The sequence below is a fragment of the Panicum virgatum genome, chromosome 2N (assembly GCF_016808335.1).
Source record: "Panicum virgatum strain AP13 chromosome 2N, P.virgatum_v5, whole genome shotgun sequence".
NCBI lineage: Eukaryota > Viridiplantae > Streptophyta > Magnoliopsida > Poales > Poaceae > Panicum > Panicum virgatum.
This window is the reverse complement of record NC_053146.1, coordinates 54080434-54151122: the sequence shown is the minus strand read 5'-3', so window position 1 is coordinate 54151122 and position 70689 is coordinate 54080434. Positions and strand designations below refer to the sequence as shown.

Here is a 70689-nt window from a genome sequence, read left to right as displayed (position 1 = left end):
AGCCAAGATGATCGACTACATGAAGAAGGGAGAATGGATTCCGCCACCCAACTTCCGCTACGGGCAAGGTAGACCCCAATTTAATGCAAGCTCTTCCATTCAAAACTCGGTGCCTCTTCGTATACAATTGAAGGAGTTCATGGAGGAGCAAGGCAAGATCAACAAGGACACCATCACCAAGTTCAAGGCTATGGACAAGATCTTGGAGAACATTGATGGCAAGGTGACGGAGGTCGGGAGCTCTAACCTTCAAGTACTCAACATGATGAAGATGCTAGAGATGCAAGTAGCCCAGCTTGCCGGACGTCTTTCTAGCAATGAAGGAAAATTGCCCGGGCAACCTCAAAGTCCGGAGACGGCTAAGGCAATTCAAACTTGCTCGGGAAAGGAGACCGAAGAACCCGAACATGCAGCGGGAGCAAGGAAGACTAAGCCAAGAGTTGAAGTGGAGACCATCATCAAGGAGAAGGCACCTACTCCTATGCCAGAGATAGTCACCGAAGAGCCGGAGTTTGAGCTAGATGATATAGACACCAATATTCTACCTCCAAGGCCATGATACCGCAAAGGTAAACATGAAGATGAGCAATTCAACAAATTTGTTGACATGGTACGCAGGTTGAGCATCAATATGCCACTCTACAAGTTCCGACGTATTCTCGCTACTTCAAAGACATCATGGAAAACAAGCGCGAGATACCGCCAAGCACTGTCAAGCTAACCGAGGAATGTAACGCGACAATCGCTAATGAAGCTCCTGAAAAGAAGAGGGACCCCAGATGTCCTACCATCCCGTGTTCCATTGGATCTCTTATGTTTGAAAGAGCACTTTGTGATCTCGGTGCAAGTGTGAGCGTCATGCCAAAGAATGTGTTCGAGAAGCTACGCTTACCGGAGCCGGAGCCCACTGCCATGTGCCTAGAGTTAGCGGACAATTCTGTTCGCTATCCTTTGGGAATTGCCAAAGACGTGCCCGTGAAGATTGGAGAACACTTAGTCCCCATTGACTTTGTGATTCTTGATATGGGAGAAGGGAGCAACACACCTCTCATACTTGGGAGGCCTTTCCTCAAGACCGCAAGGGTGAACATCGACGTTGGCAAGGGGGAGATAAAGTTCGACATCAATGGCACCACAAGCGAATTCAAGTTTTGTCCGCGCCTCGAGGTATGCAACATGATCAATGTCAAATATGTTCTGCCTCACCGCCGTGTCACAGAGGAGAAGCCAAAGAAAGAAGAGGAGCCGAACAAGAAGGAAGCGAAGAAGGAGATAGAAGTCGTCGCGTCCATCGCAACAAAGAAGATCGCTGCACCCGTCAAGAAGAAAGCTAAAAGCCCGCCTGTGAAGACCAAAAAGACGACTAACCTAGAAGACAAACCCGCACCACGGATTGTGCGGAAGTGGGTACCCAAGACTGCAGCGCCATCACCGAGCATTGGTCCGAAGTGAAGAAAAAGAAAGTCTAGCTATAGACTATAAATGAAGCGCTTTGCGGGAGGCAACCCGTTCGTCGAGTCAAGAATAAAGCTGCCGGGAGTTCAACCCGTTCGTCGAGTCAAGAATAAGCTTCCGGGAGGACAACCCATGAGAGGTTTGGGTAAGTGAGTTGAGAATTTTGCTACACAAGGACATGATATACTTTTGAACAATTGGTCATTCGGTCGAACAATTCGATTTGGATTTTATTCGCTCGGTCATTTCGATGTTGTTTCTTATTTTAAACCAATGACATGAGTCATCCTATGATTTATTTGCCTCTTCTTGAGAAAGCCACATCCAAAATTCCATACCCATTTTTGGCGACCATCCTGTCTATGACGGCCGGACCAAGTTGAGATAAAACACACGAGTAGAGCCGCGCTATATTTATATTATTTAAATTCTTGATGCGTAGGTTCGCACAAACATAGAGAGAATTTTCAGTTTCATTACCATAGGACTAGAATTTCCCTAACCTTAATTATTCTCTTTTTCAAAAATATGTCTCTCATTTTAGCAAAAATTAGAACCTAAACCCAAGACCCACGGCTGAATTCGAGATTGTTCACTATCAATTCATGAAAGTGAACGGTTTCGGTGCAACCAAAATTAATATATTCGGGAAATATTTTTCGACTTACAAATGTAAAGATGTTTCATTTCCCCTCTAATTATTCATTTAAACTCATTGCATGCTTCGAGTCAATTCTGAAATTTCGAAATTAGAGGAGGATTAAACATCTAAGCATGATTTGGAAAGGGTTTATGTGCTTGATTAACATCCATTGATCAAAGTGAGTTCACGGGAAGGAATTGTGCTCTCTACCTACCACCACATGCAAATAATCCAAAGGAGGGAGCAGCCATGCATGGGAAGGACATGTGATTTTCAGCAAAGATGGCACCATGTGATGAATGATTAAGCATGGGACAAGGTGAATGACACAAAATGAAGAAATAATGTTGCAAGTGGACATCAAAGGCAAAGAAGGAGTGGTTCACAGGATTTGGATGGTGCAAAGCATGAAAGATATACTGGACAGAAGCAAATAATTCCACCAGGAAGCCACTAGAGAAAGATGAAGTGAAGGAGGGCCAGGAATGCCCTAGGCCTAGGCCGGCCGGCCTGGCCCCTTTTTAAGAGCTCTGGTGCTCCCCTTTGACAGGTATGCCCCTCACTCAGTTCATTGCTTATGTTCTTCAAGTTGTTCACCCAGAAACATCAGTTAGAGCCCTGATAAATTCGTCCACCAAAATCTACTCCAAAAATCTCTGAAAATTTGCCACAAATCCTAGTTTGCTCCACTCTTCGATATATTGTTCTCCCGCTGGCAAGAAACCCCCGGTGTGTTTGTTTTTGAGTGTGTGCAGTAAGGAGTCACCATGAGTGGCATCATGAGGTTCGTCACCGGGAGGAGAAGGATGCGTTCATCGACATCCGACGCATCGGCAAGTTCTTCGCGGAGGCACTCGGTCTCCAAGTCTCCGCGGAGCATGGAGGAAGACAACCCCGCACCGAGGAGTGACATGTTGCTCCTTGGTGGGATGAGAGATCCGAGAAGCTCCTCCATGAGATTCACCGAAGGGATGCCACCTCCTCCACGGCGTTCGACAAGGTCATCCGCACCACCACCATACAAACCCAAGAATTCAGAATATGGGTTTATTATCTTGTCGAAGGAAGAAAAAGAAAGGCTCAAGTTCCTGAAGAGAAGGTTGCGAGGAAATTATGATTTTGATGATGAAGCATAGGAGAAGTTGGGATTTCATCATGACATCTACCAACTCTTGGAGAACATCGGTTGGAAGTTATTTTCTGACGGTGTCACCGTAGACATGTAGGAAGAAGTAGCTTTGGAGATGTTCATGACATTGGAGAAAACAACGGAAGTGGTGGATGATGAAAAAGTTCCATGTCTGAAATTTCGGCTCAAGAATGAAGAAAAAGTCATCACCTATGGAGAAATAGGGAGTTTGCTCGGATTCAAAAGTAATGCATATGAAATGGTGCAAGTTGAAGATGGAGAGCTTGATGAATTTTGGAAAAAGATAGCAAAAGATGTCAACCGCCAAAGGAAGAATATAAGTAATGTGACCCTCCAAATATTCCACTCTTGGTTGAGCAAAAGAATTCTTGGGAGGATGAGAGAATCGAAGGTCACCGACTAAGAATTAAATTGGATGTATGCTGCATTGGTGAAGAAGCAAGTGATTGATCCCACCTACATCATGGTTGAAAGGTGGATTTTTGAAGCATCATCCGGTACGGGAAAAGTTGGTTCGGGGTGTTATCTCACAATGATAGCCCGAGCAATGAATCCGGGGTTACGAGTGATCCAAAAATATTATGTCCCGGGAAGAGATATTGGGATTGAACATTTAAGGCAATGCCATTATATCGGAGGGGATGAAAAGAAGGGATTCACTATTTCTGAGATGGATATTTCCCTCCCCGATCAAAGGCTGAAATTATTTGCAAGAGGGAGGACTGATTGGCGAGTTGAAAATATTGGAAAAAAGGTGAAGAAATCAAAAGGAGGAAGGTTAATTGAAGGAACATCGGCATCGGCACAACAAGAAGACTTGGAAGTAGACCTTCCACCGCCAAGTTCTGCTTATTGGAGGAATGAATTTCAAGGTGCATCAAGTGGACAAGGATACCCGCAAGGATGGACAAGTCAATAGGAAGGGAACCAAGATCAAGCATGGGGGCATGCTACGGCGGCGCCCCCACCATTTAGCAACTATGGCTACCCACTCCCACCATACCAAGGAGTGATGCCCGATCCGTCATTTGGAGCATAATTTTTTGACCTCCCTCAACCGGAACAAGGAATGAGAATCATGGGTGCCTATGCAAGAAGAAACATGGAAGACATAGACGCCATCCGGAGGCACACAAGCCAACTAGAAGATGGAACCGCAGGAATTGCATATCAAATGGGACTTCTAGGCCTGGCGCCACCGGAAAAATTTGATGGAGGGCCATTTCAACAATATTATGACCAAGGATACAACGCCTACCCCTTTTCCTCCTCTGTTGGCTTCAATCTTTCACGAGGAGATGCTCCCTTGAATTCCAAAGTTGAGTCCAGAGAATTGATAAAGGTTTTGTGCACTCACTCCGTCAAGTTATCATCACTTCATTGCTTGAGGACAAGCAAACGTTCAGGCATGGGGGGAGGTGGAGTAAGTGCATTGTGTTGCCAATGGTTCCGAGGAGCAAAAAGAAAGAAAGAAAAAAAAGGAAGAGAGAAAAGAAAAAAAAAGAATGATGATGAAAAGCTCCTCGGTTCCTTTAGCTTCATTAAACTCCAGGTACTTTGAAGATTATTCTATACTCAATTATTCCAACCATGTGCAATCCGATAACAAGGACTTCAGTTATGCCTTGGGATCAACCGTTGCCATTTGCACATGTCCATCATCTAAAGTGTGTGTTCCATTCTCTCCCTCTCCATAACAAAAATTATTTTCCAATGGTCTTTTTGACGAGTCTCGGGAAATCCATAAGAAGTATTTCTTGTTTTGATAATATATTGATTATAATATCTTTTGTTAGGACTAATCTTTCCAGAGCTCTAGATAAAGCCTCACACATACATATGAGAGAAAGAAAGGAGAAAGTTCTACCAAGTTTGAGAGACAAGATGAGCTGAGAGTTTCCATGAGCAAATTGCAATGAGGTTTAAATTATTGATCTTGGTTTAGCATTACTTATGAAACTTACTTTCTTAATTCTGAGACTTGTTTAATTTTGAGAGCATGTGCTTAATAATTCTGGGGAAGCATTTAACTTGTATCTACCTTCCACATTGAAAAAGCTAGTTACAACTTGAACTATTAACTGCAAAATATTTTTGGGAGCATTGTGTTTTCTCGTGTATGATCAAGTGCAGGGATTGGACACTGAAAGGCAACGCTGATTTTTATCAAAGACTTACTCGAGGACGAGCAAGGTTTAAGCATGGGGGAATGTTGGCGCTCCTTAAGTATCCATTTTATCCCCTATTTAACTTTGATAATGGCATGAATTTAATATCAAAATCACTAACCATCCTAACCTCGGCCCAATTATTGGTCGTTTTCGCGTTTGCACATATATTTTGGAGGGTACTTCGTTTTTGCAGGTTTTTGACCAATTTTGGAGCACGAAATGAGGAGGCCCACGATCACGCGATGACACAAAGAAAGACGAAGGCCAAAGCCCGAACAAAGGACCGAAGGCCATGATGATTAGAGGCCTGTTCGTGCACATCCACCCTCCAATGAAGCCCAAAGGACAAAGCCCACAAGATAAGATCAAGATACTTCGGGGCTAAGAAAAGCAAAGAGAGATTTAAGGAAGGATTTTCCATCCAGTTCTTTTCCTCGAAGAAATCTCGAAGAAAATGACGTCTAATGGGGTGCAATCGTGAAAGGCATAAACTCTAGAAGATTCCAGGAGACTTGGGGAGAAAGGAGGACACGAGGCGGCGAAGAAATGGGCCAGGCCGGCCAGCCTGGGTCCATTGGGCCGGCCGGCCCAGCCCCTTTTTGAGGCGGTTCGGCCTCCCCTTTAACCTAGGGTTTCCTGAGGCTATTTAAAGACCCCTCCCCAAGGTTAACGCAGAGATCAATTCGGGAGACGACGCCAAGGAGCAGAGAAGATAGAGGGACACCTCTCGGAGAGCCGAGGGTCGTGCTAGTTGTCTAGGGGCTTCCCTAGCCGACGTGGGAACCTTGCAAGGAAGACCACGTTGGAGTTCAGGAGCTAGGATCATCAAGATCAAGGTAGGGCCTCGGTTGTGATCTTGTGATGTACAATCATTCATGGTGAAGTTATTTGTGATTCCGAATGTTTAGCGACCATGTTCTCTCTTTCGATTTCATTCTTTTCTTTGGGTTTGCTTCATCCTAGATCTATTATCGAGATAGATCTCTTAGCATGATCTTGTAGTCATGGTGGCTAGAGGTTCATGGCGGAACTACCAAAGGGGGTTCGACTTGCTTCAGGGTACTTTCGTCCAAAGGGGCGGCATCGTGACAGGCCGTTGCCACTGAGTAGGTGGGGTATCGAGGGATCGGATTGGAGATTTTGAATTTAAAGATGCTTTTCATTGAGATTCACATCTATCTTCACTACATCTAGCTGGAACTACAACATATGCATGATCTAGGTGATCTAGATTGGTTATCTCTAACTTTCTCTTGCTACCTTCGGTGTTTGTCATCTTTAGTAGATTAGATTCGTTTTTCACCATCTCAATACAAAGGAATCTCTATGCTAGTAGATTGTTTCTTGTATATTTGGTTCCGTGGATTGATAAACCTTGGGGGAATACTCTAAGGGAAAAGCTACACGAACCGTGCGCTTGCGGTATACAAATCGGGGGCACTAAGGAGCGTCAACAGCGGTGCGGATGTCCCCTCCAGGTGGTTGTCTCCCGTGCTGGAGGAATCGCTCAGGGGATCCTCATAGCACAAGAGGTCGTGGACGGAGTCGGGGTAGCTCTCCGTCATGCCCACGAACTGGGACGCGGGCTGGCACCCTCGGGCGGCCTTGTGTAGCTCCTGAGCGTAGAGGCTCGCGGAGTTGCGTAGGCCAAATGGGAGCCGCTCTGAGAGTGAGTGGGGTGTTGGGAGCAGAGGTCCGCCCGCGAGCTGCCGAGAGACGTTGGCCAGATAGAAGAGGACCAGGTTGACGTCCTCGACGGCGGGATTGGAGGCCATCATGAGCGCGATGCGGCGGAGCACCGCACGGGTTGGCTGTGATGGCCTGTGCTTCCTGATACGCCAGTGAATTGATCGCCGACGCTTTAGTTTGTGAGGCTTGGGAGGAGGAGCAGACTCCTCTGCGGCCGCCGGGGCGGCTTCCTCCTCGTGGAGGCGCAGTGCACCAAGCTGGTCGGTGACGAACTCCAGACTCCCGAACCGGAAGGTTTGGGAAGGCGGGAATGGTGGAGGCGCCCACAATCCGTCGCGGGGGATCGCGGGGAACTCCAGGGAGCCGCAGCGGATCGTCTCGCTCCGGCTCGCCGCTGGGGCGGCGAATGGAGTGATCGAAACCATCCGATCGCCGAAGCAGTGAATGCACAAAGCACTCCCCACGGACGGCGCCAAACTGTCGCTGCGGGAAATGGGCGACTACTAAACTACTCGATTGCTCGATTGTTGTGCGCTTGATCGGATATGCCCTACATCCAGCATGGGGGGTGGTGTTCTTGCTCTATTGCTCTCGAGCCCGGGTGTTCAAAGTTCAGAGGGGAGCTTACAAGCTGGTCAAGCAGCGTCGAACCTCTCGGAGTCCAACCATTTCCTATGTGGGGGGCTTTCCCATTTATAGTCCAAGGTAGGGCCCCCATTTACATATATCTAGCGCTGTGTCTTGGCACCGTCGGGGTGTCCTTCGTCCTTGTCAGTCGTCGGGGCCCACTCGGTCAGTCGGAAGTGGGGTGGCTTCATCCTGGTTGGTTTTCTTAGGCAACGGGTTGTCCAGGCGTTGTCCCATCCTTGGCTAGTCGGGACGACCTGGTCACTCAGACGGGCACTCGGGGATCATCTCTAGTCTTATCCGCCAGGGTCTACGTCCTTTATCTGCAGGGCTACCTTGTGTCTCTCTTGCGTAGCCCCTGCCCGTAGGACAGCACACCCGGAGAGGGGTGCCTTACCGAGGTGAGACAGGGGGTGTCCGGTCACACATGCTGGCGTAATGGAGTGGTGCGCAGGGACAACCATCATTACGGTGCGGGAGGGGACGTCCGTTGATGCCCTCTCCCATAGTGTCGCGGGGCCTGCGCGGGCGGCGCTGCACCTCTGTCAGGGAGCCCTGTAGCCTACGTCTACGCCGCAAGATAAGGAGAGCCGACGTCGTGGAGCCTGTACGGGGGCCTGTCTTGGCCGGTACGCCTGTTAGGGAGAGCAGTATTCTTGACGCGGACGTCCCGAGTCGTCCGGCATGGCTCTGACCCGGGGCGCTAGGTCGGGGAGCCGCCACGTGTCCTGGGGGGGTCGGGCTCCTGGCTACGTTGGCTTAGGAATGAAGGCAACCGCCCAAGTGGGCTGGCAGGCCGCGTCGCGCCCGGCCCAGGGAGCTTGTTTGGCTTTCCTTCATATGAGTCAGGCCCGTCAGGGACCCTGGGTTTACACCCCCGTCAGGATAGGAGCTTCAAAGTAAAGCAGCAGGAAAAACGAAAGAGAAGGTGATTGAGTGTTATTAGATGTTACATATTCTTCCTATTTGGTAGGAGTACTGCTCCTTTTTTGTGTTGCTACTACTCTGGAAAACCTAATGGACATGATATAGTTCTATTAAACTAATGGATAATATACTGATATGATTCAGTTTCAGTTACTGCAGCATGCATGTTGTAATGAACATGGCACCATTTATGCCATTTCGAGTGATTTTGGTGATCATATGACAACGCAATCAATGGGACTAATGGTTTTGTTAAGTGAACATTTCTAGATCCCAGGGATGAAGTAAAAAGGCCATACAAAGCAATACACGAAGAAAGAACTCAAAGAAACGATGAATTGGATGAGTTCTGTAGAAAACAGGAGCACCGGAAGAACCGATGCATGTAGTATCGGTGCATCCGATGGTTGTCGGAAGTTCCGACGCCCTGGCATCGGTGCAAGTCTGAGCACCAAATGGAGATCAAGCGAAGACCAAGTCAAGATAGCCAGGTCACCGGTTGAACCGACGGCGTCAAGCTAGGCATCGGTGCATTGGATGTACTGTGTTGCAGAGACGATGCAAGTTGCGCAGGAGCCAAGCCTTCAGCACCGGTTGAACCAATGGTGCATCGGAGCATGGCGTTGGTGCAATGACGTCAGCAGAAGTGGGAGGTCCAACGGCTAGTCCTGGCGCTGTGTGTGACCGGTTTAACCGACGCCCTATGCATCAGTTCAACCGGTGGTTCATGGAGGCAGTGTAACTGTGTCAGGAAGCCAACAGCTACTTCAGTTGCTGTGAGTGACCGGAAGTTCCGACGTCCCTGCACCGGAAGTTCCGATGCCTATGCAGAAAACTGGCCAACGGCTAGTAACGGCTCTCTTGAGTTGGTGGCCTATATATATGCCTCACCCCGGCCATTTGAAGATTGCTGGAGTCCCAAGACATCTCATACACATCCAAGAACACCTCCAAGCCATCCAAGAGCATAAAGATCAAATTCTTAGTCCTTAGCACAAGCTTTGTGAGTGTTATTGCTTGGTTAGCTCTTGAGTAAGTGATCAAGCAAGGTTTAGATCCTTGTGCTGTGATTCTAGAGTGAACCAACATTGTATCTTGGTGCGCCGGCCATCCTTGGAGTTTTGGTGGCTCGCCGGTAAGTCAACGACCCTCCGACTTGGTGTGGAGCGGCGTCGACGACAATGTGCGGGGGACGGAGACCCCTCCTTCGTGGGCAATCTCCCTTAGTGAAGATCTGGATCAAAGTGACCGTGATTGTGTTCACGGAAGAGACTTGATTGCCGGGAAGTGATACTCTTCGTGAGTGCTTCAACAACGTGGGCGTAGGGGCGCCTTTGTGGCAATCCGAACCACGGGATAAATCCTCGTGTCGAGAGTTCGCTTCCTCTCATCCCTCTCTTTAAGCTTCCGCATTTCATATTGCAACTTGTGTGCCTTTACTTTCTTAGTGTAATATCTTGCTAGGTTTGGCTATAGGTTGCAAAACTCTTTTGGGACGAGGGTTTCACACTAAGGTGAACCATAGTTGCACATCTAGATAGCTTGAATTAGTTTAAGTTTTGTGCAAACTAGTTGGAGCCATAGATTAAGATTTTAATACTGTCTAATTCACCTCCTCCCCCTCTTAGTCTAGAGCACCCGATCGCTTTCACATGTGTTGAGCATTTTGTGCTAGCTACTGGTGGAGTGATGATAGAATTCGGCCATAATATCATGCCTTAGTAGCCGCTAGCAACCAACCATAATCCTAAATCCTAGCTTCATTATGTGACCCGACTGATAATACTAGGGATTTGATTTGCTAGCTGCAGCCATCTTAGATTCAGTTTCATAAATGTGTTCTCATGGAAATGTGTCCATAAGACAGATATGTTTGATTTTTGTATAAACTACTAGTTGTGGTCCTCATGGAAATGTGTTATTTTGCCTTGCCATGTTGCTTTCTGATATGACATGCATAGTAATATGTAGAATATTGTGCATGCTTTCTGATCTGATATAGTTCTCGGAATTCCTGTCATTTGGCCTTATCATTGGCTGCTAATTTTATTCAGTTTTGTACAAAATAGTTTGAGAATGGATGCTCATGCCATATTTATTGTTGACATCTAGAGAACAGTATCATTATTTGATAACAGTCGCACTAACTAACTGCGAGTCAGCCATATGGATTTTGCCTATTTGATAGGATTAGAAGAAAAACTTGGATATTACTGTCATGCTAGATTACCTTTGATTTCTAGACTGCTATATTACCTTTGATTTCTAGCAAATTGTTGTAACTTGGGTATTACTGGCAAACGGGCTTACACATTCCATGGGTAATTTTGATGTACTCTCTCCGTCCTGAAATATGAGGCATTCCAACATTTTTGGATAGTTAAAGTTTTTCAAGTTTAACCAAATTTTAAGAAAGAAACATAAAATTTATGGAACCAAACAGATATATTATAAAAATATATTTAATGGAAAATCTAATGGTACACATTTGATATCATAAATATTATTATTTTATTGTATAAATTTGGTCAAATTTGAAAAACTTTGACTATCCAAAAATGTTGGAATGACTTACATTTCAAAACGGAGGAAGCAGTTGTGACATATCTACTATCTACTATATTTATATTTATAAATCCATCTTTCCTGGCACTGCCCTGGTGTGGGTCAAGATGGTCCCTGTTTTTTTTCTTGTTTTCATGCTTGCTGGAGAGTGACGCCGTGTTTAGTTTCCAAATTCAAAGTTTCAAATTTTTTTTCCCACACCTGAATGGAGATTTAAATTTAGAAGAAATAAAAAACGCATTGCACAGTTTGTCTGTAAATCGCGAGACGAATCTAATGAACCTAATTAGGTCGTAATTAGGCGCTAAATTGCTACAGTAATGCTACAGTAAACAACTTTTAATGATGGATTAATTATGCTCATTAGATTCGTCTCGCGATTTACCGATGAGTTCTTTAATTAATTTTATAATTAATCTATATTTAATACTTCAAATATAGAAAGATACTCTTTCAAAAATTTCAAAAATTTTAGAAGAGGCAACTAAACAGGACCTGAGTTGGTGGCAAATGAGAGGGAGAAGAGGGTACAATGCGAGCAGCGAGCCCACACCCTTGATAACAAGACGAGTTTTCTACGGGCCAGTGATGCCCCTACTGTTTTGTGACGCAGTACTCTGTCAGGCACGAATTTGTGCCCAGGCCTTTGTTTAGTTCTTACCTCGTAAAAGAAAAAATACAATAACACAAAATTTTGTGAAAGAATCTTGCTAATTCAAAGTACTAAATGAAGTCTATTTACAAAAATTTTTGCATGGATGGGCTGTAATTCGCGAGACGAATCTAACGAGCCTACCTAATCCATGATTTGCAACAGTGATGCTACAGTAATCATCCGCTAATTATTAATTAATAATGGATTAATTAGCATCATTAGATTCGTCTCGCGATTTACAACTCATCTGTACAAAAAATTTTGTAATAAACTTCATTTAGTATTTCAAATTAGTAAGATTCTTTTGCAAAAAAAATTTGCAAAAAAAACTAAACACGGCCTTGTAGTCCGTGCTACCAGCACCCATGGTTCTGTTTAATTAGAACATAGAAGAAGAAGTACTGTACGCATCGTCAAGTAGGAGCTGAACTACTGAACTACATGATCCTATTGCAAGGCGGAGGCGGAGGCGGAGGCGGAGGCGGAGGCGGTGGCATGCTGCCTGCGGAAGAAATAGCTCCTTGCCGAACCTCAAGAAGTCCAAACCAACGAGAACTGATTTGGGTCTTGGCTTGGACAGTTGGACGGAATGGGCCAAGGCAGAACCCATATGAAAAATAATAAAATATTTAATCAATTAAATGGCTGCTTTGAGAAATCTACAGTTTTTAAAAGAGTCAAATACTTCATTTGCATCTACTTAGTGAGATGTTTGAAAATATGCGAATGTGTATTACTCGGTGAGATGAGATTTTTAGTGTGCCTCTGCAAAGTTGCTAAAAAAAACCATTACACCATCAATTATGATCTTGCATTGCTTTTTGTCACTGTATCATTGAACTTTGAATGCCCAGTGTGCAACTCCTAAGTCGGCTAAGTTCAAAGGATAGGGAGGCAGGTGCTAGCCGGCTAGGAAAGGGAGAAATTTAGCTCTCGATCTATCTGGACGCGATCTCAGCAATCGAACGTACTTCTGCATGGCCCTTTCAATTGTGAAAGATGCAGCAGCATCCAGCAGATGGATACTGCTAGTTACCGACATTAATTGCAGAACTCTAAGACTACTTTGCGAGACGATTCTAACGAAGTATATTAATCCACGATTAGTGGATGGTTACTATAGCATCACTGTAGTAAATCATGGTTTAATTAGACTCATTAGATTTGTCGCGCCAAATTATACTCATCTATGAAAAAATTTCGTAAATAAACTTTATTTAATATATCATACATGCAAGATTTCTTGACCTAAAAATTTGGATAAAAAAAACAGCGCCTCAGCCGCAAGTGAGGTGACGAGAGAAAGAGGCGCGAGAGTCGACTGACAGTTTTAGTATTCCGAATGTCTCCTCAAAGATGACAGTTCGCAAAGAGCTCTCTGTACGCCCTTTATCTCCACGCGCAAAAAATTTTGCATTAGAATCTTGTTAATTTGAAGTACTAAAAAGAGTCTATTTACAAAACTGTCATGGCTCTAAGAGGGGGCCACAGCCGGGTGGTGTAGTGCACCCGTCTAATCCCAGAGGGTGATTACTTGGGAAAGTGCAAGCTACTCCTCAGATCTACTCATGAAACAAGAACACAAAAACACACGAGGATTCAGAGTGGTTCGGACCGCCGGAACGTAATACCCTACGTCCACTGAGAGTTCTATTGCTCTAGAGTTATGGATGAGTTTATCCTCTGCCTTCAATCCCCTTTTTAGACTTGAGTTCTTCTCTAACGGGCGTCCCCTTTTATAGCGCAAGGAGGACGCGTACACAAGCGTTGGACCCCGACAGGTGGGCCCAACAAGGATGTATAGTTTACCATCCAAAAAGACATTAACAGTGCCTTGTGAATCTCTTTCTGGATACACTTCATCGCCCTGTAGACTCTCTGACCGAGGGGGGTCTTCACCTGTCCCATCGGCGAGTCGCCCGTTGAGGCGGTGTAGGTTGCGGCGTAGAGTGTTGGGTCTACCGCGTAGGCGTTATGATATTCCGTCGCCGAGCTGTCGTGTCTAACTGGCGTTGCAGTCTGCCGCGCGTGGCGTGGGTGGCGCCAGCGACTGCACTGTGCGCCTTGGTAACGCGCGATCAACAGTACAGCCTGGCAAAAGTCACCTCAGGCTCTGCTGTGGCAGAGCGCACTTAACATCTCCCGCATTGAATGCGGTAGGTGGGCTAGTCTTCCCGGGGAAGTTTCGCGGCTGCGCGCATGCCTGCGCCTGCGCCTGCGGGCATGTGGCGGCTCCGGACCTCCTCAAGCGGGGTGTCTGTTCCCTCCCCGCTGAGGGGTCTGGATAGTATATGGGGTCCGGGATCTCGTGGAAGGTCCGGGGCCCCGGCTGTTTTGGTTGAGCGCTCCCTTCTCTAGGACACATGATGACACCGGACCCGTCCCAGAGCGGGAAGCGGGTCCGGGACCGTTGGTCCGGTGAGGTGGAGTCGGACCCCAGGGGTCCGGCTGCTCAGCTCCTTAGGCCGTAGTTACGGATAACTATGCGAGCCTTGACGCAGCAAGAGGGGGTACCCTAGTCCAGAGGTACCGACAAAAACTTTTTGCATAGATGGGTTGTAAATCGCGAGATGAATCTAATGATGCTAATTAATCCATGATTAATTAATAATGAGTGGATGGTTACTGTAGCATCACTGTTGCAAATCATGAATTAAGTGGGCTCATTAGATTCGTCTCGCGATTTACAGTCCATCCATGCAAAAAAATTTGTAAATAGACTTCATTTAGTACTCTATGCATGTATCGAAACATTCGATGTGATGTTTTTTTTGTTTACTGCGTTTATGGGGTGTGATCTAAAGAGGGCACGCTGTTTAGCTTTTCTGCTTAAGGGAAGTTTGTTAAGGCGCGCCAACAGAGATTTAACACGGTGATAACATCAAATCATGTGCGTGCTTATATCTCCATTCTGAGGAACTCATCGATCAGAGGCAGTTACACTTCAAAACAAGCATCTCATTGCCAGTAGTTTGCGTTTGCCCTCAAGCCCATCAAGAGCATACAGTAACAAGGAAACAAAAGCACTATGCATACTACAGCGAAATATGCAATATTCGCTATGTTCGCTTGACTGTGGCTGATGGCTGGTGCTGATTTGTTATGAGAGAACAGTACTGCTGACTGACCGGTAGCTAGTGGCTGATGCTGATTTAGTATGAGAGAACAGTACTGCTGGCTGGTTGGCTGACAAGCCAAGCGAATAGAGCGATTGTAGTTTAAACTTAGATCTCAGGTCCTTACTAATGCTGTTAATGACAGCATTAAATGACATGTTTTTGCACGAACTAGAAACAGCGTCATCTAACTTACATAACAAGGATACTGATTCAAACATGAAATGTACTTCAGTCATCAGTCATAGCTAAAACAGAGTAATTCGGCCAGTAGAGCAAAAACTGCCTACTTCAACACGGTTACATCACCATCCGTGTATGCATATTGGATGCGGCGACTGCTGGTTCTGCTGAGGCTGGCCAGGACTTTGCGTTCCTCTTTAAGTTCACGTTCATCCATACTACCTGGATCAGGTAATATCCACCTGCCATTCAAAATTTCCCCACAATGAAAAACGATGAGAAATTTATAAAAACGGTAATGAGATGTATCAACATACTGGTTTTGCTCGTCATCGTTGTCTTCAAGAATGTGGCACACCCTCCAATCCATTGACTGAAACTCAGTCCTGCCAATCAAAATAAAAGCTAAGATACATATAGAGAATTATGGCGACTGTATCTCCTTTAACCAGATAATGGAAATGTTCATTCAATTACAGTCTAGTGCAAAACAAAACCAAATACTAACACTGACATGCAATTTAAATAATAAAAAAGAAATCTAATAAACATACTTTTTTGTCTTGAAATATTGCAGGATTCCACAGAGAACATAAAAAAAAAGAAATGGAGTTCCCATTTTCTTGTCATAGTAGTTCATGCCAACAAAATTCCTGCCACTACTACAAAACAGGCCTTTGTTCCAGGCCATTTGTCCCGGCAGCCTTTAGGCCCGGGACAATAGGTGGCTTTTGTCCCGGGTCCAACGGCTAGCCGGGCCAGCGGGGGGACAGGGGTCTTTTGTCCCGGTTGGATCCACCAACCGGGACAAAAAGGGGGGCATTTTGTCCCGGTTGGTGGATCCAATCGGGACAAAAGGCCCGCGTAGCCTTTTGTCTCGGTTGGAGACACCAACCGGGACAAAAGGACCCCTTTTTTCCCGGTTGGTGTCTCCAACCGGGACAAAAGTCCTTGGCCCCCTTATCCCCTTCCCTCTCCCCCCGCCCGAGCCATTCAGCTCGATCACTTGTTTTCTTGCTGTTCTTGGCTCGGGATAGAGGAGTTCTTGCTCATTTCTTCACCATATTTGTGAAGATCTTTGATTCCCCATCCATCCATCGGCGCTAAAGATTTGGGGCTTGTTTTTCTCTTCTTCCTTGGATTGTATAGCTCATTTCATGCTTTAGAAATAGAGAAAATGTGTAGTTAGCTCATTTCTTGGACATTTAGCTAGATTGCATATATATGTAGGTGTGATTTTCTTTTAGATTTAGATGAGTATGTGGATAGTAGAAATTTTTAGAATGATTGTAGACACTTCATGTGATGTACATGTATATATGACCATATTGTGGATAGTTGATTTTTTTATTCATGAATGAATTAATGAAATGAGTATATTAGAATTTTTTGTATTATGAATGGATTATTTTGACACTCTAGTGATGTATTTAATCAGGCTCACATTGAAACCATCTAGAAGTTAAAAAATCTTTGCTTTGTAATGGTAAGAATTTATAATTTTGTGGAAAATAAAGGTATTTTTCAGTAAAATATGGCTTCAGCAGCTGGAGGGAGTGGCGCCGGTGGGGGTGATCGTTGTCCTTCTGGAGAGAAGGGCACAACTCGAGTAGGTCGTCGGTCCAAAAAACCTAGTGCTTTTCATAGGGCAGCGCTCCGTTATTTGGAAAAAGAATATAGAGAATGCATGGCAAGGGGCGAGGAACCTCCGTTTGATCTTGAGGATTTATTGCGGCGTTACGGTTCGTCACCACCAAACTCAGAGGTTTCAGCTCCGCCATCTTTTTCTGCGCCAGCAAGAAATCCGTTAGAACATTCTGCGTTCCAACGCAAGGACGGTTGAAAACCTATGAGTTGTTGACCGAATTTTTAAATTTCATGTATAGTACTCCTTTGTTAAGTTCTGTAATGGATTAAGTACTCCTTTTAATTAATCAAGATGTATGATGGATATTGCATATCTTTTAATTATTCATGTTATGTTACATTTAGTTTAATTTAGGTTTGATATATTTTATTTATTCGATACGTGTAAAGAATTCAAATCGATTTATTTAAAATGCAGATGGACCGGCAATGGATGTACAATGCTGACCGACGTTCGAAAGAATTCATTGATGGCCTGCATTATTTTTTGTCTATGGCTGAGGCAAACAAGCAGAATGGTTTTATGTGCTGCCCGTGTGTTCATTGCAACAATAACAAGGATTACTCATCTTCAAGAATCCTACACAGCCACATTTTCGCAAATGGTTTTATGAAAAAGTATGTTTGTTGGACGAAGCACGGAGAACAGGGGGTTACCATGGAAGACAATGAAGAAGAAGATTTTGACGACCACTTTCCCGGGAATGCTGGAATCGGTGCATTCGATGACGATATTCCCATGGAAGAGCCCGAAGTAGATGTAGCAGAAAATGATCCCAGCGACGATCTGGGGCAGGCATTGCACAATGTGCAGGCAGACTGTGAGAGTGAAACGGAGAGGTTGAAGTTCCAGAAGTTGTTAGAGGACCACCATAAGTTGTTGTACCCAGATTGTCAAAATGGATTTAAGAAACTTGGCACCACCTTGGAGTTGCTACAATGGAAGGCGACAAATGGTGTATCCGACAAGGGATTTGGTGAATTACTCAAACTTGTTAAAAAAATGCTTCCTAAGGACAATGAATTGCCTGCCACAACGTATGAAGCCAAACAACTTGTTTGCCCTTTGGGACTGGAAGTGCAAAAGATACATGCATGCCCCAATGACTGCATCCTCTACCGAGGCGAGTACAAGAATTTGGATGCATGTCCCGTATGCAGTGCATTGCGTTACAAGATTAGAAAAGATGATCCTGGAGATGTCGAGGGGGAGCCTCCCTGGAAGAGAGTTCCTGCGAAGGTCATGTGGTATTCGCCTATAATACCACGTTTGAAGCGTCTGTTTAGAAATAAAGATAATGCTAAGTTGATGCGATGGCACAAAGAGGAACGCAAGAAAGACTCGATGTTGAGACACCCCGCTGATGGGTCGCAGTGGAGAAAAATAGATAGAACGTACCCTAAATTTGATTTGGATGCGAGAAACATAAGGTTCGGTTTGAGTACGGATGGCATGAATCCTTTTGGTGAGATGAGCAGTGGTCATAGCACTTGGCCCGTGACTCTTTGTCTGTACAATCTTCCACCATGGCTCTGCATGAAACGAAAGTTCATCATGATGCCAGTGCTTATCCCGGGTCCAAAGCAGCCCGGAAATGACATTGATGTGTACCTAAGACCATTGGTCGAAGAACTCTTATTGCTCTGGGGCGATGAAGGTGTACGGATGTGGGATGAATACAAACAGGAAAACTTCAACCTACGAGCATTGCTGTTCGTAACGATCAATGACTGGCCTGCTCTTAGTAACTTGTTAGGACATTCGAACAAGGGATACAAAGCATGCACACACTGTTTAGATGATACCGATAATATATGGTTGACTCACTGTAAGAAGGTTGTATACATGGGTCATCGTCGGTTTCTTCCCATCAGGCATGCGGTACAAAAGAAGGGCAAGCATTTGAAAGGCCAAGCGGACCACCGAACAAAACCGATGCACCGTAGTGGTAAAGACCTCTTCAACATGGTAAAAGATCTAGAAGTTATTTTTGGAAAGGGGTCTGGTAGCCAACCTGTTCCGAACGAAAACGGAATGGCGCCCATATGGAAAAAGAAATCTATATTTTGGGAGCTACCATATTGGGAAGTCTTAGATGTTCGTCATGCAATTGATGTGATGCACCTCACGAAGAATTTTTGCGTCAACCTGATAGCATTCTTGGGAGTGTACGGAAAGACAAAAGATACAGTAGAAGCACGTCAAGAATTGCAACGTATGGAAGAACGAGATGCCTTACATCCACAACAGCGAGATAATGGACGACAATACTTAAGTTCTGCCAGCTATACTCTTAGCAAGGAAGAGAAAGAAACCATGATTGACTGCTTGAGCAGTATAAAGGTTCCATCTGGATATCCAATATAAAAGGAATCTTAAATTGGGCAGAGAAGAAATTTACAAATCTCAAGTCCCATGACTGCCATGTGCTTATGACCGAACTTCTTCCGGTTGTGCTGCGGGGGATTCTGCCTGATAACGTCCGGTTAACCATCGTGAAGATATGTGCCTTCCTCAACGCAGTGTCTCAGAAGATAATTGACCCGGAGAATTTGATAAAGCTGCAAAACGATGTGGTGCAATGTCTTGTTGGCTTTGAGCTGATATTTCCACCATCTTTCTTCAACATCATGACACATCTTCTAGTGCACCTTGTCAAAGAGATTGATATCCTCGGACCAGTATTTCTACACAACATGTTTCCATTCGAAAGGTTCATGGGGGTACTCAAGAAATGTGTTCGTAATAGAGCTCGTCCAGAAGGAAGCATCGCCAGTGCCTACGGAACTGAGGAGGTCATTGACTTTTGTGTTGACTTTATTGATGACCTTAAACCGATTGGAGTCCCTGAATCGCGATATGAGGGGAGACTAACTGGAAAGGGTACATTAGGAAAGAAATCTTATGTCTGCACAGATGATTTCTCATTCAAGAAAGCGCATTATACGGTTCTTCAACAATCATCCTTGGTTGGCCCATATATAGAGGAACACAAGAAAATTCTGCTCTCCAATTTCCCGGAAAAGTCTGAGGCATGGATTACACGTGAGCACATGAACACTTTCTGCAGCTGGTTGCGGAAGCATCTAATGCATAACATGGATATAAGTGAACAACTGTTCTTATTGGGTAGGGGACCATCTTGGAATATCTTAACATACCAAGGGTACGAGATAAATGGAAACACATTTTATACGATAGCCCAAGATAAAAAGAGTACCAACCAAAACAGCGGTGTTCGTATGGATGCCACGGACAATAATGGAAAAAAGGACACATATTACGGCTACATTGAAGAGATATGGGAGCTGGATTACGGTCCCAATTTTAAGGTGCCTCTATTTCGTTGCCAATGGGTTAAGCTATCTGGAGGAGGGGTAACAAAAGATGAGTATGGGATGACAATAGTTGATCTCAACAATCTTGGGTATAGAGACGAGCCATTTGTCCTAGCTCAGGATGTTGCTCAGGTTTTCTACATTAAGGACATGTCCAGCAAGCCAAAGAAGGGGATAAACAAGCAAAAGGATGAGCCTAAGCGACACATAGTTCTATCAGGAAAGAGAAACATCGTTGGAGTGGAGGACAAGACAGACTTTTCAGAAGAATATAATAATTTTGTTGTCATTCCACCTTTCGAAGTAAATGCAGATCCATGCATCCTGCTAGCCAATGATGATGCTCCATACTTGCGCCGTGATCATAATCAAGGGACATTTGTGAAGAGAAAGTCTGTTACCGCTAATCCTTCATGTACTTGAATCATTTTATATTATTGTATAAAAACATAATCGCAATTCGAATACTTTTATTATATATGTACTGTACAATTATACTTTATGTGTTATATATATTATTTTATATATTTTTCACTTAATTACTAGACTCAATTATAATTTTCATTCAATAATGGATTACTCAACAAATTTTATTTATTTCATGAAATTACATTCACATTAACACACTATACTCTCTCACTAACACACACAGTCTCACTAACACACACAATCTCTCAAACTCACACACTACTCATTAATATCATGAAATTGCTTAATTTTATCTAAAATTCACTTTTTAAACGTTAATATCGTGATAGAATACACTTTCTGTCGAAAAGCAACAGTTTCAAAAAAAAATTCACCTAATATATTTTTGCATGGTCAAAATAGCAAATATGATTTCAAAAAAGTTAGATATTTCATTGACCCAATCACTTGAATGAAAATTAATTATTTTTATTGCGTGTATCAAGTTTATATAGAGATAAGAAATTTTGTTCCATAATTTTTGGAATCATAATTTTATTAACTGAATTAACAAATGAAAGCCAATTTTAAAAGAGAAGTAAAAAGAAACAAAAACAAACATAAGATTAGGCGGGAACGAGGGAAAACAGGCCCCTTTTGTCCCGGGTGGTAGATCCACCCGGGACTAAAGGTGGGCCGCGGGCGGGGAATTTTCCCGGCCCGCCAAAAAACACCTTTTGTCCCGGGTGAAGCCACCACCCGAGACAAAAGGGGATTTTGTCTCGGGTGGTGGCTTCACCCGGGACAAAAGGGGGGCCTTTTGTCCCGGGTGAATCCACCACCCGGGACAAAATCCCCTTTTGTCCCGGGTGGTGGCTTCACCCGGGACAAAAGGCCCCCCATATAACTTCCTCCTTCGCCCTTCCCCTAACACTTGGTTTCTCATCGATCTGCGCCTGGTGCCGCCGCCGTCCCCTGCTCCCCCCACCGCGCGAGCCGAGCACCGCCGCCGCCATCGGCGTCGCCGCCGCCCAGAGCCCCGACCTCACGCCGCCGCCCACAGCCCCGACCAACCAACCGGAGACCCGCCGGAACACCGCCGCCGCCGTAACGCCCTCGCCGGCCGCCGCCATCCCCTGCTCGCCGTCGACCCGCCGCTACAGGCCATCCCAGCCCACGCCGCGACTACCCAAAGGTAGAGCTCGATCTCCTGAGTCCCCTCCAGGGGCGAAGCTAGAGCGAAACCGAGGGGGGTGCGCCACTTTACCACAAAATTCGAAGATCTCTATATTTTAGCAAAGTCAGTTGTCGCGGTGACTAGTAAATGGTCATATAGATATTACGGATTATTTTTTTGCCGGGAATTTTGTCTTAGAGTTTCAAATTTCAGTCAATATTTTAGCCCAATTTTAGAACAATCGATCAAAAGTTTTCTTGCTTTATTTGTAATTTCACTAGAATTCCACTAATGGAAACCATAAGCATTGTGTGGGGTTATATGGCATCCTAGGTGTTCTTTACCATTTTTTAATTTAATGATGTAGAAAAAATATAGTAATCTTAAATCTTAAATATAGCAGATCGGAGGGGGGTGCACCAGTACTTCATCTCAAGTACAAGGATATTCAAGATATTTGAGCACTATTTCATTACTAATTTTGGTTACTTTAGTGTACTTAATGAGAGAATGCAAAAATCATGAACAAAAGATGACTGGCATAACAAAATCCGAACATATGTGATCCACTTGTCCAACTTCAAAATGCCACTCGGCTAAAGAAAAGAGAGCAAACGATTGGTACTTAGTGAAATTATAGATAGAATATTTCTCGACCTCATCCATCGATCGGTACTTAGTGAAAAAACCGTCTAGAATATTTCATATACAGAATATTTCAAGTTTATTTCTTGAATTACTTAGAGAATATTACTCGACCTCATCCATCGATCGGTACTTAGTTAAATGCTCGCAAATATGTGGATTATTTAGAGAATTTTTTAAGGGTTTTATTTGTATTCATATTTTAGTTACGATGGACCCGCGACACACAGACGCGGAAGACAAACAGTTCCTGTTGAATATGATTGGCGAAGGTCAAGGAGATGTCCCTGAACAAGCTGATGATGGCAGCAATACCGACATATATTTGAATATGTCCGGTGATGGAATTGAGGCACCATCTATTCAGGATGACGCTGCTGCTGAACAAAGTGCTAATGTACACATCACAACTATACTTATTTGTAGTGACAATCATATTTTCATCTGAATCTATATGAATACTATGAATGTTTTTTTATAGCCGTCTGGATCATCGTTGCAGCAGAAAAAGACGAAGCGAGGCCCAACAAAAAAACTGGAAGGGCGGTTCATTATAACGGAAGTTGGTCCAGATGGCGAACCGATCGCTCCAGAAGCTGCCGCCAAAAAATTCATAAGACAATCCGGATGTATTGTCAGGGACCACATCCCGATCAGCTTCAGGCTCTGGAAAGCTTCCAATCCAAGCGAGGAACGGGATGCGGTACCCGAAAGAGAAAAAGAATGGTGCTGGCGGGAGCTTAAGAAAAACTTCACGGTTCCAGCTGAATCCGAAGAGATATGCAAGCGCTGGACCCTGAGTAAGATGGCCGAACAGCTGCGATCATTCAAGAAAATTTTGACGAAGAAATATATCAAGACCGGGACCACACCCGTATGTACCGGCGAGCTCGAAAAGCTCAGGGGTCACTGGGATGCATTTGTGGAATACAAGTCTTCAGAGCTTGTGCTTCAGAAGGTGCAGAAGGCCAAAGACATTGCCTCGAAGAAAGTGTACCATCACACTCTAGGCCAAGGAGGCTACAAGCTTGCAGTACCCAAATGGGAGAAGATGGAGCAGGATCTACTTGACAGAGGCATCCAACCTGCGACCATGAACTGGCCTAAAAGGTCAAGGACCTGGTTTTATGGTCACGGGGGAAGCTTGGACCCAATGACTGGTGACTGCATCTATGGGCCAAACATCCAGCGAGCAGCCCAGAGACTACAGGAGGTCATACAAGCAGCGGCCGAGGGAACATTCCAGCCGGATAGAGAGAGGGACGAGCTGACTTACGCCCTTGGGAATCCAGAGCATCCGGGCCGCACAAGAGGCAAAGGCGTGGTTCCGTGGAAGTATGGGTTCAGGGATTACATTGATTCATATAGAAGCCGGCAAAGAAGAAAGAATGATGAGCGGGAGCACTTGCGAAGGCTAGAGGAACGGCTCATGTCACACGATCAAAGACTGGAGGAAGAGGTTCAACGCCAAGTGGTTGTAGCAATGAGCCAGCAACAGCAAGCGCAAACGGTGCCTCCAGAGCCTAGTGTCGCAGCCGATCACCTGTCCCAGCGGAAAAGCAGCTGCGCTTCCACAGACGTCGCCATCGCCGAGCCCACGGGGATCCAGGCCGCAGTTGAAGCGTCGGCCCCGCAGCGATTTCCAGTGGATGAGATCACCCACCGGACACCTTGTGACCTGCAGACTGCCGTTAAGAACTTAATGCTCACTGTTGCGTACGGTACCGCCATGCCAACCGAACCAGGCGACGTGTACCACGGCCAACAAATTCCGCCTAGATACACAAGAGTTGGCGTGGAGCAGGTGTGCCAGGGTTGGGAGACGCTCGAGCTTGATATTCCTGGAGGCGATGGGGAGAGGACACTAGCAGAAGCCATTCATGGCTACATCCTATGGGATAAGCGCTACATTGTCCTAAAGTCGGATGATCAAACACCAAGACCGGCATCTCAGCATGCCTCTCCAAGACCGGCATCTCCGCAAAACTCCCCAAGGGCAGCACTGTCTTGGCAAGGTTCACCGGCACATTCTCCATCACCATCATCTCATGCGCCGATGAACACTCAAGCGTCACCGTCGCCTCCATGGTCACCCCCTCCGCCGCCGGCAAAGAAGCAGAAACGGCCGCCGGCAAAGAAGGTAGCTGCACCGGCTAAGGAGCCTCCAAAGAAGAAGAAGGAAAAGGAGAAGAAAACCAAGGAGGCTCCTATTAAACCCTGGGACATGAGCCTTGAAGAATGCGATCGGATAACTCAAGAAAGAGTTAAAGAGCACTTCAAGCCGAAGCCGAAGCCGGAGCCCGAGAAAGTGATAAATCCGATAGATTTGAAATTTTTTAAGGGAATGTGCGAAGCAAATAAGAGAAAATTCATTCCGAGAGACCCCCCCTTCAGACTACGAACGCACAATTATCAAAACTACTGAGAAAAAGAAGAGACAATCAAAGTCGTCGTCGTCCGACGTTCCACAGCTCGGAGCCCAAAAGAAACAATCAATAGAGCCTCTCGTAGTGGGACAGACGACGCAAGAACAAGACTTTGTTACATTTCTGAAAGAATCAAACCTGACGGCCGCTCAGATTGCAGGGGGGGAAGATATTCCAAAGGCCGATGTGGTCGTCAAATGGACGTTTGAGATCGGCAAAACTCTTGTACCCCCCGAAGTAGTGTCTGTGCTTCCAACGCAAATGTATAAGCTGCACCAGCACTACATGCGTGCGATGGCCGATTGCATCTTCATGCAGGGCGCAAAGATTAAAGATGACGATTTCTTACGGGGGGAGGCCATTATATGGATAAACTGGGAAGAAATTTACCAACTATTCCATTAGGAGGCCCTCGACATCACTATGGTCGGCTTGTGGGTTTTGTAAGTATTTTACTCTCCTTACGTATTGTTTTGCATGATCTCAACATACTGATCTCTTGATTTATTCGGTATCATGTAGAATGGAGATACATACTTGCAGAAGAAAGGGATACTCTCACCTCGGCTTCATCGACCCAATTACTTGTAATTGGAGGCTTCTACGTGACAATCCCGATGACATATTCCAAAACTTGTTCAAGTACATAAGCGTTCATCACAACAAGCAAATGATATTGTTTCCTTACAACTTTGCGTGAGTGATTCCTTCCGTCTAACTCTTTCTATTCTATAATCGAATTGTTTAAACCTTAACTACCAAGAACTGCCTCCGTATAATCTTGCAGTGAACACTTTGTCCTAATTGTCATAATTCCCGAGAAGAGCCTACTCGTGGTTATGGACTCATTGAGGAGACCTCCAGAACAATACGAAAATCTTCTTAACATGATGAAAAAGTAATTCTACCACTACTCCGTCCATGACCGATAATTTGAATCACTTTGTTACTTGACTATAATTGTTCTAATCATGCACAGGGTTTGGAAAGAATTCGCTAAAAATCATCCAGGCAAATTTGACAAGGAATTGAAGATCAAGACAGATTTTCCGGTACGCGCTTGGATGATTCGTTGCACGATTCATTAGTTTTATTATATATTCATGTAAATACCTGATAATTTCTTCTCTCTTAAAGTGTATGAGGCAGAAACCAGGCACTGTATTGTGCGCATACTATGTATGCGAGAACATCCATGGTCTGGTAGGTCCTCCAAAGGGCTGGACAGATTGGGAGGAGGAAGTAAGTAAAAAAACTTGTTAATATTTGAACTCGTATTTTAATTAGTCGAAATTAATTATCCCCTTTTTCCATAGGTCGGGGAGATGCGCGATAAACTCATACCGGAGGAAAAGATTATGGCGATTCAAGAACAATTCTCCGGATTTATTGTTGAGCAAGTCCTCGACCCAAAAGGCGAATTCTACTATGATGGAATATCTAATATTGACAATCACAGCAAATATGACAATATACGTGTATATATGTAATTAAGAACGAATATAACTATGTAAATATATATGTGACTCATAGGTATTAAATTTCTATTTATGAGTATGTATGTATTAAATTTCCAAAAGGCGAATTCTACTATGTAATTAAGAACGAATATACCTATGCAAATATGATGGAGTATGTATGTATTATATATATAAGCACTCCAATAATATATATGTGTATATATATATTTATATAATATTGGTCCTAGACATTTTCATATGTAAAGGAATTCACATGTATAGATATGTGTATACATATATATATAAGTGAATTAATTTATATATGAAAACTATCTAGGACAAATATTATATAAGTAACTATATATATGTATATATTAGTGGAGATCATACACACTGAATTCCAATACATAAGTTTAATTGAAATGCAAAAGTATAATTGAAATAGAAAAAGAATTGAGAAAAGAAAAACATGAAGAAAAAAGAGACCTTTTGTCCCGGTTGGTAACACCAACCGGGACAAAAGGGTGCGCCAGCCACGTGGGCGCTGGCTGCACCTTTTGTCCCGGTTGGTGTTACCAACCGGGACAAAAGGTCCTCTTTTGTCCCGGTTGCCACACCCGGGACAAAAGGGCACCCCCCTTTTGTCCCGGACAGGCGTTCCCGGTTGGGAAACCGGGACAACAGCGGTTTCCCAACCGGGACAAATCAACGTTTTTGTAGTAGTGTGCCGATATTAACAAGGGGGCCTGTCCTCAGCTGTGCAAATAAGGTTATGGTACTCACTCACGTAACATGCAAGTGGGCAGAAAGAAAATCAACATATAGGCCGTGTTTGGATACACGGTAAATTTTTCGCGCACGTTTTTCGAGAAGAGAATCTCGCATGCATGGAGTACTAAATGAAGTCTATTTGCAAAAAATTTTCAGAAATGGGTGTAACTTTTCGAGACGAATCTAATGACGGTAATTAATTGATGATTTGCTACAGTGATGATACAGTAACCATCCTCTAATCACGCGGTCAAAGGCCTCATTAGATTCGTCTCGCGATTTACACGGAGATTGTGGAGGTGGTTTTGTAATTAGACTTCGTTTGCTACTCTAAATTTTTGGTCAAAGTTGCTATAGTAAATCCATGAAATTAAACCAAACACGGCCATATTAACCTTACTGATCTTACAAGTAGAGTAGCCTGACCAGCAGGACCCTTTCCCACTTGTAGCCATTAATGCACCTGATTCAAAAGAACGGCCCACAGCTACTACCGTGGACGAAAAATCTACTGCACATTGTTCAAGGTTCCCATGACGAACATAAGTACATAACGGCAGTTCTTGACACTGAGGCCGTGTTTAGATCGGGCCGTAAAGGCAAATTTTTTTTTGCAAAAACGGTCTTTTTGCGTTTACGCATCTAAACAGACTGGCCCAATTTTTTTTTTTGGCATCGGAGGCCCGCTCGGCCGCATGCTCTGCCTACCTACTCCCCCCTCCCCGCGCCCCACCTTATCCATTCGGCCACAGCATGGGCGACTCCAAACCCTAGCTCCCCCGCTCCCCACTCGGGCACCCCCCCCCCCCCCCGCCGCTGCAGCCAAGATCCAACACCGCCGCCTGCAGATCTAGCCCCGCGCAGGTGCAACGACCACCTGCACACCTCCGTGGCCATGGACGACTACAACGCCGACGTCTACAACGCCGGCGGGTACGGCCAGGGGGACGACTACAACGCCGGAGGCTACGGCAACGAGGACCTTTTCGGCGCCGGCGTTGGAACCAGGGACCTCCTGTCCATGGGGCTGGGGTCGTCAGCACAAGATGGGTACACCGGCTTCACGGCCAGCGCATACTCCAACAGCGGATCCAGCAGCCTATGCCCGAGCCGCCTCGACTTCAACGGTCTCGACCTCAACTCGGAGCACGGGTGGCCGGAGGTGCAAGACCTCCTCCGAGGTGATGAAGTCCAGGGAAGCGACCTGCCTCCTCCCATTCGCGTTCCTCCACGGGTCCAGAACCGAACCCTCGGCCTGTGCGGGCCACACAGCGGTCGAGGAGGAGGCCGAACCGCGGCCGCCGGTGGCCGCAGATCTGGCACCGGTGGAGGCACTGCACCTGCGTCTGCACAAGGCGGCCGGTCGGCACCCTTTGGGCGCGCAGACCTGCCTGCAAGGTGTCCTCCGGCTGGACCTGAAACGGCGGCAGCCGACCAAGCCACCAGAGGCGGTGGCCGTCGTCGTCGTCGTGCCGCACAGGTAAGTTCCCCTTTGTCTTCCCAATGTCGGTTCTGTTCTTACAAATTCCTGGTGTATCATTAGTCTGGATTGTTGACTGCATTACCTTGTGCGTCACTGCGTACTTTTCGTGCTCATGTTACGCTTCGTTTAGGCCGACACCAACAGGGCAGGATGTACTGTACACTAGAATGCAAAATGAGCCATCCAACTAAATGCATGTAAACACAAAAAATGTAAAGTTTTACATCCAACTTTTGGCCTTTACAGTTTTTTGCAAAATTTTGGATCTAAACACACCCTGACTAGCGCAACATTGTACTGTAAACTACAATGTTTCAGCTTCCCTTCTTTACTTTGATTGTTTGGAAGCAACACCTTAATCTGCAAATGATACAATGATACTTAAGCAGTATCCTGGACAAACAAGTATCAGAGTGTATTAGAAGCACCAACCTTCAGGCCCTCAACAATCTTATTTGAACCATCAGGATCCCTAACCAAGGTTGCTGAAGTCAGAATAGTCTGACATTCATCATCAAAGTTAATGAAAAATCCTGTGCATGAAAAAAACTTTGTTCCTCCTGGATACAGTAATTTTGATTATTAGCTACAGATGGTCATAATATAAATAGGAGTACAAGTTTGGACACTACTATAAACTCACCATTGAACGAAGCAAGTGCAACAACACTTTTTTGATAAGATAAGAGAAAAACTTTTATCGAATTTACCCCAGACGGCCAGACACCATCAGGACACACATCACCAAAAGGATCATGATGAGCATTAAGCAAAGCGATGCCACCTGGCACAAGAGACAACGATATAATAATTGTCAGTTGTACAGCAGATATGTGAAAAGGCTCAATTGCCAGATAACTAAGTGTACAAACATGGACTCACGATTGATCGTACCCCTTGATGTACTGGGGGGGGGGGGGGGGGGGGGGGGGGGGGACCCCTAGACCCATTCTCAAACTCTGCATTGCTGGGAACATCCTCATATGCTGAAGAAAGAAGAGAGATTAACAGACATGCTAATTCTAAATACAGTAATGTAGCAATCACATAAGTTTCTGCAAATAGTATTGTATGTAAGATTAGAAATATATGGCATATTGTGCAACCAACCACTCATATTAGAAGTGACTAGGCATCATGGACAGATTTAGCCCAAGAGTTGTCAGGCATGGGCTAGCATTAGAAAGAGATTTAGCCCAAGTGCAAAGAAAAATACTTTTTTTTTACTTTTACCATTGCGTTAGCAGGGGCACACTACTAAATTAGAAGTGACTTGAATATACCCATGAACATCTCTACATTTTACGGAGCGGCTGATGTTCATGGTGTGCAGGCCTTTTCTGGACCAATCTATAGACATGCTGTAGCATTTTATTCTACCACAAACAATTGCACTACCTGCATGTGTATACGTATGAATGATTGATGATACAACTTCATATATAAAATTAGATCATAGTACTTCTTGATGAATCTATAGACGTATGCTGTGGTATATACTTACATTGCAACGCACATGCGCAAGGTAGGCATGGTTAAAACATTAATTGGTTAGCGCTAACACTACGATACAAACTGTAAATGACTAATAGTTATTATATTAGAATAAATGTTATGCTTAATTTGAACCACTCGAGGACCTTACAAATAGTGATTTTGTACTCACCTTGAGGACGGGAGTAGGGTTTCACACCTTGAAAAAATAAGCATGATACCCTGTACATAAAAATTCCAAGAAAACAAGAACTGAGCAGACCTCCACAGTCAAGATACACCATATCCCAACTAATAATGCGAATATTTTAGTCTCAACAAAAATTCTATGGTTTTTAAGTTAGACAAACATATATGGCTACTAGACAACAGAGTAAATGTGACTCACTGCGTTCGGCAGGCTGGAGCTGGTGTGGTGTAAGAGAAAAACACTGTTACCTGGCTGGTGGCTGGAGGCTGGAGCTGGAGCAATGTGAGAGGGAAATACTCATGTTGTTATTAGGGGTAAACATTAAATGCTGCAACTAGAAACATAGATAAGCAAATTGGAAATATATTTCCACACCTGAAAATGACAGACTTCACCTTTTCACCAAAAAATACTGACCTTTGAGGCGTACGTAAATGCTTCCACCGTTCAAGAATTGTACTCCTTGGCAAGATAATGGGTAATCTCATATCCAAATCAAGGTTCATGCCAACAAAGTTCCCATCAAAATCAAAAGACGCACCCCCCTGCCAACCCTAGAACAAAAAATAAAGCAGTGGGAAACAAGGGTTACACTGAAACAAAATTTACAAGGAATATACTTACTTTCACATGACATTCTCATGGAAATCATAAATGCTACTGTTTAACAATAAAAATTGAAAATAGAAATATAATTTTGAAGTATGTTCCATTGCAGATCTAACCATACGAAATCCATTCAGCTTAACTATAACAAAGTTTAAAAGGTATTAGAGGTCAAACTTTTTGCAGTACAGTCAACGGTGACAAATAGAAGTAAAAAAGAGGGAATACAATGGGTCTTTCAAATGATTAAAACACTGATAATAATGCAAGTGTACCTCAGGTAGTTTACAAGTAGTAGAGAACATAATATGATGACCACCAGCTTCACCATCTGAACGTTCAAGTTTGCCGGTTGTCGCCATTAGTTTCCCAGATACGTCTCGGGCGACTGCTACTACCGCAGTCTCCGGCATCCATTCCACAACAGGATTGAGAGGTACGCAATAAACATCAAGGTTTTCCATAGCTTGGACAAAAGCAATTTTATGATCCAAATCGAAGTCTTCCAGAACACCTATGACAATTTTTCCTTCATAGCACACATCAATCTACAATTATAAAAAAGAAAACAGTATAGAATGGTTACATTTATTTTTAGTAAACAAGGAAAAAGAACACTAAATGGCCTTCATCAACACCAACCTTAACGTCACTATGTAAAGCTCTAACCAAACTTGCTGCAGTAACAAACCTTGTGAAGAGCCTCCGGCGTTCTATAGCTACGCCAGAGCATGCAAATAGCACTTCGTGTCCTACACAAGATCATAGTTTATATCATTCACATCTAACAATGTTCAATTATCTGAAAACTAACAATGTTCAATTATCAGAAAACTACGGGTAAACAGTGTAATCACCATGAGACAAAACAAGTGTGGCAACACTTCTAAACAGATCTGTTGAAACTTGTTCACCCAACTCACTCTGTATACGTTGATAGTCGCAGCATAATTCATCTAGATACATGATACAAGACATCTGTGAGTGCTCTAACGGTCATAGAAAATACATGCATAAAAAAAGGAAGAACAAGCAGACCTGAAATCAATGACTCAGTCGTCCCTCCTTCCGCACTGCATGTTCTTTTATTCTCATTTGAGGATTTCGTGGGATCAGCAGCAGCTCTCTTACCTGCTACCATCTTTCAAACTGAAGCAGAATTAAAGAAAGTTAAATGTAAGTCATAACAAGTAAAGTTTGAAAAAAAATTACTCAGATCAATCAATCATCAATCTAGAAAAAGAAATGTTCACCACAAACTCATCTTGCACCAATATGAAATAAAATTGATTAGTTATACAAATCACAGTTCCTTTGAAGTGAAAATTGCAAACAAATCAATAACAAATCTCACAAATACAAAAGTGGCTTGTGTCAGGATGAGAAACTAGATGCAAAAATGCAAGAGACACCTCTTCTGTTCACTAGCAGGACGAGAAAAAGGAGACGCAACACGGCAATAGCCATCTTTCCTGCAGATCGAGGTACCAGGCAGCGATGTCTTGCCGGGGGGTCCCCTGGATGCTGCACGCAAGGGAGGGATGTAGGAGCTTGGCGCGTTGACCGACGAGGATAAGCGGCACCGCGCGCTGCGTCGTGCGGAGTTTGCGCCTAGGACTCTGGCGGCTAGCGAGGGCGGCTGGGGCATGGGGATCGAAGAACTGAGAGATTAGGGTTACAAAACCCTTGCAGTTCCGCAGTACAAACCCTTGCAGTTGCGGCGGCTATCTAAGCGGGAAAGTGCGGCGGCGAGGAGGAGGTGTCCGGCGAGGAGGACGTCATGGTAATATCTCCACATTCCACATTTAGGGTCCGTTTGGATGTCGATATTGGAGGGTTTACATTGAATTGGATTCAATACCAAAACAGACTGGCATTAGAAATCAGTTACAATGCCAAAACAATTGTTTGAATGTAAATGGAATTGTTAGATGGAATCCAACAAGGTCCAGCCCACCACCGTTCTATCCCACATCCTCTCCTCACTGCCATCTCAGTTTCTTCGTCCTCAGGTAGAGCTCGCGAGCTGTGCGGAGGAGCGCAAGGGAGCAGCACGCCGACTGGGAGCAGGAGGAGCGCAGGGGAGCGACGTGGGACTGGGTGTGGAGGGGCGGAACAAAGTGGTGCGCGCATGCCGCGCGGAGGGGTGGAGAGACGGAGGGGCGCGAGGCTGGGCGGTGGATGGGCGGCGCAAAGGGGCGTGCGGCATGCCGGCGCAGGGGCGCAACACGCCGGCGGGGGGGCGGGACGGCGCATGCACACTAGCGGAGAGGTGGGGCGGCGTAGGGGCGGGCGGTGGAGAAGATGAAGGTGGAGAGGACAATTCCGTCGAATACGGAGGGGGAAGGGCCCGCAATCGTGGGACGAGGAAGGAGCCTGTTCGGCTGATCTGATCAACAGTGCGGCTTGGCTTAGTTTGGCTTATTTCTTCTCACAGAATATTATGCATTCTACCAGCCGAGCACAATTCATTCTACCAGCCGAACAGCCTCAAGAACTCTGATGCCAATTCTTAAAACATCCAAACAGCAGGTATTAAATATACAATGCCAATTCCGAATATCGACATCCAAACGCTACATTAGTTTCTCCAAGTCTCTCCACATTCCAAGTTTAGTTTCTTCAAGCCTTTAAATTGTGCATCATCAGCAGGGCTTATCCATAGAAGAGTTTATAGTAGGTCGATTAATGGCTCCATCACAAAAATAAAATAGAAGGTCGATGAGCAGGGCCGGACAGGGCGAGCAGGCGTTAGCAGGATGTCGTCGCCCTTGTCAAGCGATGAATTTGAACGATTCTGCTAGATTTGGATTTGATTGGAACATCCATCTTCTATAAGGTTTAGTCCCAAAATTTTACACCCAAAATAATCACATCAAATGTTTAGATACATGCATTGAGTATTAAATAAAATCTATTTACAAAACTTTTTGCACGGATAGGTTGTAAATCGCGAGATGAATCTAATAAGCCTCCTAAATCCATGATTTGCAATAATGATGATGCAAAGTGATGCTACAGTAACCATTCGCTAACTCATTAAATTTGTCTCGTGATTTACAATCTATCCATGAAAAAAATTGTAAATAGATGTTATTCAATACTCTAAATTAGTAAGATTCTCTTTCAAATTTTTTTAGCAAAATAATCTAAACACACCCTAATCCAATAGCGTCGCGTCAACGCATGGACGAGGTCGCCCAGGTTGCCCACGCCCCCTTCACTGCCTTGGCGGAGGTCGCCTGCGCGCCGTTGCCACTGGGGGCGACCTCACTCGCGGCGCCCGCAGCCAAGCCGAGCTCACTGTCGCCTCTGCCACTATGAATAACTAATATATGATCTTTTATTTCACTGCAGAACCAGAGTGAGCTTCTCCTAAATCTCTCAACGTCGGTTTTGCCTTCAGTTGTAGCAGTTGAAGACAAGCATTTGTGGAGAGTTTTGGGTACAAGTTTGCCGGTGGTATTTTCATACTGACTCAACTAAAGTTTATCAAATCAAAATCTCAGCTATTTATTCATTTCCATGACAACTTGTGGGCGTAAGATAACCTTTTAGTTTGTGATTCATATCAATTCGCTATGTTGTACCTGAAGGAATAACATGAGAGTAGTACTGCAGTTCAGTTCAGAGATCAGAATTGTACTTTTTCTTAGGCTCTGTGTGTTATTGCAAAGTCAGTAACCGCATCTCAGATCATACTAGGTTTTATTCCAATGCCATCATGTCAATCAAAATGGTACTAAGGGAGTTAAACACGGGTCAGGTGATTACTTTCTCTTCATGTGTCATCAAGAAACACACCAACAATAACGTCAGCCCCGATCTTTCACAAAGATGGAGAATATCAATGGATTTGTCATGAGGGATTGTGCCATATATCGTGATGATAACAAGGTTGATGTCCATATGAAGATCTGTCTTAAGTCTGCTGGAGTGGTGGTTTGGTTGAAGAAGATTATTGGGAACCGAGGTGGCCCTAACACTCGCTATGCTGAGAACGTACACTTAAGACACACCAACCCACTCTAGAGTTGGTTAGCTTTTTCAATTTCTAGCTACTTAGTGTATAAGGTCCTAGCCGCTTTCTCGCTTCCGGGTGATAGAGCCTACCAATAGATGAAGCTGGCTTCCGGGAGGCAGAGCCTTCTTACGATGAAACTCAGATCCTTTGTGATCTCGGGTGGCAGAACCAGCCTACAATATATAACAACTTATACACTAAGCACTTAGAAACTTAGAGACTAATACTCTACAAGGAAACTCAAATCTTTATTCACAAATCAACTTGATACAACACGAGATGACACCGAGATGACACTTACACTCTTTATGTAGTTATCCTCCCATAACACCATTACACTACATGGCAACCTTGTCATCTCCAACTTGATATCTCTTATGCCATGGTATAGCAAGGGGGAGGGGGACACCCCTATTTATAGAACTCTATGGTTCATATGGTGTTGTGATATGTCCACCTTCTATACTCTTCTACATTTCTAGAGTTTTCTCCATCTTTATCCTATCATATAAATATCTTTTCTATAGAGAATTCTACACTTCACCATGAAGCATAATAACTATTACTCACACTTGCTCTCCACTCTTCTAGAACCTTCTTACTTTGGCATGATTTTATTCCCATGCATTGCAAATTAGTTTTTGTGATTTTCACAGTCTTCTAGAATGTTCCAAGTATGCATTGCATATTTCAACAAAGATAAATGAAAGACATCATTGCGCCCAATTAAAACGCATTCATCAGAGGGCGGACGATCCATGATAACTTCAAGTACATCCGAAGGGAGGTCGTTCTCATAAGGAAGAAGAAGATCCTCAAAATTCCACTCAAGCTAGACATAGCCAAGGCGTTTGACACGCTCGACTGGGCGCTCCTTCTGGACGCCATGCAGGCCATGGGGTTCGGACAGTGCTAGCACCGGTGGATTCCAGTGCAGCGTTTACGCGACGTGATCCTATTCATCCACCCCAGCATACATGAGGCCGTTGCTATACAGGGCATCTTACAAATTTTTGCTGACACCACCGGGCTACATACCAACATGGCTAAGTGTTCAATCACAAACATTTTTGGAGCCAAAGACATGCTCCTACCCATCCCGCAGGTGCTTGGCTGTCAAGTCGCCCCATTCCCCATTCGCTACCTAGGGCTACCTCGGAGCCTAACACGTACTACTCAACCCAGCATGTTGATGGAGAGACCAAAGCCCATGTAGAGCAGTCTTTGACACCGTTGACGTCGACATAGAGGAAGATGCAGCCGACGCTGCCGAACCGCGAAGATCAGTCCCAGATCCGACACCGACACATCATGTGCCGCGAGGGGCGATGGATCGAGTCCGGCGCCGCCAGATCCGGTCATCAGGGCCTCGGATCCGGCCACCGCGGACTCCCCACCGCCGAAGCTCGCACCGCCACCGACCCACCCTTCGCCGCCGCCGCCGCCGCACCGCGTGGATACAGCCCGGAGGTGCTAGATCCAACCGCAAGGACGTCGGGCCTGCAACCCCATGCCGCCGCCGCTGCCTCCACGCCTGGCGCTGGGGCGCCGTAGCCTTGGGCAGACGAGAGAGCCGAGAGAGGCCCTGCCGCCGCCTTTCTAGCAGGCACACGAGCTTGCGCGGCGGCGAGGTTGGGCTGCCGCCTGAGCTGCCTCCGCGGAGACGACGCGGGGCGAGGGGGCGGGTGGGGGTGAGGATTCTGCCTAGTTGCCACTACTCCTGTCTGCCAATCAAAAATGCAAATGCGTTTGAAAATAAAAAAAAACTTGACCTGCGGGGGTGAGACCGCCCCCACGATATTGTTTGAGAGGTAGAATGACCTTCTCACAGCAGGCCAAGAAAACCCCTGAACCCCTGTCCCACCCGTACACGGGGGCCGTCGCCTTGTGAGTTAGGCTGGGCTCCACAGTGCTTTGGACGTGGGACAAGCGAGTGAGTTTTTTTAACCCCAGAGCTGAAATTCGCCCCCGAGGGGGATCGAACCCAGGACCTCTGGAGAGTGCCTCCAGCGATGCTACCACTACGATAGCAAGCCTTTGACAATGCGTTTGAAAATAGAGTTTAGTCAAACACTGAAGATGACTCTGAGGAGATGGGAGACACAATCTCAGCTAGCCTAAACTATAAAGGCACATTCGACAAACGATATACTCATATTAACATCCTCCAATTCACACTTGATATACAATCAGACGCTGCCTTAAATTTCATGAAGTAATTATGCAGTTTATTCATGAACAAATGCTACCGATTGAATCAAGGGCGCCTGCATACAAAGTGCTTTGCTAATTGCTATCCATTGAAGAGAATAAATTTTTTTTTTGAAGCTCAGAATAGAATTTCATTAAACCAAGTACTCGGTACAATCACCGGCTACCAGGTTCTCCAGACCCTCAGGCACACCGTCCCAAGACAGTTCAGCATTCGGAGAACACATACAACCACGAGCAGCTAGCTCATGAGCAACACTATTACAATATCGGGGACAGTAATTCACAGAGAAAGAGCTAAAGTAAGCAGCTATCGTCGCCTTGTTCTCGTGTACAAGACCCCCTGTAGGTGCCAGGGCAAATTCCGAACCACCGATAGCCATCTTCAGTTGCATGGAATCTGTCTCTGCAACAATATTTGTCATGCCCCATTCACCAGCAGCCCTCACACCAGCCAAGCATCCAAGTACTTCTGCATGGAGGGCATTCAAAGCGTTGGGGACTGCCCCTGCACCTGCATTTCCCTGCGAGTCTCGAATAACGAATCCCCACCCTCCCTTCCTAGTAGCTGGGTTGAAAGCACCGTTAGAGTTTATTTTCAGCACATCTCCTGCTGGGCGCACCAACTTCTTCCGACTCTCATTTGGGCTCGAGTTCACCTTTGTTGCCAAGTTCAAGAACTCCTCAGCCTGGGTACGGATGATGTAGATTAGTCCTGCCAGATCCCTTCTTCTCTCACCTTCCCTGATTCGGTTTCTCTCCAGCCACCAATGCCATAGCAAGAGCACCACCGTCAGGCTCTCCTTCTGCTCCAACCCCCAAATCTCCTTCATCATCTCCTTAGTTGATGTAAGAGCTGCCAGGAGAGTATGCACATGCTCTAACAGTTGTTGCCATAAGTGTTTCACAAACTTGCACGTACAAAATAGGTGGCCTCCATTTTCATCAAGCCTGTTACAAACCACACATCGCGTGTCTACCTCCATATGCCATCGTGCCAAGTTAACCCTCAGCGCTAGGCTGTTGTGACCCATTCGCCATAAGAAATGATTTATCTTGCCTGAACAGTCCAGCTTCCATAATTTCTTCCAAAACATCTCCTCCCCATTGGTTTCCTGCATGCTAGAAGAATCACCTCTGCCCTCATTCATCCAGCTAATTTCTCTGTGAATCTTGTATGCTGGCCTGACCGAGAACAAGCCCCGTTCATTGAAATGGCAAGCAATGACATCCTCCATATCTTGGTGGACCGGAATCGCCTTGATAATCTCAACGTCTTCCTCCCAAAAGGTTTGCTCCAGTAGTTCATGGTCCCAACTTCCCGTATATGGATCAATCAGTTCACTCACTCAGCTCAAAATATTTTGTCCCCTTGGAGTAATCACTCTCCTGGTAAAACCTCTTGGGATCATGGGTCAGACCATATATTAATGCTTTCTCCATTTCCAACTCGCCAAATTACTCCCTCAGCAAGCAGCTACACTCCCTTCATGATACTCCTCCACGTGTAGGATATCGGACCAGATAATTTTGCCTTCATAAAATCTCCATGCGGGAAGTATTTAGCCCACAATATTCTTGCACATAGTGAGTCCAGATTTTGGATTAGTCTCCACCCCTACTTAGCTAACATCGCCAGGTTAAACACATGAATGTCGTGGAAGCCAAGGCCGCCCTTGCACTTGGGGAGGGTGAGTTTATCCCAGCTGATCCAATGAATTTTATTCTCCTTCTCTTGTTGGCTCCACCAAAATCTTCCTATCATGGTACTGATTTGATCACACATGTTCTTTGTCAAATCGAAGCAACCCATGGCAAATGTAGCTAGGAATAGCCTGTGCTACTGCTTTTATCATGATCTCCTTCCCTGCCCGCGACAACATTCTCTCCTTCCACCCTTGGATCCGCTTCCAGATTCTCTCCTTCAGGTAGCCAAAGACGTGTGTCTTAGATCTCCCTACAAAGACCGGAAGCCCCAAGTACCTCTCGTTCATTGTTTCATGTTGGATATCTAGTGCCTGCATCACCTCGGCTCATTTCTCTGTTCATGCATTAGGGCTGAACATCGCCGCTGACTTCTCCTTGTTTATCATTTGCCCTGTACACTCCTCATAAATCTGAAGAATACACTGTAGCCGCTGCGCATCACCCCCATCTGCACGAGCACGACATAGGATTAGTGAGTCGTCGGCAAACAAGAGATGAGAGACGCTCGGAGCTCCATGGCAAATCTTGACCCCCCTCAATCCTCCATCCATCTCTGCCTTTTCCAACAAAGCTGAGAATCCTTCTGCACAAATCAGAAAGAGGTAAGGCGACAATGGGTCGCCCTGCCACAATCCCCTCTCCGGTTGGAAGCTATCCGTTAGCTGCCCATTCATACGGATTTTGTATGACACCGACGTAACACACTTCATCACGAGATCCACCCACCTCTCACAAAAGCCCAGCTTGCGCATCATATCACGTAAGAACGACCACTCCACTCGATCATCCGCTTTTCTCATATCAAGCTTTATAGCTGCTTATCCCTCTTTACCTTTTTTTCTTCCTTTGCATATAATGGGTCATCTCGTACGCGATCAGAATATTATCCAATATAAGTCTGCAGGGAACAAAGGCACTCTGTGCTAATCACATCCGGCAGGACTTTCTTGAGTCTATTAGACAAGGTTTTGGAAATAATCTTGTACAAAACATTACATAAACTGATAGGGCGGAGATCTTTGACAAGCTCAGGGTGTGGTACCTTTGGGATTAGCACGATTACCGTCTCGTTCCAACCGGGCGGCATTGCTCCTCCAAGCAGGACTTGCAATACTTCATTTTGCACATTCTCTCCCACAATTTGCCAGAACCTCTTATAGAATATTGCTGGCAATCCATCCGGCCCCGGGGCTTTCAAGTCGCCAATACCATCCAAGGCCGCCTTCACCTCCTCCACTGTGTACTCCTGGAGAGCATCTCATTCATCTCCTCAGTGACTTTACGATCCACCTTGTCTAGCAGCCGATTAGTATCATGGCTGCCCTGTGACCTGAATAGCTGCACAAAATGATTAGTGATAAAAGCTTTCTTTTCCTCTTCTCCTTCCACCCAACTCCCATCTACTTTTTTCAAACTCCCAATATGATTTTGTCTCCTCCTCTCCGAGCAGGCTGCATGGAAAAGGATGTATTCCTATCTCCTTTCTCCAGCCATTTGACATGTGCTCGTTGCTTCCAGTAAAGATCTATTTGTTCCTCCACCCTCTCCAATTTGAATCTCAGCACCCCCTCCCTCGCCCTCCCTCCAGGCAGATCGGTCTCCTTCTACACATCTCTAACTCCTTTTTCAAGAACTTCAACCGCTTCTCCAGATCTCCAAGACATTAATGCTCCATTGGCCAAGTCCACTCGTCACACTTTCAACGCATCGGACACCGCCATCTCTCCACTTCCCACCGCCTCCCGCCACGCCGCTTCCACCACCTCCATGCACTTTTCTTCCTCCAGCCAAGCTGCCTCAAACCGGAACAGCTTTTGACTCCCACCTCCGAGACCACTACCTCGACGTGCCGCCGTCGTAATGATCACAGGTCTATGGTCTGAATGTCGAGGATCGCCATTAACCACCCGCGCATCTGGGAACATGAGCTGCCACTCCTTATTGGCCACCCCCCGGTCCAGCCTCTCCCTGATATAGTCAGAAGCAGCGTGACTATTATTTCTCCACGTGAACATGTCCCCTTCAAAGCCCAAGTCATGCAACCCACACTCCACCAGCGCCTCCCTAAAACTGTCCATCTCCCTCTAGCTTTTCAGTCTGCCCCCCTCTTTCTCATATGCGAAAAGGATTTCATTGAAATCTCCAGCCATTAGCCATGGCGTTGTTGGACTTGTAATGAGGGATCTCATCATGTTCCGGGTCTTGTGCTTCTGCTCATGTTGCGGCTCCCCGTATACCCCGGTGAACCGCCAGCACATTCCACCATCCTCACGCACATCCATATCAATGTGGTATTTCGACATGTTGCGCAATAACACCTCAACGCCCCTCCTCCATAACACTGCAATTCCCTCCCCTCCCCCCCCCCCTCCATCACAGTCTTGGACTAGCAAATTTGGGAGTCCAAGCATCCACCAAAAACGTTGCATTCTGCGCCCATCGAGCTTTGTCTCCGACAGGAGCAAAATATCAGCTCCCTCGGCCTTCTGGAACCCCAAAAGGCCCCGAACTGCCGAGCGGTTGCCCAGACCTTGGCAGTTCCATGCTGCTATCTTCATTGATCCTTGCAAGACTGGTCCACCAGTCCCGCTTCAACAATTTCATTATCCAGAGCAGCTCCCATCACCGCATCCTCCTTTATCGGTTTATCCCCTCCCTGCAGCATCTCCCCCATGATCTCCTCCCTCCTCCTTTTTCCAGCCGACCCAGCAAGGGTGGTGAGGGACCGAAGCCGGCGACCAGAGGGGGGTGAATGGAAGCCGATCAAAATTTCTTCGAAATTCGAATCGTCGGCCTATATCCCGAAAATCACCCAAACCCTCAGGCGTTCTGACCAAAGTTTGGAATAGCTATGGAAAAACTAAACCAACACAAAAGGCCTCGAACGAGCGAGCGAAGACGCGAAGCAAATCGGAAGCGAATCGAGAGAGACCGCAGAACTGATCTGCCAGGACCGGTCTGACCGGTGCACTGGACCGGTCTGACCGGTCGCGACTGTTCAAAAACTAGCATACCGGTCTGACCGGTCTTGCCTACCGGTCTGACCGGTGGCACCCAGAAAACCCCCGAAAACTTGGATTCAAACTATGAATCTCAACCAAACGACCACGAAAATCGATGAAACTTGGGGGATAGCTTCTCCCCTACCCCGTGAACAAATCCCTAAGAGATCTCGTCCTAAAGGTCAACAAATCTTGAGAATTCGAGGAGAGATCAAGAAGCATTGGGGTTTTCTCAAAAACTCAAGAACTCCAATTCTGAAGAGCTAGCGATTCCAGAAGGTTTGGCATGAGGCTAGAAACAGAGGAACCACTACAAAGAGCTCATGGAACCGTCGCAATCGTGTGCACCAAAAATGAAACCAAAATTCATCACAAACGGGCACAAAAATGACGAGATCGATTTAAAAGCCCAGAGGGCACAAGGAGGATGGGACCTCCTTTCCCAATCAAATCCAATACAAAGTCTCACAAAACCATAATCAAATTCTACTCTAAAGAGAAGAACAGGGGGAGGGAGACACAGGGGCGGCGGCTTGGAGAACAGAAGAATTCACGAACTGATTACAAAAGCCGCTATTAACCTAACACAAGTGAAGGGGTATTTATACCCGCGGGACTGGTCAGACCGGTACGCTGGACCAGTCAGACCGGTTGGTTAGACCGGTCAGACCGGTGCCAGGGACCGGTCAGACCGGTTGGCCTGCAGCACCCCCTGTACACGATCTCATCCGACGGCCGAGGTTCTTTCTTCGAAACGAAGTCTTCTCCGCGATGCCACCATCTTGATGAAGATCAGGTCCGCGGTTTTGGAGGGTCCGCGAAACCCGGGTAGGTGGCCGGTTTTGAGAAAACCGCCAAAACCTCACGCGCGGGAAGATTCCCGCCTCCACGCCGTGGCCCTAGACGCCGTTCCCGCCTCGGCCTTCTGACGGCCCTAGATGCCGCCCGACGCCCGTCACCTCCTCGCCCGCAGTGAGGCCCTAGACGCCGTCGACGCCCGTCGCCTCAGTCAGTCCCGATACCGACGCCCGTGCCTCCACGACTTGGCGTCTTCAACAGCCGTCCGCCTCCTTGGTTTTGTGGCGCAAACCAAGAAACCCGCCTTCCGTCGCCGCTTGCGCCCTCGATCCAGGAGTGGACACCACAGCTGCCGCCCGGTCCGAGCTTCGGTCCCGACTGCCCTTCACCGCCGTCCACCGCTCGGTCCATCGGCCACAGCACCTCCACGGCAGCTCCCCGTCGACACTCGACGCCCGTGTACCTGCAATCCAAAGACCAAGCACACGATCACACCGCACAGTTGATAATTCACTCATCACAAGCAGGATAGAGTACTCAACATTCCTCAATCTCCCCCTTGATGAGTGCATTGTCAACACACCACCTGAAAGCAGAGAAGTGATAAAAAGAGAAGCAAGAAAGTGAAGAACTCAAGCAAGTGACACAAAGCTCAGAAAAGCAGAATCAGTCACTTACTCAAGTAGAGATCGATCCCCTAAGACAAGGGCAACGGCTCGATGCAATCGATCAAAAGCCAAAACATGACTCCTCAAAGACAGAGGTAACGCTCGACGCAGTCATGCAAGAAGCAGAGGGAAAAACGAGGAAAACCAGGAGCCAAGAACAAAACAGAAACTCCCCAAGCAAAGCTTTCCCTATCACAAGTGCAACTCTCCCAAAATGATGCACTCTCAAAGCCCTGTGCACAACAGGTTTTTCAAAAATCAAACAAGTCTCCCCCTTGTTCGATCACTTCTCTCAAAATTCTCCCCCTTGTTGGCACATGCACACATCAAGCCTAAAAAGACCTAAAGCTCCCCCCTGAAGCTGAGACTCCCCTTGAACAGATGCTATGCAATGAATGCAATACAGGAGGTGTAAGTGAAAGCATTCAGGGATACAAGGATATGAGCAACATCTAGTCACAAGCACGTGTGCATCCATAAACAGGGCCTGCATCTAGCTCAACAGGGTATATCAAATCAGTCTAGAGCTAGGCAAGTTCAGTTTAGGAGAAATAAAAGCATCACCCATGATCTAGCACTAACAAGTAGGAAATGGAAAGCAGTGCTAATCAAACTCATACAGGTGAGCCAAACTAGCCAAAGCATGTTGCACACATTCATTTTTCAACCAAATTTTTATCAAGCAATTCTTAATGCCAGGAGTTGAAAGCTTGTCATGCTTCACTTAGCAACGAGGCCAAGCCTATGCCAAAAGACAATCAGAAGATTAAGGCACTCGTTTCAGTCATGCACAGCCTTGCCCGGGTTCTCACAAGTGCAAAGTGAGCCGTCTCGAAAGCTCGATCAGTGTGACAAGCAATCCCACCTGGATCTTTTCAATTCATTTCAAGAACAGTTCAAGCAATTTTATCAGATTTAGATCATTTCAAGTATGAATTGCTGAACAAAAGGCTACACTAGCATGAGTAAGATAGCAAAGAACATCAACACGCCCTAACATGCTAGTAGCCAAAACAGGGTGATCATGTTTTCAGAATTTCAAATCAAAATAGCTTAACTCAGATGATGTCATATACACAGTGGAGCAAGCTATACATGATCAAATTTATCAACTCACACTAGCAGGCACTAGAAGATCATAGTAATGTATACAAGAATGCTAGTGCAAGTGAGACAATGCAAAATGCAAACATGTACAATGCGTATGCACAATGCAACTACCAAACTTAGAAAACAAAGAGAAGGACAAGTAAAACCTACAAAGCTAACCAAAGAAAAGTCAGCAATCAAAAGGGGTAACAGACCCCGAGCTCCCCTCGCAAGCGAGCAAAAGTGTCCTGCACAAGCGGTTTGGTTAGGATATCTGCGGTTTGCCTCTCTGAAGGGACATGGATCAGGTCTATGTGTCCTCTCTCATGATTGTCTCGCCGGAAATGGAATCGGATGTCTATGTGCTTGGTTCTGGAGTGTAGGACAGGGTTCTTTGCAATGCTAATGGCTGACATGTTGTCTACAAAGATGGGAACCCTACCGAAACTCAAGCCATAATCCTGCAAGGTTTGCTTCATCCAAAGGATCTGGGAGTAGCAGCTAGCAGTAGCAACGTACTCAGTTTCTGTGGAAGAAAGCGCTACGCTAGCCTGCTTGCGAGAGGACCAAGACACCAAAGATGTACCGAGAAATTGACAAGTGCCGGATGTCGACTTGCGATCCAACCGATACCCACCGAAATCGGCATCAGAAAAGCCCACCAAAACCAGAGAAGAATCCGCAGGATACCAAAGACCAAATTCAGGGGTGAATTTCAGATACCTGAAGATGCGTTTCACCACCTGCCTGTGGGAGGTGCGCGGAGAAGCCTGGTACCGCGCGCAGAGGCAGACGCCGAACTGGATGTCCGGTCACGTCGCCGTCAGGTACAGGAGAGAGCCGATCATGCTCCTGTACTCCTTCTGGTCCACCCCTCGCTGTCCAAGTCCTCATCAAGCGCCGTAGATGTGCTGATCGGAGTCGGCTGAGGAGACAAGTCACTCATGTCGAACTTCCGTAGCAAGTCTCTAGTGTACTTGGCTTGATGGACAAAAGTGCCCTGAGGAGTTTGCTTGATCTGCAGCCCGAGGAAGAACTGCAACTCACCCATCATGCTCATCTCGAACTCCCTGGACATCTGCTCAGAAAACTTGGAGACAAGAGCGTGAGAAGAGCCACCAAAGATAATATCATCCACGTATATCTGAACTAATAGAAAGTCATTGCCATACCGCATGAGGAACAACGTTTTATCCACACATCTCATTTTAAAGCCCTGAGTCAGCAAAAAGATTTTTAATCTATCATACCAAGCTCTAGGTGACTGTTTCAAACCGTAAAGAGCTTTTTGAAGTTTATAAACACGGTTTGGAAACTTGGGATTTTCGAAACCAGGGGGTTGTTTCACATAAACCTCTTCTTCGATAAAACCATTCAAGAAGGCAGATTTAACATCCATTTAGAAAACTTTAAAACCCTTGGAAGCAGCAAATGCAAGAAAGATACGAATAGCTTCCAAACGAGCAACAGGAGCAAAAGTCTCCTCAAAATCAATACCCTCTTTGTGGCAAAACCCCTGGGCAACAAGACGAGCCTTGTTTCGAACAACCAACCCATCCTCACCCTGCTTGTTTTTGAAAACCCACTTCGTTCAGATGGGATTACAAGCAGGTGGAGGCTCGACTAAAACCCAAACTTGGTTTCTTTCAAAATTTTCAAGTTCCTCATGCATGGCATTGACCAATTAGAATCAGAAAGAGCGTGTCCAATATCTTTGGGCTCAAAAGAGGCAACAAATGCTGAATGCGCAAAGCCAGTGATACTTGTTACCTTGGACCTGGTGAGTCGCTCGTTGAGATCACCTAGCATCTGTTGAGGTGGATGACGACGCTGAATGTGTCGCGGTGCTTCCCGTGTCGAAGTCGCCTCCTCCTCAACCAAAGCTGGTGTCTCCTCAGGTGCAGCTGGTGAAGCCTGAGTCACCTCCTCGATCAGCCCCCGGGAAGTAGACGTAGTCGGGTCGGGGCCGTCGTCATCGTCCGAGCTCGTGGCAGAGATAGCTGGGTCCGCAGCATGCGTGGTAGCCTCAGCGTCGCCCTCTGCAGCTTCTTCCTCCTCATCTTCAAAGATGGAGGTGTCGAGCTCATCAACTCCTGCAACTTCAAAGACAGAAGAATTGCACGGTGCAGTCTCGTCGAAAGTGACTTCACAAATCTCTCTGACGATGTTAGTATCAATAATCAGCACACGGTACGCTCTAGAGTGAGAAGCATAATCGAGAAAAATTCCGTCAGACGAGCGAGACTCAAACTTATCAAGATTTCTATCTTTCAGCACAAAGCACCGGCAACCGAAAACTCTGAGATGATCAATACGGGGCTGGCGTCCAAACCGCAACTCATAAGAAGTCCTGTGCATGAAAGCACGCAAGAAAATGCGGTTGGACACGTAACAAGCGGTGTTAACCGCCTCAGCCCAGTATTTACGAGGAGTCCTATGCTCATCGAGCATCGTCCTCGCCATCTCAACCAGCGTCCGATTCTTCTGCTCTACAACTCCATTCTGCTGTGGAGTGTAGGGAGAAGAATACTGGTGTTCGAGCCCTTGATCACTGCAAAAGGCGTCAAAATGAGCGTTTTTGAATTCTGTGCCAGTGTCACTGCGGATCGCTCTCATGGCCTGGGGTAAGTCGTTTTTCAACCTCAAGATCAAGTCTCGAACAAACTCGAAAGCCTCATCCTTGGTTCTCATGAAAAGGACCCAAGAATAGCGAGAAAAGTCGTCCACAATCACAAGAACGTACCACTTCCCACCAACAGACATCACACGAGAAGGACCGACAGTGTCCATGTGTAGCAACTCTCCAGGGTGAGAGGTCATCACCTAATTAACAGGCGGATGTGAAGTGGCAATCATCTTCCCGTGGCGACACGAATGGCAAACAAGGTCCTTTTCAAACTTCAATTTGGGCAATCCTCGGATCAGGCCAAGTGAGCTCAGTCTCGACAACAAGTCAAAGCTCAAATGTCCAAGTCTCCTATGCCACTTCCACAGATCAGAAGAAGGACCAGCCAACAAGCAACGAGAAGCGCCAAAAGGAGTTCCAGAGAAGTCAATCAAGAAAACCCGATCGCGAGGTGTAATCCAGTAAACCAAATCTCCCCTGGAATCCAGAACACACGAACAACCCTCCTTGAAGCGAACCTCAAACCCCTCATCAAGAAGTTGTGAAACAGAGAGCAAATTGAACCCAAGGTTCGAAACCAAAGCAACTTCTCTCAGGGTAAAGCGATCTGAAACCCGAACAGCGCCGAGTCCACGTACCTTTCCTTTTCCATTATCCCCGAATACAATGTACTCCTTTGAGCGCATCGGGGTGAGGCTGGAGAACCATTTGCCATTTCCGGTCATGTGGCGCGAACAACCAGAGTCCATGATCCACCTGTTCTCCAAACCTCTGACCTGCACATCAGTAGTGAGACAAAGGGTGAGCAAATGTCTCAACACTAGGGTTAGCAAAGTGAGAAGCAAACCAGTGTCAAGCCATTTGCTCTACAGAAGGGTTAGCAAAACCAGACAAAGCTTATCCCCCGTCCGGTCTATGGCGTGACTGACGAACACCACCGCGAGGAAAGCGTGGAGCATCGAAACCTCCTCCAAAGCCTCGATCCCGTGGTCCATAGCCGTACTGAAAACGACCAGGAGCACGACCGGCAAAGCGACCACCTACTGGAGCACGGTAACCACCACCGTCTCCCTGACCTCCACCTACACGGCGCGCCCTAGCATCTTGCCTACCATCACGCCGAGAAGGACCATGCACCCGAGCAGAGTACATGTCCGCGTTCCGTCTCTCCTATTCTCTCCTCACAGCCCGCTTCCTCCTGAAGCAAAACTCCTCCAAGTGACCTTCCCTGTCACAGAACTCGCAGTGGTACCTCACCTCACGCTTGGGAGGTGGAGGCCTAGCCTGCGGACGGGGAGGAGCAGCCCCCTTCTTCTGGGCAACCTGGGCTGCGGCAGCAGGGAGCGCATCGAGGGGATTCCTCGGCTCATTGGGCTTTGGCACCCAAACCTGCTTCTACGTTGGTGCTTTCGGTGGTTCTTTAAGCACACCATTCGCGGGGTCAACAAGCGAAGGCTGCGTGCTCGTGCTAGCAGTGTTTCCAGCAGCCTTGCCAATCTTACCATACAACCTGTCAAAGTCTGACTTCGTGTATGTGTAACCGACCCCAAACCCATCACCACGCTTGAACTGCTTAATCATCATGCCCAACTGCGGCTCACTGCTAGAAACCCAACTCAGAATCGCCCTAAGGTATGTGTTCTCATTCTCCAAGTTGGCTTTCTCTACCGCAAGATTATCCAAATCAGAGATCAAACCAGGGCAAACAGAGAAGTCAATAGGTGGGCTAGACTCTACGACCTTAGTCTTTCCAAAAGACTTGATCAAAGCGTTCTTCTCCTCTAGCTCCGACCTAAGCATGGGACAAAACTTACAAGCGCCAAGCAAAGCAGGCCTAGATCTAAGCTCCTCTAGTTCATAAATAATAGTAGCAAACTTGGACTGCAAAGAAGCTAGATCAGACTTGAAGATAGGACACTCATCGCATTCAAGCACATCACTAACAATGGGAGCGTCCTTGACAAGTTCAAGCTCATGCTTGGCCTTGGCTAGCTCGTGAGACACGTCAGAAAGCGAAGTCTTAGCAACATCTAAGTTTGCGACGTTCTCATCATGCTTGGCACGGAGAGCAACAAGATCATTCATGTGAGATATGCAGCCAGCGCACTCATCCTCACTAGATTTCTCTTTAGCACAAGCCAGCTCAGCCCTAAGCTTTCTACACTCTCTAGCTGCTTTCTTAAGCAGTCTCTTCTAGTTGTCGAGAGCAGCGTACAACTCCCTAACCTCTGTATCAAGCAGGTCGATCGTGGAGTTTACCTCTGAATCGCTCTCGGATCCAGGAGAAGAGCCGGAGTGCGTCGGTGTAGCATGTCCACCCGAAGACGCACGAGCACCATCGGCTTCGCCCGCCATGGTGCAGAAGCTCTTGCGCCGACCGGCCGCCAAGCAAAGGCCGATGAAGCCGGTGGCTTCCTTGTCCCGCTTCTTCTTCTTGTCGTCGTCATCAGAGGTCGGTGAAGAAGAACGGTCGGTGTCGGAGCTCTTGTCGAGGTCGCTGAGCTGCGCCAGGAAGACCTTCTCCCGCTTCTTGGCCTTGTACTGGAAGCGCTTCTTGAGCGACTCCTTGTCGAAGCGCCCTCCCCGGTCACGACTGCGGTTCTTGTGGCGCCGATGCTCCTTGTTGGAGCCTCCCTCGTCGCGGTCGCGGTGGCGGTAGTAGTCGAAGGAGTTGTTCTGGCCACCGCCGGACTTCTTGGGGCAATCGGCAATGAAGTGGTTCAGATCGCCGCAGTTGTAGCACCCGGGGTTATTCTTCCTCTGTCTGTTGTGGTAGACGCGCTGGAACTTGCTGATGAGGAGGCACAAGTCGTCGTCGCCCAGCGTCTCCAGCTGCTCATCTGAAATAGAAGGCAAAGAGGCAAGAGAAAAGCCAAGAGCAGAGTTAGCGTTAGAGCTCGATCCACCACCTGGGCCAGTCACAAGAGCGATACTCTTGGAAGGAGGGACACCATTGATCTTGGCTCGTGTCTGGTTATCCACCTCTGTGGCCTTGAGCTTACTGAAAAGCTCGTTCACGGTCAGAGTCTCATAGCCTGCAGACTCAATGATCGTGTTCACCTTGAGATCTCACACAGAGCGGTCAAGTGCGTAGAGCAACTTGAGAGCCTTCTCGTGCTCTGTGTACTCAAGGGCACCAGCAGATCTGTTCGCATTGACTTTGTTCACAATCGACTGAAAACGACTGAACATCAAGTCAATGCTCTCACCCGGCTCCTGTGTGAAGTTCTCGTACTCACGCCGGTGAGTCTCGAACAGTCTGGCCTTCACCTGAGGTGTACCCTCGTGGTAGTTCTCAAGGCACGTCCAAATTTTGTGGGCTTCCTGAAAACCCTGGACGCGTGAGAACTCCGCACGAGAAACGCCAGCGAACAAGGCATTGACGGCCTTGGCGTTAGCCTCGTGCTGGGTCACCTGGAGAGGTGTGGTCCGAACAGCAAGCACCTCGTAAAGCTGGTTCGTGGTAATTTCCCAGACATCGGCTCCCATGCTCTGCAGGAAGGCTCTCATGCGAACCTTCCAGTAGGCATAGTCCTCGCCGGAAAATACCGGGATCTTACCAAGACTCGCCATGGTCGCCGAGTGGTTTTCGAACCGGTTAAGGTACTGAAAACCTCAACCGAGCTCTGATACCAATTGAGGGACCGAAGCCGGCGACCAGAGGGGGGTGAATAGGAGCCGATCAAAATTTCTTCGAAATTCGAATCATCGGCCTATATCTCGAAAATCACCCAAGCCCTCAGGCGTTCTGACCAAAGTTTGGAATAGCTATGGAAAAGCTAAACCAACACAAAAGGCCTCGAACGAGCGAGCGAAAACACGAAGCAAATCGGAAGCGAATCGAGAGAGACCGCAGAACTGATCTGCCAGGACCGGTCTGACCGGTGCATTGGACCGGTCTGACCGGTAGCGACTATTCAAAAACTAGCAGACCGGTCTTGCCTACCGGTCTGACCGGTGGCACCAAGAAAATCCCCGAAAACTTGAATTTAAACGATGAATCTCAACCAAACGACCAAGAAAATCGATGAAACTTGGGGGATAGCTTCTCCCCTACCCCGTGAACAAATCCCTAAGAGATATCGTCCTAAAGATCAACAAATATTGAGAATTCGAGGAGAGATCAAGAAGGATTGGGGTTTTCTCAAAAACTCAAGAACTCCAATTCTGAAGAGCTAGCGATTCCAGAAGGTTTGGCACGAGCTCATGGAACCGTCGCAATCGTGTGCACCAAAAACGAAACCAAAATCCATCACAAACAGGCACAAAAACGACGAGATTGGATCGATTCAAAAGCCCAGAGGGCACAAGGAGGATGGGGCCTCCTTTCCCAATCAAATCCAATACATAGTCTCACAAAACCATAATCAAATTCTACTCTAAAGAGAAGAACATGGGGGAGACACAGGGGCGGCGGCTTGGAGAACAGAAGAGTTCACGAACTGATTATAAAAGCCACTATTAACCTAACACAAGTGAATGGGTATTTATACCCGCGAGACCGGTCAGACCGGTACGCTGGACCGGTCAGACCGATGCCAGGGACCGGTCAGACCGGTTGGCCTGCAGCACCCCCTGTACACGATCTCATCCGACGGCCGAGATTCTTTCTTCGAAATGAAGTCTTCTCCGCGATGCCGCCATCTTGATGAAGATCAGGTCCGCGGTTTTGGAGGGTCCGCGAAACCCGGGTAGGTGGCCGGTTTTGAGAAAACCGCCAAAACCTCACGCGCGGGAAGATTCCCGCCTCCACGCCGTGGCCCTACATGCCGTTCCCGCTTCGGCCTTCTGACGGCCCTAGACGCCGCCCGACGCCCGTCACCTCCTCGCCCGCAGCGAGGCCCTAGACGCCGTCGACGCCCGTCGCCTCCGTCAGTCCCGAGACCGACGCCCGTGCCTCCACGACTTGGCGTCTTCAACCACCGTCTGCCTCCTTGGTTTTGTGGCGCAAACCAAGAAACCCGCCTTCCGTCGCCGCTTGCGCCCTCGATCCAGGAGTTCCGGTCCCGACTGCCCTTCACCGTCGTCCACCGCTCGGTCCATCGGCCACAGCACCTCTACGGCAGCTCCCCGTCGACACTCGACGCCCGTGTACCTGCAATCCAAAGACCAAGCGCACGATCACACCGCACGGTTGACAATTCACTCATCATAAGCAGGATAGAGTACTCAACATTCCTCAGGTGGGCGTCTGGAGCATCTGTCCCTCTCCTCGGCAGTTTTTTGTATGTGCCAGCTCTCTTTTTTTTTTCTCCTCCGTCACCACTTTCTCCTTTCCTTTTGTCAGCGTGTCTCCCGAACCAGTTTGGTTTGCATCTTTACCATCCTCCAGCCCAATAGAATGAAAAATTTGGACGAATGCTAGGAACAACCATCCTTTCAGAAGGTGCAGGCTGCGGAGGGTTTGTTTTCACTTAGCATTTTTTTTTAAGGAACCGGTCTCCTTCACTTCCACCCCATCCGGCCATCCCGAGAAACCAAGCCCACTAAATTCAAACGAATCTATCTATACTCATGTAAATGAATCGTGCAGATGACAGTGGCGGCCATGAGCCCCATGGGCCATGGCCCATATTGGTGCCCAAATGCAGGAACAGGGAACAAGGCCATTCGCTCGGTACGATGGCAGTAACGCCATCGCACAAGTGCAGCGAGGGACGGGCCCCCCCGGACAGCTCGCCGCGTGGAAATGATTGAGGCGTTGCGACGTCGTCAGAAGCACCAGGCAACTGTTTACAGAGGCTTCCAGTGGACGGGCGGTCCGCACACTGCCACTGCCATGTGGACGCGAGGTACACCACGAGCTGGTAGTGCGCAAGCTTGCAGCAGCAAAGAGATTGGGCGCTGAGCTGATGCTTGCGTCCAGCCCTAGCCGCCGACGAGGTGAAAGGAAGTGAGGAGTCGCTGCTCGTACAGTTGGCATATTCCGTGTTGGCGTCGCGCTTAAGCTTGCATTACAGCCACGAGCTATCGCTGTCGAGCAAGGAATAGGCACGCGGGCGGAGACGCGAGGTGGATGGGCGACGTGAAATCTAGGTAGCAGACGGCAGGCGCAAGCTCACCGGCAGTCCCACATGCCGATGCCGCTGGCGAGCGCCGGCAGTGCGGAGGCATCGAGCGGCCACCGACGGTTAGGCCGACGCGACAGGGGCGCCGCAGCGACCGTGCGTGCGCGGCTGCGTGCAAGCAAGCGATCGACGGCCCCCGAGCCGGGACGCAAACGGCGCGCCCAAACAGCGCACTGTGCATCTGCGTGAAGCAGCGCGGGGCGACGCCATGGACCAACGCAGGCAACGACACAGGTTCCTCACGGAAAAAAAGCTGGATCTCACACAGTTATATCGCGGTCGGCCGCAATGCGAAGCTCTCGGCGCAGGCTCAGATCCGTCGCGGTCACACTGAGTCACAGTACCCCCGCCCCATGACCAAGAAAGTTCTTTTTTTTTTAAGGCAAACGGCAGGTGCTCCGACTTCTCACCGATAGGATAGCGAAGCGCGAGTTCGATACGGGCGGTTTACCCGGTCCCGTGCCGTACCGGCCCACGGGAAGCGACGGGAGCCGACGGCGACGGCCGCGAGAAGGTGCAGGTCGGCCATGCGCGTCCGGGGCGCCAGGCGTGGCGCGCCACCACCTGGCCCAGCGACAGCGCGCCACCTCAACGCGTTCTCGGCGCTCGCGGGCACGTCATCGCCGCCGGGGTGCCGTGCCGCGGGCGGGCTCCCCGTCCTCCGCCTCCACCTCGGCACCCACACGCTCCGCGCCTCCTCGTCACGTCACGCGCATGGCATGTGCCCCGCTCGGCGCGCGCGGCGAGCTAGAGTCGCCTCGCCTGCCTCGTCTCGGATCGGATCAGCTCCGAGTCCCTTCCTCCTCACGCTGAGCAGTTACTCTCTACTCCGGCAGCCACCCGCTCCCCTCTAGTGAAACCCAAGCCAACCGCTCCGCTCGGGCCGCGGACAGCAACGTCCCACCGCCCGGTGGTCCCGGTCCTCCACGGGCCCCGCGCGCCAGCCTGACGGCGCCCCCACCCACCGCGGGCCCCGACTGTCGCTGTCGCGGGGTGTTCCGAGCCGCGCCCGCACCATTTCATTTCTCTCCTCCTCTCCCCACTCCACTCCTCATCAGCTCTTTCTCACCTCGCTTCCAAGCGACACCAAAAGCGGCAGCGAGCGGCAAGAACCACCACCACCACCACTTGAGCCTCCCCTTGGCTTCCACTCCACCGAACCAGACCGGAAAGGCGGAGGCGGGGCAGGCCAGAGGCCATGGCGAGCAACGGCGACGGGAAGGGCCGCGTGGCGGCGGCGGCCGGGGGAGGGTACGGGTACGGCGGGTACGAGGGGCCCGAGGAGCGCAAGTGGTGGCCGTGGCTCGTGCCCACCGTCATCGTCGCCTGCATCGCGGTCTTCGTCGTCGAGATGTACGAGAACAACTGCCCCAAGCACGGGAGCCAGCTCGGGGACTGCGTCGCCGGCTTTCTGCGCCGCTTCTCCTTCCAGCCGTTCCGGGAGAACCCGCTCCTCGGGCCCTCGTCCTCCACGTACGTTGTCGATGCACAAGCTTTGCGTTTTCTGACTTGTGCTGCCGCGCGTGCCGAAACAGGACCCCAATTAGGGTGATTTCTTTTCTTTTTCTAGGTGTAATTCGGTGAGGAGATTCGCGGGTTCCGGGGATTTATTTGCTTCTGGGGTATTTGCGGTTTGATGGAGGATAACAGAAGGGTGAGGTTTTACTTTTACCATGTTCGTGGCTAATTGTTTAGCAAAGGTTGCGATTTGGGGTGGTTTGAAGCTCGCACTCTGTATCAAGGGCCGGCAATTTTGTTCGTGCAAGGTCTAATTGGGAAGAAACGAGCTCTCTGGGCATTTCTGCTGGTGTTCGTAGCTTTTAGCTTCGTAGAATCAAGCCTGGAACTGTTGCTTCTAAACTTCAAATGCCTTTTTCCTTGTGTTAAGTCCTTTTCACCTTGAAATGATTTGGAAGTCTTCTTGACAGTTCAGATCTCCTCCTGGACTTGCTTGAACTGATCTATAACTTTGCAATTTCGATTTTTAGCTGTCCCAACAACTCCATTGCTTCAGCTCCCCTGTAGTTCGTTTTTATCGATAGACAGTGGGGGGTCTATCCGTAATTCCGTAGTTCCGTGCAGTGTAGGCTCTGAAATGGCTTAGATGTTATCTCCCCCGCAGTTCTTTAGTACCACAATCACACAGGCTGTCAGCAGTGATGTTCATGATGGGTACTATTAAAGTTTTGACACTTCTGTCGGAATATAGGTGGTAAATGGGCGACAAGGTTATGTTGCAGGCGTAGGATCCCGACTATTATATTTCGTGTTCTACCTAGATGGAACCATCTGAACCGCTTTGACTTGTATAAATATTTGTTTTTACCTCTGGCCTTTGCAGAGCAAGATAAGATAATACACATTCTGGAATGTGGAGTTATCTGCTTGACCGTATTTGCATGCCTCCTTGTTTTAATTGTAGCTTATAGTATGCCCTGGGATTGCTGCTCGGTGACCATATGTCACTGTGAATTTCGTCTGGATTATACTGCCCCTGTAATATAGTATAAGATTTATGAGATTATTGTGGTAACACTAGAAATTTTTTTGTTTGCCAGTTTGGAGAAAATGGGAGCCCTTGACTGGAACAAAATTGTTCATCAGCACCAAGGCTGGCGCCTTATTAGCTGCATCTGGCTCCATGCTGGCCTAATCCATTTGGTTGTGAACCTGCTGAGTTTGCTGTTTATTGGAATCCGCCTTGAACAGCAATTTGGATTTGGTAAGCTTAGTTCCGAATCGTTGTAATTGTAACTTCTATGATATGATTTCTAATATACTGACATTTTTGTTTGAAGGATTTTTTTAAAAAAAAAAATCTTTTCTTCATATGCCAATGTAGACTTAACTGCTCTTTTTCTGTCAAATGTTTCATTTTTGTTTTGCGGATACATTTTATACTGACACTATTTTTTCTTGGCTGCAAGTTCGCATTGGTGCCATATACCTACTATCCGGTTTTGGTGGCAGCGTGTTGTCTGCACTCTTCCTACGGAACAACTACATCTCTGTTGGTGCATCTGGAGCTTTATTTGGCCTGCTTGGATCCATGCTCTCAGAGCTACTCATGAACTGGACTATTTATTCCAACAAGGTCAGTAAAAGAGGTGGATAAAACTTACTCTTTGTTCTGTCAGCTGCTTGATAATTGTCTTACTCATCAGCTTAATTTCTCTTGCAGGCAGCAGCCATAATAACTCTCCTGTTTATTATCGCGCTCAACTTGGCTATTGGGATACTACCTCACGCAGACAACTTTGCTCATATTGGTGGATTCGCTACTGGCTTCCTCTTGGGCTTTGTTCTGTTGGCTAGGCCTCAATTTGGTTGGATGGAGCGCCATGAGTTGCCAGAGACTAGCCAACCTCCTAAGTACAAAGCATACCAATATGTGCTGTGGGTTTTGGCACTCGTCTTGCTATTGGTTGGGTAAGTGAATCATCAGAATGTGCTTCAGTATAATTCTGTTGTTCCCTTTTTTTATTTGTCAAAAAATATCGAAAATGTTTATGCAAAATATGTGTGGTTCTGTACAAACGCTGAACACATTGTAGACGAGTTACTAAGCTATTACGTGTATGAAAATTTGGAATGGAACTGATGTCAATAGACTTGCAATGCAGGTTTGTGATTTCACTGGTGATGCTTTTCAAGGGGAAGAATGGGAACGATGGTTGTCACTGGTGCCACTACCTGAACTGCGTGCCAACATCGAAGTGGAAGTGCAACACCTAGGCGCCTCAGTTTTCCACTTACACTTCCGACGAAATGTGTAGTGTTCAGATTCAGAAGACCATTTTTTATGCTGTTTGTATGTAGATATGAACAAGTTCTTTGTTCTTTATTGGATTGGACTTTCCTGGTTTCTGTAAACTACTTTGTTAAGCCTTGCGTGTTTATAAATCGAGGTCGATACCTTTTCAAGCTTATTGTTTAGAGCGCCAGATTGTCTTATGTTCTGCAGTTCTGCTAATTCTTAATTGTAGCAGTAGAATCGCCGCATTTACTATTATTGAATAACTAAAACTTATTTTAGCACCTCTCATACCAGGCCGTCCTAGCTCAGTGGTAGAGCGCGTGGCTTTTAACCACGTGGTCGTGGGTTCGATCCCCACGGACGGCGTGTTTTTTTTTGCTCAGTTTTACTTTCAGCCTTCTCCTGTACTATGATGTACTATCTGGTGTATTTTGGTTTAAGTAAATTTTATTCAGACCAATCATTCTTTTTCTTTTCAACTTTTACTCAGTTTTACCTCATACTTACTATTCATCTAATGAATTCTTACTCACAATCGTGCTCGCACGGTCGCGAAAAGAATCTGCCCTTCGTCTTGCCGCATTTCCGCCGCATCTGAATAGTGCGCTGCGTTCTCAGAAACGGTTGTGGAGGTGATCGCGGCCTCGCTGATGACGAAGGTGGTGGAGGTGGAGCACTAGCAGGAGAACGAGTGAACAAGATAGCCGCGTACGTGGAATACGCCCGCACATAGCTCAGCCTCATGCTCCCTTGTGCCCAAATTTGGATGTGAACCATTTTTTGGCGTAGACATCTATTGATTGATTTAGTTTTTTGGCAATTCTTTTTAAGTTGTCTACACCAAAAAATGAGCTCGTAGGCTTGCAAATGGTTTGGATTGAAATATGTTTAATGGATAGGATTTTAATAAAGAGTGTGTTTGGGTGATTTTAAATGGGTTATATTAATTAATGGGGGTGAGGTGGAGTGGGTTCTATGTAACTGCAGGTTTGGGTGGGTTGAAATGGACTTTATGCAAAACAGTATAACTATACATAAATATCGGTGCCGTTAGGGATGAAAACGGTCGGGAACGGTCGGGAAAACCCCTCAACCGTTCCCGCAACTGTATTTTTTGGTCGGGAACGGAAACGGGAACGGGAAAATCGGACGGGAAAACGAAATCGGTATTACGGGATATCGGGAACAGAATCAATCGGTCGGGAGCATGCCGATTACGATCGGGAATCGATAACTCAAAACGGGAAAATACATACAACCACTTCAAACATTTAACTCGATAAAATAATTACAACTATGCATAAATAACATGGAAACAAGACTTGTATAACTAAGAAACACAGGTAAAGTGAATCACGAATTCACAATTCACGTTGGAACACATGCAAACAACAATTCATGTTTCCAACACAGGTAACACAGCCGACTACGACAAATACGGGAATTCCCGCGGGAATTTTGCCGGCTGAAAACGGGAACCGTGAAAACGGTCGGGAAAACACCCCAACCGTTCTCGTTCCCGTTCCCGCCCGTTTTCCCGTTTTGTTTTTCCATTTTCCCATTTTTTTCGCGGAAACGGTTTACGGTCGGTTTAAACGGTAAACGGAGCTGGTCGGGACGGGATTTTCCCGTCCCGTTTTCAACCCTAGGTGCCGTAAGAGCCGGACCATAAAATAAAAAATCTCGCATTCACACTATAAAAATTTATCAAAATTGACTGTAATTTGTTAGATATGACTCAATATGACTAGCAGCTACTCTGTGCAAAGCAGTGTGGTTAGAATTATACGTGAGCCCCACGTCAAGAGCCCGACCCTAGAAATAAAATATCTCGTTCATACTATAAATTTTTTATTAAATTGACCAAAATTTATTGGAGATGAATCAATATGACTAGCAGACACTCTGTACAAAGCAATGTGGCTATAATTACAAGTGGGCCCCACATCAAGAGGCGGACCCTGAAAATAAAACCTCGCGTTCACATTATAAAATTTTATCGAAATTGACCGAAATTTGTTGGAGATGAGTATAACTGACAGCTACTCTGTGCAAAACAGTGTGGCAAGATCTGACTATAAATTTTTTTGGAAAACAAATTCTTATTGAGTTGTAACCGTAGTTTGCTAATAGTTTATTACATTATAAGCTGAAATGTTTGAGTTTGGTTGGTGTTTCGTGGTGGTGGTTTGGAGTTGATTGGGTAGTATTAATTTTCATCATGAGAATGCATTGGGGTGGGTATAGTTTGGTTTACAACCTATTTGCAGAACTTACTCGGGCAGAACACACTAATTTAATTGCAGGCCCGTCCCAGGGTCCTGCAATCTGTGCACTTGCCGAGGGCCCCCAAAAGTGTGGGGCCCCCAAAATTAAACTATGTGCTAATTACTAGTGCTAATAGATGTAGTATACAATATATTCCTATCAAATTTTTTCTTGAACTTCTTGGTAAGAGACACAAGGGTACAATAACTTTCCTTCCTCTCTCTAAATATCTTCCAATTTTCCTGCAGCATACAAACAATCTGCTATAGAAGGATCAACAGCTATATGCGACTAATTCTCCTCCCGCAAATAATCCCTGAGTTCACCCGTTAAAGATCACCTGGACATGTGGACCTGCATTTCTCTATATCTCTTTTTCTTTTCTTACGTCTTGGTCCAACATCATTTAATCCACAGGGATTAGTTTGTGTGCCGCCGAGCATTGGATCGGGCCCATTAAAAAGCAATAGTATCCCAAGGCCGTACTATACAATGCATATGCCCGTAAATTATGGTTTTCTTCTTGAAACGGTAATTTGATCTTTTTTATACTTATGCACCAGTGTTTAATCAAATTAGAAAATATTACTTCAGTTATGAAAAGAGTAAAAAGAAGAAAATAGTAGAGGAGCGGACTAAATCTCCGAAAGAGCTAAATGTGTATGTTTATTATTTAAGAATCTTCATTTCATTTCAATATTGAGATTCTTAATGCTACAAAAATAGCTCTATCTAACACAAGACGTTGAAGAATTGGGTTAAAGCAACATGCACAATCATTATATTAACCTATTTGATTGAAGTGGCTATAAAATGAACCTTAGTTATATTATTATTATTTTCAGGGCCTAAATTGAAATTTGGCACAGGGCCCATAATTTTTGCGGGACGGCCCTGTTTAATTGGATGCTCCTAGTGGATTCCTGAATCTTTGGTTGTTCCATGAATACTTTAACTTGTTGGTTCCAAAAATATTATGGTTGTTTTGGAACAGGTTCAAAATTTCTTCATGATAAAGTTCGCATTTAGAGTAACTTTATGTGGTACCAAGTTGGATGCCTGGGTGGGCATATGCCAATGCGCTCAGAAATGACTTTTAGTTGCCCAGATATTCCGAGCTACACAGATTTCAAAATACAATTCAATATGCTATGCTAGCTAATTGGCACTTCACGGGGTTCAGGAAATCAAGATGTTTTTGTTTTTTTAGAAACACACCTGAAATGTGTCTCATATCTGATTCATATCAAGAAAAATAATTGGTAGTATAATAGAAGAACAACTTGATGTAAGACGACATAAAGAAAATAAAACTACACCGAAGAGCTTTCTGGTCGCCTTCCTCACCCAATTGTTCGTCGTCCACCGGAACTTGAAAACACACTGAAAAGGCAGTAAAGAAAAGGGAGTTAGTTCTGGCGCCGATGATGTCCGGCCTTTCCCTACCTCGACGACGTCTGTTTTGGCGCCTATTCCGAGATTCTTGTGCTGATCTTGTCAAAACTTGTGAAAGATAACCTATTCGGAGATTCCTATTGATACTTGATTAACTCCACTGATTTCCTGTCAACAACAAATATTTGTTTTGACTTAGGTTTGCTAAGCAATTCGGATGCAATTCCAAGATGGAAGAGGTAGGTGGGACGAAGGTTCGCTGGTAGAGAGCATTTTTCGACAGCTTTTTGAAGTCCTTGCGTGTTCTTCGGATTATCAGTTTTTCAAGTAAGATAGATTGCATAAGCAAAGGTAAAAAGAGGATGCAATATAACTAGGCAAATCGAATCTTAGGTCAATTTGTGCTAGTGTTATACCAAAGAACATCCTTTTCTCTCGAAAATGAGAACGCACATGTTTCATATGTCAAAGTAGATCCTTGTAAACCATTACACGTGAAAGAGGAAAGGAAAAAAGGCAAGAAATAAGCAAGCTAAAAAGGTAATATGAGGATGTGCACAGTAAAAATTAACACAATGGCATCATTCAAACAACATCCATCTTACTATATTACAATTTATTCGAGATAAGTGAGGCAATGAGATAGAGCGAGTTTGCATGAATCTACGAGAGGAGCCTCTTATCTGGGTATGTTGGCAGACCAATCTATTCCTAAGTTCAACCTCTTATTTCTGTCAAATTATTGTAAACGAAGTGTACTTCTCCATCCATCCGAATATCAACATATCTAGTTGCATTTTTGCTTCGTGAGAATATGATAAATGCATTTTAACACCGTTTTATAAGGATGTCTTCTTATAAAATCGGCCAAAAAATTCGTTTCCATTAAATAAGTTCAAAAGCATATCATTTTATAGCAGAAAGGAAATCAAGACAGAGGGATTGAAGCAAACAATAATGGTTCATCGCATACTTTTTTATTTCCATTCAATATTTATTGCGTTTCATAAAAAAAATATATAGCTAATGAAGAAAGAAGTGACGTGTGTTACGTTTCTTTCAAATAATAATATTTACATAGACAACGTTGGTTTCGAATCCGGACGGACCGAAAACTTGAGCACACCCTTGTTTTTCTTTTGAAACTTGACCATACCCTCTACTAACCGTGCAAGCGTTTCAAAACAATTTTCACATTTACTGTATTCAGTTGGTTTGTCAGCCAACTAGCCCATCATACTTCTCTTACATCAAATCAGCATTAACCATCAGCTAGCAGCAAGTCAGCAATATTTTTCTCTGACAAAAAATCAGCACCAGCTATCAGCAACATCCAACCAAACAAAAAAGGCTCCAAACTCGTGATAAAAAGTTAAAATCTGCATCTGAGAGTACATAGCACGGAATGTCCATTCATCGCATATGCAACTAGCCATCGTATCATTACACACATCCGCTCACGATAATAATATTTCAAAATAAAATACAATGTTCCGAAACAAGATAAAATAACATTTTATTTATTTTGTTTTGAAACATTCTATTTTTATTTATCTTGTTTGGAATATTTTTATTTTATTTTAAAATATTATTATCAATAATAGATACGCGCGATGTAATGATATGACGGCTAGTCGCATGTGAGAGAAATAGACGCTTTTTTTTAGGATGGTCTTTCAGAGACTTCCGCAAACAAGTCATCGCTCGCAGAGAGATCCGCAGAACTAATAAACAGCCGGGCTCTCTCCGCTCACCCTTCGCGCACCGCCCCTCCTATCCTCTCTCCCCGCCTCCCTCTCCTCGGCGCCGCGTCGCCTCCGGACCCTCTCGCCATGGCGAGGCCGCCGCAGGAGGCGATCGACACCTTCGTCAGCATCACGGGGGCGGACGAGGCCCTGGCCGTCCGCAGGCTCGAGGTACCGCCCACTACCCCCCTTCCGTTTTCCCTTCCCGCTGCTGGATTCAGGCTCCGGAATCTCGCGGAATCGGCTAGGCTCGTGGCGGATTTGGTCGCGCCGGGGCGGGCGTTAGGGTTTGGTGTTTAATTGTGTCTTCGGGTGGGTGGCGGATGGGGTTTGGGGTTTGAGTGTGCTGCGATGCGATGCGATGTCGTGGGGACGAGTTGCGCCCGATTTGTGTTGCGGGCTTATTAACACGCATGGCTTTTTTAATCCTGGAGTCGCCGCTAGCCATTGCTGGAATTATTTGGCAGTTATGGAATGGAATTACGCTGCCAAATCTCGTGCCTTTTCTTGCCCCCTTGCTATTTTTGCTCATTATAAGTCATCAAAGTTATTTTCTCCAGAAAAAAACAATATTCAATTTCTGCCTCTACTCGAGAAAAATGGGCCCAGTTTAGTCACTGGGCATTCAGTTTGATTAGCATCGTTTGCATAATCTGGTCAATTTGATGTTCCGTTTGAAAGATATACTTGGCTCATTCTGGCTTGTAGCATCTCCAGATATTTCTCGTGCTTGTTAAGTATGAGTATTCGTAGTTTAAATTTTCAGTAATCCTGTTGAGTGTTTAGTACACTTGTTGTAATGAAATCATACTATCATCTGATGTGCTTGATCCAATCTTAAGTTGGAACTCACATAACAGTTTTACTACCATGTTATTCTTATGGTTTTCTTTCTTAAGAGTCTAGATAACTCTTATCTTATAGGTATCACCTATAAAGTGGAGTTAAACTGTGACACAAGTTTGCCTCGCTTAAGTAAAGAAGTGTCCAATGGTCACAATTCACAAACCATCCAGTTTGATTAACATTGTTTGCATGATCTTCTTCAGTATACTGTTTCCTGTTTGAAATCATTTACTCGGCTCATTCTGGCTTTGCAGGATCTGCAGAAATTTCTTGTGCTTGTTTACATATGAGTGTTTGTAGTTACATTTCCAATAAGCCTGTTGAGTGTTGACTGCACTTGTATTCATACTATCATCCAATGTGTTTGATTCGGCTGTAAGATGGAATATACATAACATTTTAGCACCTTATTATTCCTATGCTTTTCACCTTTTTTTTCAGAAGTCTAGCCAACTCTTATCTTATAGATATTGCATCCAAATTGATACTTAAGCAGCACTATTATTTGCCTCTGTTGTCATTTACCTATCATCTAGTCAGAGGTTAACTGACTAATGTAACCCAGGAACATGGTGGTGACCTCAATCGGGCCATCAACTCTCATTTCAATGAAGGAGACAGCGCGCTGTAAGTGGTTCATTGTCCCACCTTGTTTGCTTTGGATGTTGGAGTTCACTCTTGCTTGTCATGCTGTAGAGATTAATAATGTGTTTGTGCTTTACAGGAATGCAATCAATCAAAACACTGTAACTGCTAGTCGTGATGATATGATGGATGTGGATGGACCACTTGATAATACATTCCAAAGATCTTTGTTCCCAGAGAATTTCCGTGATCCTTTTGCACTGATGGATCCAAATTTTCAGCAACAATTTTTCGACAGAATTGGTGCCACTGATAGTGTCAGTCTTGGGCCGCTGGTTTCACACCCTAGAGAGGTGAGAGAGATTCCTATCGAAGTTAAGGAGGGTGATCCTCACACAGGTCCATCTGGTCAGGCCCCTGTTATTGAGGATGTTACTGGAAATGAGTCTTCACTTGGCCCTGAAGTTCATGAAACTGTCATAATTGATGATGAGGATGACATGTTGCCATCGGCACTGTCTGCTCCGCATGCTAATATCCCTAGCAACACATCTTCTGTGCCAACTGCTCCTCCATTGGTTCATGTTAATGATTATGATGATGACATAGAAGAGGAAATGATTAGGGCAGCAATTGAAGCTTCAAAGAAGGATGCTGAAGGACTGGAAAATGTAAGCTGGTTGTGTGTGTGCACGCGCCTGTGTGTTCATATGTTTTCTCCAACATGAAATTGTGCTCGCGCGCATGCGCGTGTATGTGTATGCGCACGCTCGTGCTCATATTTTTTCTCCAACATGCTTTTGTGAATCTTGCTTTATGACATAATTAGTTTTCAACAATTGTCAGATAGTAGAGCGAGGAGGAGATCAACATCCAGAGGGCGTGAACTTGGGAGAGCATTCTTCTGCAGACATGGGAACTGCAGATGGAACAGTTGGAAGGTGAATATTAACTTTTACTACCAAGCTCTTTACTCAGGCTACCTTACTACAGCATCACTTGATTCCTTATACGTGCCATTTCCTTTTGGAGGCAAGGACTAGCTTCAGGAAAGGCTGGAACATCTAGGCAACCCATAGATGAAGAGAGCTTGCAAGAGGATACTGAAGATGTAGAAGAACAACCGTTGGTTAGACGTCGTTCTAGGCGTGTTCCTTCTGAAAGCACTGAGTTAGCACCAATGGTGCAACCAGGTCCTAGCCCTGTCCTGAACAATCGCCAGTCTAATGGAGATGATTTCCCATCTGAGGTATTATAATGTGTGATCCCAATCTGAACTATGTTTGACATTAGATAGCATTTGTTTCATTTCTGACGCCCTTATTTAAAAAAAAGTGGGGTGGCATTTCTTCTGAGGAACATGATGAAGCTGTTATGCTTGAGGCTGCAATGTTTGGTGGAGTTCCTGAAGGACCAACATATCCTTTCTCCATGCCTTCTCACAGAAGCTCAACTTATTATCCCCCACTGGCGCATTCTCCTTCACCAGCATTAACCGAACAACGGTTATTACGAGAGCAGCAGGTGTGATGTCTATGATTTATCCGTTTATGGTAATTTCCATTATGGGCGTGTTTAGTTCGTGAATTTTTTTGGGTTCGGCTACTGTAGCACTTTCGTTTTAATTTGGTAATTAGTGTCTAATTATAGACTAATTAGGCTTAAAGATTCATCTCATCATTTACAGCTAAACTGTGCAATTGATTATTTTTTTAAACTACATTTAATGATGCTCCATGCATGTGTCCAAAAATTCGATGTGACGGGGAATCTTGAAAATTTTTGGGAACTAAACATAGCCTATATTTGTTGCCGGCTACTAAATTTTGATTTACAGGATGATGAATACCTTGCATCTCTACAAGCTGACCAAGAAAAGGAATTAAAGGCCTTAGAGGAGGCTGAGCTCCGCCGCCTAGAAGAAACGGTTGCGAGAGAAGCTGCTCTTGAAAAACAGAAGCAGGAGGAGCAGGAAAGGCGTAAAAAGCAACTTGAGGAAGAGGTATCTTTCTGTCACATGTAATCTGTAAGTTGAAGTTATCTTTGATATTTGAATGCTAGATAACTACACCATTAGTTCATCAGTGTGATCAACTTAGTGCCCTTGTTATCTTCTGTTTCGGTATTGGTTTAGGTTTAGCTGGTCAGGTACACTTAGTAGATTAATATCCTGTGTTTAGTCAATATTGTAAGCAGTGTAAGACTATAGTTGTGCCCTCCTGGAGATGGAATACAAGTTGGCATCTGTGTCTTCTCTATGGAAGAGTTTATGACAACTAGCCACTTCACTTCACCAGTTTCCCCTTGGCTTGGTCTATATTTCCATTCTTTATCCTATCTGTTTTTCTTAGCTGGATATTTGATTCACTGTTTGTCATGTTGTCCCTCATGTTTTATGGAAGTAGGAGCTAGAGTCCAATCTCGCATCCAAGCAAGCATCATTACCGTCAGAACCACCTCCGGACATAGAAGGTGCTGTGACAGTTGTGGTTCGCATGCCTGATGGTAGTCGACAGGGGCGTCGCTTTCTCAAAACTGATAAGTTTCAGGTAAATAATTTTGTGCTGCCTGAATCCAGAACAAAAACATTAATTCGACTTGTTTGTTCTGTTTTTCTTTCTTTTTTTTATAGCGAGCATTTAATACTTGCTTCTTGGCTTGCTGTGGTTTGCTTGCAGTTTCTATTTGACTTCTTAGACATTGGGAGGACTTTTAAGCCAGGGACCTACAGATTGGTAATCCTCTACCATTGTATTTTAATAAAATTTTGTATGTATATTGAATGAGTCGGTTAAGAGAGACCTTAAGGATTGGAATATCTCTAAAGAGATAGCTTTGGATAGGAGCGTTTGGAGACTAGCTATCAATGTGCCTGAACCTGGAACTTATTTCTTTCAGGTTTCATCTCTAGCCTACCCCAACTTGCTTGGGAAAAAAGGCTATGTTGTTGTTGTTGTTGTTTGTATGTATATTGAAAAAAACTCTCCAGTTTCGTGCTTTCGCAAGTTAAGGGTTACTTTCATGATTAGTCAGGACACTCCGACTTTTGATCAATTTCTCATGCAGGCTTCTGTAGCATTAAACATAAGGCTATAGATTAAATCGCATGGATTGAAGGGAAAGATTAGCTGTGCCAACTGAGTGTTTGATGACCCTGCTCACACTGTTCTTCGTTGTTCGAGAAAAAAAGTGCTTGATGTCCCTGTATTTTTGACCTTGTAATTTTTATGCTTCTGACACTGAGGTGCTTTGAGTTAGCAGCACCAACAAATTCATTTTTTGCACCATGGAACATGTTAAACACTAGCCACACAATGCAGCACCAGATACTGTTAATGCTATTCGGGCTTCTTTGAGCTGCTAGGAGGGGGGATAGCATTATTTGCCATGCTGCAGTACAGGACATAGCCTCTGCGGCACTTCATCCAGGTTTATTCAAGTTGCTTCTATCTAGCTGTTGTCTAACCCTCTTAAGAAAATGTCAAAAGTAGCTAGCCTGATGCCCTGATCTCCAGACTTCTAGAAAAATAATAATATAGAGTGGCAAGTTAGTGGGCTATGCCAAAATCATTTCCACTTTTGGAAAAAGATTCCCTGTCTGGATATATTTTGAAATGTGGCACATTTTCATTCTTGTGGATAAATTCGCCTGATCTTACATTTTCACCATTCCTTATCATGCAGGTCAGGACATACCCGAGGCGCACCTTTACCACCAGCGAGGGTGACGTATCATTCAGTGATCTCGGCCTCACAAGCAAGCAAGAAGCCCTATTTCTAGAACAGATCACAGAATAGTGCCCTGTGTCCTAGGCATGGTTAGAGAGAGATGCCATCTGGACTTGGGAGGTTTTACATTTTTATACTTGTGCCTTGTATCTGTAAAGATTCAGTCCGTCAAATGGTTCGGTTGAAGAAAGGTTAAATTCTTTTGTGGCGACACTTTGCGCCCCAAATGTTTTACTGTGTTATATGTGCCAGCTAAGAAAAGGTTCATGTCAGAGTAAACCGTGGAGGGCATATGGGGCCAGGATATGTATGCAATGTGAAACCTTGTGCCTGTGCATTATCATTCATCTCAAAGAGCCCCCCTCTGCAAATTGGTTCTGTGTGCTTCTGGTTTCTGTCTAGTGTCTATGCCGTGTAAACGATGATGGTGCGTTGCCTCCGTTGTGCACCGCATGAGCGGTGGTGGTGTGCGCGTGCTACCTCGCCTGGTGCTGGTGTCGAGCATGCTGACTTGCCTTACGATTAAGGCTCTGTTTGTTTCCGATTATAATTGGTTTATCGGTGGAAATAAGTGATAATTTCACCAAACGCCTTGTTTATTTATGCTAATCCGCTTTAGAGATTTGAATTATAAGAAGCGAGAAATGCTTCGCTTCTCTCGGGCACACTATTATAAGCTGAGCGAAAACAAACATGGTTTAATTCCCTTCCCTCTTTGAAGTTGTAGTGTTGGGTTGCCTCTGCTTTGCAGACTGCAGAGCCAAATGTGAACAATTCGCATGGAAGGACGTGTGTGTGGCGCACGTTCACGGAACACGCACGGCCGCATCGGGAACACTCGAGTGCATTCTTAACAGTCGCAAAGATGCACAAGAGATGTATCGAACTGCTGTCAGCGTTTTCTTAACATTCACCGAGACCAGCGGACAGGACGAGCTGAACTACTGATGAATCTATCAAACCTTAATAAAAAAGGGAAAGAAAAAGGAGGGAAAAGAAAAAACGGCCAACGACACTGATGTAAACAGGAGCACTACGCCCGATAACAGCAGCTAGGTCTAGATTCTGGATGACCATCCATCAGAGACGATCTTCCATCTTTATTCTTCTTCTTGGCTGCTTATTGGTCTTGCACCTTCATTCACCTCGCGAGCTACTGTTCATCACTCTGCATCCACGGAGGAGGGGAAAAAAGGAATGACCAATCGTCAGCACACGAAAACATGTAGAACACGCTCAACCTGATGATGATCCATCCCGATACGCCTTAAGCTACGTAGCGACCGCGTGCAAGTAAAAAAACGAAGAAGAAAAAAAGGAGGATCGGAGGTCTTACGGCAGGAGACTCGCGGGAGGCCGCACTTGGCCGGCAGGCTGTTGATGATGGCGAACGTCCCGCAGGCGCAGTCCCGGGACACGGCCCCCAGCGCGGAGCAGCACTCCGGCCCCGGCGCGGGCGGCGCCTGCCCCGGCGGCGGCGGCACGCTGTAGCGCGCGCAGGGGGCCAGCCCGCTCAGCTGCCCCGCGCACGTCGCTTCCTGCGCGTCGGCGCCGCCGCCCAGGCCCAAGATCAGGATCAGGGCCAGCAGCAGCGACAGCGCCGCGCGCGGCTTCAGCTCGGCGGCCGCCGCCGTCGCCATTCCACGAGCTACTCGATCGCTAGCCGGGAGGAGAGGGAACTGCCTTGTGTTAATGGCGCCGGTGTGTGTACGCCGTATGCATGCGTGCTAATGACGGGAGTGATTTATAGGCGTGCGCGCGGGCGCTCTCGGTGATTCCGCGCGGCGGCGGCCGGCGTCGGCGAGCCTCGCGTTGCTTACCCACCTACGGGCGCGGGCGCGGCGGGAGTGTGAGCCACCGAACGGGCGCGTGCGCGTGCTCGCTCATATGTACGCAAGGCAAGGAGATGGGCCACTCATATGTACGCAGGAGAAAGGAGAAAGCATGAAATCCGGGCTGTTCAAGCATAGAGGCCCACTTGCTTGACAAGGCATCATATTACACGCTACTGCACATTAGGCCCAAGTTTCGTGGGGGGCTATCACGAGCTTTCATGACACAACACACCTCTAATGGTTACGAAGCCAAATGTTACGAGTCGCATATGCGACTAACATTCAAATTAATATATAAGGTGAAATATTTTTGTGCAGAACAACTTTTCTTGTTCCAGAAAAAAATTAATCCAACGACAAATTTGAATGGACACACATGTGAGGCTAAAAACACGGAATCCTTGGGGCTCTTGCTGCGACAGTTGGCATGACTCCGAACAACGCCCGAAAAGAAGTAATAGCAGTGTAAACAAGTAAAAGTTACGAGAACCCTGTCATCATCATGGGCATGCGAAACTTCGAGAAAATTGAAATTTTGTCCTCACGGGAAGTGAGTTTCGCTGCAATGCCATTAAAATTGTGGACTTCGTTAGATTGTTCTTATAAACGTTGTCCCTCACGCTATTTTGCTATTTCAACTCATTTGACTGATTCACAAATTCTACAACTCTTCTTTTTACTTGGATGGACAGTTTTGCCCCTAGCTCTTTCTATCTCATCTGTTCCCCATTAACTTCCGTTTGGCCTCTTTTTCTCCCTGCTCCTCCCCGTTAACTCCCGTTTGGCCTCCTCTTCCCTGCGCTAGCTGCCAGGGGATTCAAAACCTCACCTCAGATCTGAGCGCAGGGACTGCGGAGGATGGTGCAAGGGCTGTGGAGGCGGCGCTGCTTCCCCTGCTGGTGGCCGGCGCGGGCCGCAAGGTGCGTCAGGGCGCCGGCCAGAGGCGGGGCGCCGGCCTCAGGCCGCTGGGCGGATGCGGCACGCTGGCCTGCAGCCGCGGGCCAGAGGCGGGGCCCCGCCCTGGGGCGGCAGGCGGAGGCGGGGTGGCCTCGGTCCGCCGAGCAGCGGCGGCGCGCCGGCCTGGGGCGGCAGGAGGAGGCGGGGCGCCGAGATGCAGCCTGCAGGAGTAACGGGAGAGGGTCTGACGGAGGTGACGGTAGCAGGGTAAGAGACATGGAGGCAGGGGCAGAACCGTCCATCCAAGTAAAAAAAGACTTGTAGAATTTGTGAATCAGTCAAATGAGTTGAAATGGCAAAATAGCGTGAGTGACAACATTCATAATGGCAATCTAGCGAAGCCCGCCACTTTGATAGTATTTCAGCGAAACCCACTATCATAAGGACAAAATCCCAATTTTCTCGCGAAACTTCTCCTGTCGATGATTCCGAGTGAATCGCGTTCTGCAACTTTTTACCCCGAACTTGTTCCCTGCCGCTGTCATCCGCCATCGCAAATTACGGTCGTTTTTGGACCTATCCCAACACCACCAAATTTTTTTTATGTGCACA

General features: G+C 46.3%; 4 protein-coding genes and 1 non-coding gene across 8 annotated transcripts; 3 read left to right on the top strand and 2 right to left on the bottom strand.

Moving 5' to 3' along the window:
- Window positions 1-28712: 28712 nt before the first annotated feature.
- On the bottom strand, window positions 28713-33068 carry LOC120661311. Of its 2 annotated transcripts, none has more exons than XM_039940124.1 (10): window positions 32240-33068; window positions 31866-31976; window positions 31685-31783; window positions 31470-31579; window positions 31103-31375; window positions 30639-30775; window positions 30204-30253; window positions 29181-29321; window positions 28970-29097; window positions 28713-28897 (listed from the first exon to the last, which is right to left on the bottom strand). In XM_039940124.1, exons 2-10 carry the CDS (start codon window positions 31966-31968, stop codon window positions 28778-28780), a joined length of 1161 nt encoding a protein of 386 aa, XP_039796058.1. In that variant the 5' UTR covers window positions 31969-31976; window positions 32240-33068; the 3' UTR covers window positions 28713-28777. The 2 variants fall into 2 exon arrangements, with proteins under 2 accessions (XP_039796058.1, XP_039796059.1); XM_039940125.1 differs by having other exon boundaries at window positions 32316-33068.
- A 20991-nt stretch (window positions 33069-54059) lies between these two features.
- On the top strand, window positions 54060-56949 carry LOC120661309 (RHOMBOID-like protein 2). Its single transcript, XM_039940123.1, has 5 exons — window positions 54060-54493; window positions 55579-55742; window positions 55948-56114; window positions 56202-56449; window positions 56644-56949. The coding sequence occupies exons 1-5, from the start codon at window positions 54219-54221 to the stop codon at window positions 56753-56755; spliced, it is 966 nt and encodes a 321-aa protein (XP_039796057.1). The 5' UTR covers window positions 54060-54218; the 3' UTR covers window positions 56756-56949.
- A 122-nt stretch (window positions 56950-57071) lies between these two features.
- On the top strand, window positions 57072-57143 carry TRNAK-UUU. The gene has a single exon. It is a non-coding gene; the product is annotated as a tRNA-Lys (tRNA).
- A 5000-nt stretch (window positions 57144-62143) lies between these two features.
- LOC120661308 (plant UBX domain-containing protein 8-like) lies at window positions 62144-67716 on the top strand. 3 transcript variants are annotated; one of them, XR_005669863.1, is made up of 11 exons: window positions 62144-62356; window positions 63597-63658; window positions 63756-64287; window positions 64463-64557; window positions 64649-64865; window positions 64952-65140; window positions 65454-65618; window positions 66022-66165; window positions 66295-66351; window positions 66683-67045; window positions 67301-67716. XR_005669863.1 is itself a non-coding variant. In XM_039940122.1 (10 exons), the coding sequence occupies exons 1-10, from the start codon at window positions 62273-62275 to the stop codon at window positions 67412-67414; spliced, it is 1659 nt and encodes a 552-aa protein (XP_039796056.1). In that variant the 5' UTR covers window positions 62144-62272; the 3' UTR covers window positions 67415-67716. The 3 variants fall into 3 exon arrangements, 1 of the variants encoding a protein (XP_039796056.1); XR_005669862.1 differs by having other exon boundaries at window positions 66295-66389; window positions 66583-67045; XM_039940122.1 differs by lacking the exon at window positions 66683-67045.
- Window positions 67717-68222: 506 nt separating this feature from the next.
- On the bottom strand, window positions 68223-70465 carry LOC120661307 (anther-specific protein MZm3-3-like). Its single transcript, XM_039940121.1, has 2 exons — window positions 68682-70465; window positions 68223-68513 (listed from the first exon to the last, which is right to left on the bottom strand). The coding sequence occupies exons 1-2, from the start codon at window positions 68983-68985 to the stop codon at window positions 68509-68511; spliced, it is 309 nt and encodes a 102-aa protein (XP_039796055.1). The 5' UTR covers window positions 68986-70465; the 3' UTR covers window positions 68223-68508.
- Between the last annotated feature and the right edge of the window lie 224 nt (window positions 70466-70689).

What these genes read in the sequence shown, in the direction of transcription:
- LOC120661311 (XM_039940124.1), bottom strand. Translation starts at nt 31,968, where the DNA reads ATGGTAGCAGGTAAGAGAGCTGCTGCTGATCCCACGAAATCCTCAAAT. An exon ending in CACACTTGTTTTGTCTCATG is followed by an intron (nt 31,580 to 31,684) that starts GTGATTACACTG and finishes GATCTTGTGTAG; the next exon opens with GACACGAAGTGCTATTTGCA. An exon ending in CATTTACGTACGCCTCAAAG is followed by an intron (nt 30,254 to 30,638) that starts GTCAGTATTTTT and finishes TTTTATGTACAG; the next exon opens with GGTATCATGCTTATTTTTTC.
- LOC120661309 (XM_039940123.1), top strand. Translation starts at nt 54,219, where the DNA reads ATGGCGAGCAACGGCGACGGGAAGGGCCGCGTGGCGGCGGCGGCCGGG. An exon ending in CTCGGGCCCTCGTCCTCCAC is followed by an intron (nt 54,494 to 55,578) that starts GTACGTTGTCGA and finishes TTTGTTTGCCAG; the next exon opens with TTTGGAGAAAATGGGAGCCC. An exon ending in GGACTATTTATTCCAACAAG is followed by an intron (nt 56,115 to 56,201) that starts GTCAGTAAAAGA and finishes TTTCTCTTGCAG; the next exon opens with GCAGCAGCCATAATAACTCT.
- LOC120661308 (XM_039940122.1), top strand. Translation starts at nt 62,273, where the DNA reads ATGGCGAGGCCGCCGCAGGAGGCGATCGACACCTTCGTCAGCATCACG. An exon ending in ATGCTGAAGGACTGGAAAAT is followed by an intron (nt 64,288 to 64,462) that starts GTAAGCTGGTTG and finishes AACAATTGTCAG; the next exon opens with ATAGTAGAGCGAGGAGGAGA. An exon ending in TCAAAACTGATAAGTTTCAG is followed by an intron (nt 66,166 to 66,294) that starts GTAAATAATTTT and finishes GTTTGCTTGCAG; the next exon opens with TTTCTATTTGACTTCTTAGA.
- LOC120661307 (XM_039940121.1), bottom strand. Translation starts at nt 68,985, where the DNA reads ATGGCGACGGCGGCGGCCGCCGAGCTGAAGCCGCGCGCGGCGCTGTCG.